This window comes from Camelus ferus, chromosome 11, assembly GCF_009834535.1.
Source record: "Camelus ferus isolate YT-003-E chromosome 11, BCGSAC_Cfer_1.0, whole genome shotgun sequence".
In the NCBI taxonomy this organism is placed as follows: Eukaryota; Metazoa; Chordata; class Mammalia; order Artiodactyla; family Camelidae; genus Camelus; species Camelus ferus.
Window position 1 is genome coordinate 47,077,842 of NC_045706.1, and position 72,089 is coordinate 47,149,930.

A 72,089-nucleotide genomic window follows, 5' to 3' on the forward strand; every position below is an offset into this window, starting at 1 on the left:
TTTTTCACTTCTTGTAGGAAGTGGGACCTAGGTAAGGAAGATTTCCCAAAACATAGAAAAGAGTACTGGGAAATTGGAAGCCTTCATGTGTACAAATATCCAGTACACATCTTTACTACCTCAGGAGATAGAACACATTGCACGTCTTGGCACTTTTCAGTGCTCATATTTGGCACTCTCCATGCTAATCTAGTATAAAAAGTGAAGATTGTGAGAAGACTCATTCTTTTATGTTTGAACTTAATTTGCATAATATACATCAATGTGTTTTGGGAATAAAATAAAAATATGCTGTTGAAGAGTATGGGATCTTCATTTATACTAATCTGACTGTTTGTACAGGATGAGAATTGACAATTACAGAGCCGACATAATAAAAAATCAACAGAAGTTAAGATTTTTACTTAGTGTACCCAAACTGAGTCATTTATAGACTAGGCGGGGACTCCAGAGATTATGTCATTTGTTTGATGAGAGATTAAAACCCTGCACACTGCGACCCTGTGTGAACTATTATTCGTAGTGTGATAATAGCAAAATAAATGCCAATGGTTAAAATTTAGAACATAAAGACCCTTCTTATGGAACTACTGAAGGTAAATCAAGTCACCAAGAATACTATCATGTGGTGTCAATAGAATGGAGACTATTAAGGAGCATGAAGATTCTATCAGAGTACCTTCACTGGAGTTCCAGTGGCATGATAATTCTTGAAATGGTGAACAACAGTCACAGATATTACGTATCACAAATTCTTATTTTTTAATTTTATTTTTTATTGACGTGTAGTTGATTTACAATGTATGTTTCAGTGTATAGCAAAGTCACTCCATTATACATATACATATACATACATATATTTTCAGATTCTTTTACATTATAGCTTATTACAAGAAATTCAATATAGTTCCCTATCCTAAACAGTAGGCCCATGTTGTTTATCTATTTTATATATAGTGTTATGTATCTGTTAATCCTAAACTCCTTATTTATCCCTTCCCCTCATCTCCCCTTTGGTAGCCATAGTTTATTTTCTATGTCCATGAGTCTATTTCTGGTTTGTAAATAAAATTTTATCTTTTTTTAGATTCCACATATAAGTGACATATGATATTTGCCTTTCTCTGTCACCACTTCTATTAAAAAGCCATTAGTCTAGATTGGCAAGAACTATTTAAACTTAGAATAGAAGAAATTACAAACAGAGGTATAGGCATATTAAAATATACACTTGAAACTGATATATTTCAAAGTAAACATCATGCCAAAATTAAAGACAAATAATGTGGTACTTAAATATTTTAATAAATATGACAAAGGATTAATATTCTTAATGCATTAAAAATAATTACAAATTGATAACCTTTGAGATCTCAGTATAAAGATGGCTATAGGACATAATTAAAGTCAAGAAAGAAGATGCTTAAATAGCTTACACATTCCCCAATATTTTTGTAATAAAATAAATGCAATTAAAATCATATTTCACTTAGAAAAGTGTCAATTTTTAAATGATAATATACATTGTTCAAAAAGTACCATAATTAAAAGGGTACTTTTGCTCACTCTTATAGGATCCTAAGGTATAATAAGTTTTTTGAAGGGCAATATGGCTTTAGGTATCAAAGTAACTATGCATAAACTTGAGCTCAATAAATTATAAGGGTTAGACTTAAATCACAATGTAAAAATTACTGTTTATAGCTGCATTATCTCTCTTAATGAAAAAACAAAAACTAAATGGTTAACAAGAAATAAGTGAAATAAACTATATTCAGATAAAATATTTCCTCAGTTTCTGTTATGGGACAGTATCAGTTTAAAAAAAACCAACTCTTTGAACTACTCATGCCAAGTGTTACTAAGGCAATCTTCTAAATGAATAATTAAAGTACATTTTTAAATTGATAAACATTTGATAGTTTGGAAATGTTCCCACAGTTTCTGGGGAGTTAATTATTATGCCTATTTGAACAAATATTTCTTTTGATAAATGAAACAGTTTATTTTCAGTATTAAAACTAAAACCCTATTCCTTTAATCTTCCTAGACAAAACAGAATTAAACAAGTGAAGTACTCTAACTGTTGCTGAAGACAGTCAAAAATCCACAGTCAAAAATTTCTGCACTATGATTCAAAATATGAAAATGCTGGATCCCTTATTGCAAGGGAAGAAGTACTTTGGTCATTAAACTTTCCCTGGGAATGGGTTTTCAAAAACTGTAGAATCAATGACTAACAGAGGTCATTTTGCCTAAATGCAGTGTTTAGATTAGAAGTTTTATTATTAATAGAAACAAAGTGAAGTTTGAACAATGATATATTTTATGGTCATCATAGATTTATTTGATTAAATCACATCAAGCTTTGTCTTAATCTTTGGGAGGCAGAATTGGGCATGTTTTCTATCTGAAGTGGACAAGAAAAGATTAGAAAGAGTGCTCCCAAGTCCAATATGATGACTTGAGGTGAGTTGGTTAGCCAGTAATTCACATACCTCTCTACAAACTTACAATAAATCAAAGATCTGGGAAAAAAGGATTCTGATACTACATAAGAGCCAGTTAGGAATGTCTTCATTTCTAAGTAAAGGATCCATGTCTCTCTGGGCTGCATGTGACTTTTCCATGATAGATTTGATGGGACCATGATTTTGATGTGTCCTTTACGACTATGAGCCAGAGAATTCAAATATGCTCAGAAACAACATCAGTGCATCTATTAAATGAATCAAGAAATAAGTGATAATAATGTGAACTGTATTCTCTTTGAGTTTTAAAGAAAGTGAAAATGGCATTTGATATTTTGTGAGAAAACTGCTTAAAAGAAGTTTGAATGCTAAAAATGCTTGAACATATCATTTAGAAGCAAGAGAAAAAACGTTTTCACAAAAACTGTATGAAAAATGATTCAGGGTAAAAAAAATTACACTGATTTTAAGAGGCTGAGGGTCAGCTATGGATCTTATTTATCGTAGGACAGATGAAAGCAGGGTTCAGTTCTTCCTTGGGATTGGCTTCCTAAATGTGCATTCTGTGCCCAACCTGACGTGGTCCTCAAAGCCTTTGTCTCTTCCATTATTCATTTATCTTCTTGCAATATTTATCGTTTATTTTTTTCTCTTCTGTTAATGACTTTTAAGCTTGGAAATCATAGAAGTTCACAATGAGAGTTAAATGTTTAATGTTTAATCAAATGCTTTGTCTCTAAGACTTCACTTTTTTCATTGGTAACCTTTCTGACGTGAAAGTAAATATTAAAATATGCATATTTTTTATTTCAATAGAAAGTCAGTGGAACTTTTATAGTGAAGGCCTTTTAGAATCCAGAAGTGTGATGTTGTCTTTCTCAGAAATCTTCAATTTCATAACCTAGTAGTTTAATGTAAATAATTATTGGAACTTTCTGAAACCATGGGTGACTTTTTTGTTCCATTAGTGGTGTTGATTTTTCTTTTTTTAATTTTTAAAGTCAGATTTACTGAGATGTAATTTTATACAGTAAAATACAATCATTTTAATAATACCAATTTTGACAAATTTATATTCCTGCATAATGACCATCTCAGTCAAGACACAATATCTCCATCTATTCAAAATATTTGCTTGTACCCCTCCCAGGCAATCATCTCTTCCCAACAATGGCTCCAGGCAACACTGACCATCCTTTTGTTACTATACATTCAATTTGTATTTTCTAGAGTTTCAGGTGAATGGAATTATACAGTAGATACTTTTTGGAGTCTGACTTCTTCCTCTCATAGTGTTTGTAATATTTACAATCCTCTTGTGTTCCTCAGCAATTTGTTTCCAGTTATTTCAAGAAGTAATCTATTCTTTGACTATAACACAATTGTTTATCCATTTAACTCTGGGTGGATTTGAGCTATTTATAGTTTGGGACTATAACTTATAAACTGCTAGGATCAATCACGTGAAGTCTTTGTGTTGATGCATGACTTCATTTCTCCTGGAAACACATCTAGGAGTGAAATTACTGGGTCATTTGATACGTATGGGTTTAAATTCATAAGAAACTCCAAACTGGTTTCCAAAGTCATTGTATAATTTTGTATTTCTACGAGCAATATATAAGAATTCCAGTTACTTGTGTTACCAACAAGGGGTTCTTGGTCTCTTTCATCAACGAACCCTGATAAGAGGCCAGACAAGAAATTCAGGCAAGGCTTTATTGGGCTGCAGCAGAAGAAAAAGGTTTCCTTGCTTATGTCTTAAGTCGAGGCAAGCTAGTCCCTTAAATGGGGTGAAGGTAGGGATGGGTCCAGGGGTCAGGCCGGAGGGGTGGCTTAGGTGGTCTGCTCACCCTGTTGGTGGTGTCATGTGCAGGGTCATGCGTAGTGTTCTGCTTCTGTTCCAGTCCTGGTACTCTGCTTTTGCTCCTAGCACCTCAGAAACAGCAGTTGGGTTTTTGGTATTTTTGTACCTTGTTCCTGACTGGCTCCAGTTGTGTGTGCATGCAGTTATTTTTAGTCCCTTGTAGTTTCTTTGTATCCTGTCACTCAGTCCCAGCGAAAACATTACAGCCGAGGGTCCCATGTCCCAGGTCCCCAGCCTATCTCACTATATCCTTGTCCAAACCTGGTCTTGCCAGTTCTTATAAACTTAGAAAATCTAATGGGTATGTAGTACTCTCTGTGATTTAGTTTGAACTTCCATAGTGGTTAGGTATCTTTTCACATGCTTATCTATATATCTTCTTTCATGAAGTGTCTAGTTCTTTAAACAATTTGTCCATATTTTTAATTAAACATTAACAATTTGCGTTAGTTTCAAGTGTACAGCAAAGTGATTCCGTTATATACTTTCATTATAGATTATTATAAGATATTGACAATAGTTCCCTGTGCTATACAGTACATCCTTGTTGCTCATCTATTTTATGTATGGTAGCATGTATCTGTTAATCCCATACTCCTAATTTGTCCCTTCCTGCCCTCCTCTCCCCTTTGGTAACCATAAGTTTGTTTTCTATATCTGTGAGTTTGTTTCTGTTTTGTATATAGACTTATTTGTATCATTTTTTAGATTCCACATATAAGTGATATCATATAGTATTTTTATTTCTCTGTTTGACTTACTTCACTAAGTATAATATTCTTTAGGTCTATCCATGTTACTGTAAATGGCAATACCTCCATTTTTGTGGCTGAGTAATATTTCATTGTATATATAAACCACATCTTCTTAAGCCAACTGTCTGTTGATGGGAACTTGGGTTGTGAAGGCACAGCATATTTAATACAAAAATGTGTATTCTGCTATTTATAACAACTGACAGAAAATAAAAGAATAGTGTAATTGAGCACAATTTAGTCTAATCTGTATGCTAATAGTAATAAATCTTAAGGAGCAAAGATTGTTTTTCCCTTAGTAGATGGAAAGAAATACCAAGACATATAATGAAAGCTAGATAATATAAAATATGATGTTTTTTATCATTTATTCATTTCTATTGTTTTTGAAAATTTCTTGCATTCGCTATACAAGGAAGAAGTAAGTGCTTAGAAAGAAAGGGACCTCAAGCTTGAAGAATTAGCATAATACAGAAGTAAGTCTGAGGTAAGAACCATGAAATAAGATTCAGATCAGGGAATAGAACAATTCTAACTAAAATACACTCTGAAGAATAAATGTAATAAAAGCAATTTTAATCTGTGATCCTTTTTGAAGCTTAAGTCCGCATTCAGTCTCTTACTACTGGAAAAAAGGAGGGGGTAAGAAAGTACAAAGGAAGAGATTACTGGAAACTGCAGATTTAGTTGATGAGAATGTGGCATGAGGAGCCATGCACAGGAGCTTTCCAAAATTTCAACCATATTGTGTATGTGTGCGAGTATATGTTTGTATAACTCATACTTTATTAAGTTCAAGATAATTGTGACTTGCAGGATTGCTAAGGGTCTGAGAAGGAGAAAATGTGTCTGAGAACACCTACCCTAAGATCTGACATAGATGATTAATATTAAAAGCCAGTTTCTGGTGTTGGTTTCATTAGTGTTGGCAGCAAAACTTTTCCCTGTAATTGAACAGTTTTCTCTTTTATGTGTTTAAAAAGCTGGAAAAACAGAACCTACAAGATAGCATTAAGGGGGAAAAAAGGATGATAGAGCAGCTTGCCCCCAAGAAATCCTTAAATCTCAAAAAAAAGGATGATTGTTGTTTTTTGTTGCTGCTGCTGTTGTGTGTGTGTTACAGGGAAACAGCATATGTATCAGCAGGGGATAGTTAGGTTGGGCAGGGGCCCTGAGGGGATGAGTGATGTTAGAGCATTTTATTTTTATTGTCTGGAAATTTTGTCTCTGGGATGGAGCTTCAAAAGTGGAACCCCATCCCTTCAGGGTTTTCTCCTTATAGCTATCCTGAAGAAAACCTTTATTTAAGGATGTTTTTGCCATGCTGGGTTAAAAGAACTGCAGAAGGCTCCACATAGGTGACAGGGAGATTAAACAGGAGGATAATATGGTCCAAAAACACTGTTAACAAGAAAACCCAGCCCCAGAAGAATCACATGAAGTGTTTTACAGTCCTTTTTATTTTTAGTTTTTAGGTAAAAAGATGGATAGGTAAGCATCTAATGAGGCTTTAATTAAATGGGTGGAAGGGGGGGAGATGTATAAGAAAGAAAATGTAATCAGTCTGGTGTGTATCTCAATTGTGAATACTACAAATGATTATGTGTTTCATAATAATGAAAATATATAACATAATTTACCCCCAAATTTTGACATAAACACATTGGAAGAACACCTAACATGTGGCTTTAAATGTGGAGGGAGTTTTTTTTTACAAGAGTTCTAAACCCTCGTTTTACTTACTGGAAAGTCAATAGGTACTATGTATAATTGAAAATCAACACATTGTATTATTATAAGTATGTAATTTAAACATATAGTGGCAAATACCTCCCAAAATAGAAATGTGTTTCTCTCTGTGGATAAGAATAGGGGATTGGAGGGTGGTAGATGAGGACTGCTGACTTGAATTATGTCTTATCATACAGTGAATTTAAACAATAAAAACATATTTTTAATCAAGAAAGAAAGAAATGATAAATATAATTTTTAAAAATTGTCTAGATTTTATCATAAACTTAGAATAATGTTTGGACACTGTGACTAAATAATTAAATTACTTCAAAGGTAAAATCTCTACTTGTCTATATCTTAAGTAAGACAGTGGGAAGAAAGACAAAGAATAGGAAAGAATAAAGACCACGTTGCATTTGTGTGTATGAATGTGATGCCTCTAGCACTTACTTCTGACAGCACACATGTAGCTAAATATGCACGCATACATCTAAAGACACGAGGCATTTCTAATGCCGTGTGCATATGTAACATATTCACATAAAACTTAATTGGTGTGCTGTTCGACAAGTGAGTATCAGATTTTACCTTATGTGTTTCCACGTCCAGGCTTCAAGACCTTATTGTGCCATTTATTCCTTTAAGCAATTCCTACTGAGAGAAATATGCAGTTTGATTCGGTAGTGAACAGCATAAAGAGCTTAAATGGCATGTATTCAGAACTTTTTAGCCTATGTACAGAAACCTTCTTGTAGAACAATGTTTCTTAGATATTCTTCAGAAAAATAATATCACAGGGTGCTCCTTCAGAAGAGTAATTCCATGACAAATACTTTTGGAAACAACCTATTATATTCCATTTAGAATTTTGATCAATATAGCCATAATGTTCCTTTCAGTTTGACTAAACTTTAGACAGGTCTCTTCCTGACTGTAGTCCCGCAACTTCCTTTTTCTTAGAACGTCTACTATAGAAAACTTGCAATTGTAAGTTATTTTCTGTCCCTTTGAGATATAAATCTTTTCTCAGTCTCTTACCAGTTTTACAACCAGTAATGGCTAACTCAATCATCTGGGACCTATCCCTGTGGAATGACGTAATCATCAGAAAGAGAGCCCCAGTCTCCCTGTCTCTGTGAAGGGTAAGAACCTGAGTTACATAAGTACCATTAACAAACACAGATGGCCCGATCACAGTCTGCAAGCTCCCCTCTAAAGTCCTCTAGGACTTTTCCATTAGCTCACCTCAGTACTTCAAAACTCCTACTTTTTGTTTCAACAGAACTGAATTTGGTCTCTCCCCTATTTCAGTAGTCTTGAATAGTCTTCCTTGCCTGTTTAACTCCATCTGTTGCAATATTTCAAAAATACATTTTATTTTAAATGATTTCAGAAATACTGCAGGAAAGAAACCAACCTACTTAAGGTCCCTAACCTAATGTTCCCAATTCATATCACAATGAAAACTCTTCTTATTACTTAATATGTATTCCACTCTACCAGTAGTTTTCCAAGTGTGGACCTTTTGAATCAGAAACTCTGGGGATAGGGCCCAGTAACCTGTGGGTTAACAAGCCTACCAGGTAATGCTAATGCATGCACATTAAACCAACACCCTCCAACACATATGCTGGGAAATTCCATCTTAGGTAACAGCAATAAAGAAACAAAGACCAGCTAAGAAAGACCATTTCTCTATTTATTGATTTATCACATCTTAATAGTTGAAATTAAGGCTTAGACAAATTTCTGTCCTAAGACTTGGATTGCAGAGCAAACAAATGTATTTATAATTTACTTATGACTACAGGCTTAGTTTGGGTTTCCTGTTAGCGGTCCTCTCTGCCACACACCCTTCTATCCCGCTCCACGCAATATATAAATAAGTTTTTATTTGTTATTATTCTAGAACTAATATGAAAGATTTATGATCAAGAATCTGGAGGTTTATTTGCACACATTATTGTCAATGCTGGGAAGTTTTCTCTTGTCATATTTTCTGACATTCTATAAAAATACAAAGCACTTCTCCAGCACCTACTGCCTTCTTTCTTCTTTAAACCTTCATATAACTTTCTGTTTGAAAACATTTATTTTACATTTCTAGTTCAGCTTATATCACTGCTTATCTTTGTATATCTATTTATATTCCCCTGTCGGAATCAATGTAATTAATTTTTATGAATTCTGAATTACCTGTATTTTGCAGTCCTCTTCATTTGCCACCAATCAACTGAAGACTCATGGAATTTGACCATTTTTTTTCTTTTTTCTTTTCTTTTTTTTTTTTTTTTTTTGAGGATGATATTGAAGATGCTCATATTGTTAGGTCAGCAATCATATGTCTAACTGCCATTACTAAACCAAACATTGTTTCTTGTGCTTAATGTATTTATTTCCAAATGCAAATATAAATTGCATGTTACAGTCAGAAGTCGCATGGAGTCTGCAGAGAAAGCAAAACTCTGAATTAGAGGTGATAGCCCTTACAGAAGCTTATCTTGTTTTTTGTTTATTTTAGCTGTGGAGAAATGTCACTAACTACCCATATTACACAAGGCTGATTTTCTCCCCTTTTTACAAACACATTTTTAACTTATGTATTTAGTCAATAGTTTTATCATTGAGCCTGGAAACGCCAAGGCTGTAAAAGTGGGAAGCTATAATGCTTACGGACCAAGGCACACAAGTTATAGTCATGAAGAAAGATAAAGTCCACCCTTTATAATGACATTTGTGAATTTGTACATGTGCAAAAGTGTAATAAGCCTGAGCAATTCTTCCAGATACACATATTTAATCTTCAAAGACATATATATATATATGTTTGTATGTATGTATATATGTGTGGGTGTTTGTGTATGTGTGTATATATATATATATATACTGTATATTTCCATGCATTTTCATTAATTAATATTGATCACTTTTTTTGCATTGTCCCATCATGTATCTGCTGAAATCTACAGACTCCAGTTGGTTTTGTTAGAGCATTTTGTTGTTGTTGTTACCAATTTGTCACCACATTACAGGTGAGAACAACACCAAATAGAACTGTCAATGAATGAAATTTGAATTTTGTATCCCACTGGAAAGGACTGTTGGTTGAAAAAGGCTACTCATTCCCATTTTCCCAAAAAAATTAATGAGAGGAAATGGATATCAAGTGCTTATGGTTTTTTCTGGATTCTTCACCTAGAAAATATTTAGTCAACAAGCAAAGCATTTGTCATAGATTGCTTAGGGTAAATTTTGCTCTGAGGCAGAGAACTGTCTACGTGAGACCCATTAGAATTCTTGACATAGCCTCTGTCTTGAGAAACATCTTTGAACTTAAAGGCTGAAGATCTTATTTATAACTATAAGTCTACTTCATATTTGTGTATATATATCTTCTCTGCTTTTCTACTTCTCTTTGTGTTTTGAAGGTGCCCTGTGCACCATTTAAAAAACTATTGGGGGCCCCACCTAGGTTAATGAAGTAGTGGAACCAAATATGCTGATGTCGTGGAGACACTGATTGGCAGTGACTGTGTTAGCAAAACACTTTTCTCTCTCCTCTAAGTTCTCTATAATAACATTGGCTGTTCTATTAGTCACATAACTGCGTGGAGGAAAAACCTTCTCAGTTTCTAATTGCACTTGTTTACTGTAAATTACTCCTATGAAAATATTCCCATGTATTTGCCTGTGCAACTGTGCATGTAATTGCATTTTGGCAAGAGTGCAAAAATACATACGTTTTGAAAATGAAGTCTAAGGGGTGCTTTTACAAAAGATGACATTTTTAGCTTGACTCTTAGTTGAAATTTCTTTTGTACTCATAAAACTGACAAGCTGACAGTCTTGTCATCTCAGCTTCTCCAGCCACAAGATAGGTACCAAACAGATGCTTCTAGGTTTTTTCTGACATTGAACCTTTTCTGGACATGCTGCATTTAAGGATAAAGAGAAATTTCTTGTAAAACCTCACATCTTGCTGTGGGCCTGCTTCTGTACCTCTCACAGCCAATCAACCCAGGAGTCATATGCAAATATATTCTAAAAAGTACCACTGATGCTGTAACAGGGAGGTGAACTGGAGATATTTTCCAGAATAATGGTAGAAAGCTGAGCAGGAGGATGGCTGTCTGCATCTGCTTATCAATAACCTATCAAAAGGTGGCAACCCAGGCAATCAGCTCACTCCTGAGCAGATGACAGCTGTCTGGAGTTTCATGCCATAATTACTGAAAAAGAAAATTTCTAAAGTAAAAAAGTAGGTTTGATAAATACATAGTCACCACAAGACTGCAGAAAAATTACCTTTTTTTTTTTATAACTACAGTATCATAAATATGCCATACACGTTCTTTCTCAGAATAAGAAGTACTTATTATGAGGGTGCTGGGACTTTGTATAATCTTTATTTTCCCAGATAGAGATCATTAGGAATTTCACAGATTAAGACAGTGATCTGGCAATAATAAATGGAAATAGTAGTGGAAGGAGAAAACTGGAATAAGTCATGGTGTTTCTCTTTTTCTGCCTTAAGTTTCATTCTGCTTTTGGCACTATTGACCTCCCCCTCTACAATCTAATCCCAAATTTCCTTGGCAAATGTTTCTGCTACAGTGTCCTGATCTAGGCAAGTATACTGTAAATATAACTTTATTCTAAATATGCCCCTCCTTCTGCTCTAGGTGACTTTCTTTATTTTGCACTCTCATTTTAGAAGCCCTTCCTGTTGCATGACTGTCAAGCATGACTGCGCAGAGAGCGCTCCTGCTCGGGGCTTGCTGCACGCTCTGTTTCTGTTTGTACTTTATGGAATGAGTGTCTTTCACTCTATCTAACTATCTGTAAGTAAATGGCTCAGGCCTTTCAGGAAGTGGGTCCCAGACTTAAGCTTCTTTACCTTCTCTATTATGCTTTGTACAAAGAGAAGTATCCATATGTCTTAGTAAAGTGTTCTATAATAGGTTTACAGGCAGTGAGATTTAATAGCTAACTATTAGGAGAGATTTCTCTATCTGATTAAAACTCATGACCACTCATCACTATCAATGAGGGATTCTAACAAAGGCTACACTTGCTGACATTTAAAAAAGTGAGGCAAGTGTGATAAAAAGATTGGGGACAACTGGTTTAGTATAAAGAATATTGACATCATGGGTCAATTTGAGGGACTGGCAACTAGAGCAGTAGTTATAAAATGGGACAATCAGTGTCAAAATCAAAATAGGGATTATTTAAAAAAATTTTTTTATTGAGGTATTGTCAGTTCACAATGTTGTATCAATTTCTGGTGTACAGCACAATTCATCAGTCATACATGAATATACATATATTCATTTTCATGTTCTTTTTCACCATAAGCTACTACAAGATACTGAATATATTTCCCTGTGTTATACAGTATAAACTTGTTTATCTATTTTATATATACCAGTCAGTATCTACAAATCTCAAACTCCCAGTTTATCCTTTCCCAGCCGCCTCACCCCTGGCAACCACAAGTCCGTATTCTATGTCTGTGAGTCTGTTTCTGTTTTGTAAATAAGTTCATTTGTCTTTTTTTTTTTTTTTTTAGATTCAACATATAAATGAGTGATATGATACGGTGTTTTTCTTTCTCTTTCTGGCTTACTTCACTTAGAATGATGATCTCTAGGTCCACCCATGTTGCTGCAAATGGCATTATTTTGTCATTTTTATGGCTGAGCAGTATTCCATTGTATAAATATACCACAACTTCTTTATCCAGTCATCTGTCAATGGACATTTAGGTTGTTTTCATGTTTTGGCTATTGTAAATAGTGCTGCTGTGAACACTGGGGTACATGTATCATTTTGAATTAGAGTTCCCTCTGGATATATGCCCAGGAGTGGGATTGCTGGGTCATATGGTAAGTCTATTTTAGTCTTCTAAGGAATCTCCATACTGTTTTCCACAATGGCTGCACCAAACTAAAATAGGTATTATTTTAATGCACATTTTTTTCCTCCTTGAAAAAATATGAAAAAATATTTGAACATTTAGGAAGAAGAATATCAGAGGTGAGGGGAGTAGACATGTGTAGTTATCCAACTTTCATCCTAATGATTCACTGTAGAAAGACATTTCAGGACAATGGAGGAAATATGAATATGAACTGAGTATCAGATGATATTAAGGCACTATTGTAACTTCGGGATATCATAATGATACTGTAGTTATGAGAGATGCCCTTTTATTCTAAGACAGTGACTCTCAATCATCTCTGCTCATTAGATCACCTGGGAAACTTTAGAGCGAATAGTGCACAAGTCCCTTCCCAAAAGCAAATAAATCAGAGTGACCGACTGTGGGGCTTGGATATTTTTGTTTTTAATTCTCAGATGATTCTCATGTGCATCAAGGGTAGAGAATGATGTCTCTAGGATGTGAAAATGGAATTTTCTTGATTAAGCTTAGGAAGCAGTAGACTGAGAGATCCTTCAGATATTCCCCTTTTCTTCTTTCTTCTTCACTGGGCAGATACCATTAAAGCCCAGAAGGTTATTCCAGATGCCATGTGACACACAGGCCTCCATTTGGTATGAGATATGTGTGTGTTGTTGGGGGAGGGAGTATGGATGGAGAGCAGAAGGTGGTGTCCTTCTATACTGCCTTGTGTTTCAGGGAAGGGAGGAGAGCTCTCAACTGTAAGTATGACTTCACTTATGGATCACTCTACCTAAGCCTCACACAGCTGGATAGCCGAACTAGAAAACACTGATCAATCTGTTTTATTTCTCTGAGGATGTAAATATGATGTTTATTTTTATATTTACTTATATCTTATATCATTTATTTTCTATAATTAATATGGTAAATATGATGTCTTCCTCTGGGCTAACAAGGGCAGGTTTATTTGCACTTCATTGTAAAAAATTCTATTTTTCTGAACTAAGGTTCCTCAGCTGTGATGAAACTCACTGTGAGTACATTCATCTAGGCCCCTCTGTGTGACTCCTGAACTTGGTGGCAAGAGGGATAGATGGGAACATCAGTTTACGGGTTTTTGCTTTGAGTAATAAATTCTTTTGTCTCTGATCCAAGTGTCTCATGTCTTCTGAAAGTATCCATAAAACTGTGGTAGGCTAAGTTTATAGCTTATAAGTAGTGTAAAATTTTAGACCCTTCATGGTTCTTGACAGTCAGCATAACTAGTTTAATATCCTTATCTACTAATTCTAAAGCTGGTGTCAGTTCTAGGCTGGTTTTCATTGATTCATTGTTTCATTTGGGGTTGCAACTGCTTTATTCTTAGTGTCTCTGGTAACTTTTGGTTGACCGTCAGGCATTGTAATCGTTATCTCATTGGGTGCCAAATAATTGTATATCCCTGTACATACTGAGCTTTGTTCTGGGATGCTGCTAAGTTACTTGAGATATATATTTTTAAATCAGTAATTACAAAAGATATTCATGCGCCAAAAAATTACTTAGATACTTAAGTAAAAAAATAACCATATGAATCATACCATTTAAATAACAATTCAAATATATAAAAGACAAAATACCCAAGAATTATACAGTATGTGTTTTCAGTTTGGGGCAGTTGCAGCCGACTGATTACACCCAGGGCAAGAAGGAAGTGAAACTTAAATGGCTGCAATAAATGAAGCCCATTTGGGCTAAAATGAGAGCCAGATGTCCCATCTCCTTTGAGCCTAAGAACATTAGCAAGTGTCTTAGGAGTTTCGCTTAAGGTTGAAAATGTTGTCTGTATGATAAAGAAAGATATAGGGGAGAGATAAAGACTTTAGAAAGCAATTAGTTAAGATGGAATATTTGATTTTTATATTCTACAAAAGTTTTTTCCACCTGGTTTACAATCTCCTCAAATGTTGATGAATTCTTTGAAATAACAAATAAGACAGTATTTGTCTTTAGTTCTTGAATTAGGCATCAAAGAAACCCACCCCTTTGAAGTCCAAATAGGAAATGAAAAACTGTAAGAAAAACCTAGTTTCCCTGGGCTCCGACTTACTGCCTGTAGTCACATTTCTCCTTTCTCCTGTCTGGTGCCCCCACTGCACTTAAAGCCTTGTCTCTGCCATTACACTCACCATATTGTACTGATACTTATTAGTTTCCTTTCATATTAGACGTACAGCTCTTTAAGGGAACTGGCAAACACTTGTACATAATAGATACTTAACAAATGTTAGCTCTTCTGAATTTTTTTATTCTTTTACTAAGTTTGTATCAATATTATACATCCAAATAATCACTTCATCTAGCCCCATCCATTCATTTCCTAAGAGGCAGCTCTCCTCATACAAGCAGATCTCTTGGCCATTCTGGAATTAGACGTTTTTACTGAGTCTCTCTCATGACCATCTCTCAGTTATACCATTTTGTTTCAACCAGTAGATCTTGTATCAGCTCTTAAATCATTTAAAATGTTGGCCTACTGTTGGGAAAACATATAAAAACTCCTTCCATGTGACAGATAAGTACTGGATATAGTATAAATACTAAATGAACACAAATTTCATATGTGGAATTAAGTCATACCATCCGTTTATTAGTTAGGACTGCATCTAATTTTTCTCTACTAAACATTCATTTTTATAGACAATTTCATGGGAAATTTAAGAAAAATGGGCCATATAATATTCAAAGAAGTTTGTCTCCACCTTTTGCACATATGCATTGTATCATACCTAAAATTATTTGTTGCTTTCTTAAACTGTGTAGAAAAATAACTTTCCAGAGGTCAGAAGAACCTTGGTAAGTATAATAAGCTTTTAAATTAACTTAGTAATATAAACAGAGAAGTACCTCCCAACAATAATTTAATTACACACAAGGGATGTGGGTGTTACAGTTGTAGTTTTAACTACACCCCGGTGATCTGCTTTGCCTGGGTCAGATTACCATCCTTTTAAGATAAGCTAGCCATCTGCTGGTTGTTGAGCATCAGCCCTTTCAACACTTACGGGATTTGTTTCTGCATTTAGTATCTATTTTGAGCCATGCATATATTTTTGAATTGACATTGTATTCAACTTCATATTTTAAATATAAAAGGTTACATGAGAAAGCACTGGCTGGAATGTTTTTAAAAGATACAAATATCTCAGTGCCATTCATTTGCCATCTTCAGAATCATCATCCACAGCAACAACAACAAAAACAACAAGAAAATGGCTTTTTCTTCTCTTTGGTTTTGTGTTCCAAATATATGTTCTTTCTTTGCAGTAGTTATAAAATGGAAGAGATGAAGGAGGTCTATGCTATGAACATTCTACTTTAGCTTTCAAGAAATAATGGTAGAAAAAGTTTTTTGCTGTACTCAATTTTGTTTCATAAAGAAAATGCAAATACTTGAATAAAAACTATCTGAACAAGACTTGTTACAAATGTCAGAAAAAATTTCAAAAATAACAAATAGATTCCATTTGCTTTTTTAGAAAAGATGGCATTTAGGTATTTGAAATCATTTCTATTGTTTCTGCTATCTAGTATTTATCAGAAATAAAGTGGAATCTACTAAATCATTACTTTCAGACATAGTCGATATGTAAATAAACTTAAGAAGGAGATACAGTAAATATTTTAATCACTGTTTTTTAAGACCTCAGCCCCACATCCCCAGTGAGACCTCTTCCCATATATAACCTTTATGCCATTCCTTTGAAATGGATGGTTTACATTGTGGGCATTTTCAAAATCTTTCCTGCTAACGCTTATGCTTTTCTCTTCCAATTTTCTTTTTCAATTAATGGAACTTGCACACAAAAAATAAAATCAAACCCATTATCTGAATTCTTTTGCTATTGCAGTAAATACCATATAAGGCTGTTGATTATCTTTTTTCTGAATCATGAGGAAATAAATCAAGTAAATTTTTTTTTCAATTTTATAAATCTGTATTATATTAGCATGGTGCTTAACTGACATTATTATTCATTGTAGTATCTAACATTAATATTTTCCCCATTTAACCATTTTATTAGATAGAACAATTATATTTTTCGTATAGTGCATGGATTTTTATTGCTTTATATGTTATTATGAAAGTGCAATTTAAATTTTATTAAGCTCTAAGATGTACTTATTGAGGTAGGAGTATAGCAGAAACGCAGCAAATGTTCAATTCAGTAGGGTCTGTGTTCAGGACTTAATATGACAGGATCTTAATTCCTGACTTCTTGGTGTTCATAATCCAACTAGGATGAATAAATACTTCTGTGCATAATTTAATCACAGGATAGAGTGTAATAAATGCTCAATAAAAGTATATTTTCATACAATAGGAGTTTGGAGTGGTGGAGATGCTTCTGAGTGAAGGGACCTAGAAAGGCTTCTCAGGGGAACTACAGATTGAACTTATCTGGAATTATCTATAATTCAAGACCTTTAAAATAAGATATAGAATAGAAATAGGATTGAGGGACCTTCTGGGCAGAGTGAACCAACACATATAAGCAGAGTAATAAAATTGAGATTAATGATGTTTTTCTTTTATCAAACAGAATTCTCTATTTCATCATTTCCCAGCTTTGTGTTTAAGGTATTGTTGCTTCATTTCTATGAGCTCCTCTAGTTTTTCTCCTCCTATTACTTTGATAGTAAAGGGTTATTTCGTATAAGGCAATTAGCACAGTGACTGGCATATAATCAGCATTCAGTAACTATTCACTTGTATTTATCCTGGTTATTATTTTGTTAAATTCAAAAATATATAAAAATGTAAAAATTGTTACCAAAGTAAATTCACAGGGATTTTAATATTTGTCAGGGCAAATCTTCAGCTAAACTTACACTAACATTATTAACTGTACATTATTCACATTTTTTTTTCTTTACTGAGTTGAACAATAGTAAGTGACATATTTCCCCTATTGAATTCTTCCTTTCTCAGTATTGAATTTTCAACATTTCTACATAGTTTTAATTTTCATGCTAATTTGCTAAGAATATATATTGAATCAGTGGGCTAGATAAGGAAATTAATAAAAGCCAAAAATATAGTGGTTGAAAAAGTGTCGTGGCATAGAACATTAAAAAAAAAAAAAATCAATTCTTGGGGGAGGGGAATAGCTCAATGGTAAAGCATATGCTTAGCATGCATGAGGTCCTGGGGTGAATCCCCAGTACGTCCATTAAATTTTTTTTTAATTAAAAAACAATCAGTTCTTAACTGGGAACCATGTATCATAACACTTTTATGTTGCATTTGGGGGGAACTTTAGTGTCTGAAAATGGACAAGGGATTAAAATGCCTAAGAATGGTTTATGGGATATTGAAATTGTCTAGGTTATTTGGTTATTTCTACACTGGCAAAGTGAGGTACAGACTTCAAATCCTCTTCTTCATGTCAGCTATCCCTCACTGGAAAGAAAATAATAAATTTCCTGTGTGTTTGTTGAAACAACCACTAAGTTGCTCCTACTAAGGTCTCCTTCTAGAGAGAGTTAGGGAAAGAGACAGTGTTTATCGCATCATTATCGTCTGTAGTCAAGTGGGATTTGTTATAAGTCAGCGTGCTAGTTCATAAATTGTCTCCTAAACTCTAGTTATATTTGTCCTCTGTCTCTGCAAATGAAAACTCTATTTACATCTAAATCCTCTGGAAACTGACATTGAATAAAAACTGGCAAAATCAATCTAACTCTTACAAATTTATTTACTACTCTCTGAAGTGGTAGCATTTACGACATACCACTCATTTGGTAATTTAGGCAGTGTTACATTTGTTGTGCTTTTGTTCTATATAGTTAATTAGCATTTCCTGTATAGAACTCCTTTCCCCTAAGTCTAGAATAAACACACCTAACAACAGGAGCAAGAACAACATCAACATTAACAACTCACTGGAGGGCACAGGCCACCCGTTGTTCCTCAGAGCTCTCTTACAGCAGGTAGAGCAACGCCGTCTTTGTGTCATCACATGTAGACATCAGATACATTAACTCAGAGCGCTGTTGTTGCTAGTGTTTAAAAAAGCTTAGATTTCCCCCTACCCCACTTTCACCTCTTTCTGTTCCCCGATAGCCTGACACGATTGTGGGGTACGATTTGATTTCTGTGACGGTCCTATAATTCTGATTTGATAGCCGTCACAAGTGTACACTGTACTTTTATTCCCAAATAGAAGTTGTGTTTAGGAATATAACAGAGAACCTCACAAGAACGTCTAACTTGTTTTCCTTAATCTCCTCGAAAGCTCATGATCGGGTTGCTTGCACGTAACTGCCGGGCTCTCTACTTAGAGTGTTGTAAGCTGTTGATTCTTTCTTCTTTAGTACGTGGATAATCGGTATAATAAAACGTAATAGCTCCCAATTATATAAATACATGTTGAGGGACTTTTTACAATGCTTATTTTTGACACAATCCACTCTACTAGATCCTTCAAAGCTGTTAGACTCTATTGTTTTACAGTCTAGTTGAGGGTGCTTCTTAACACATAAATTTCCAACTCTGACATTCATATTAGCGACAAAATGTAACATAAAACTTTTTTTGTTGTTGCAGTTACAGCTCACAATGAAAATAATTTATGTCCTCCTTTCATTTCACTAATTTGTGGTTTCTCTTTTATAGTCCTTAAATCTGTGTATATATATATATATATACACAGAGATTAAAATGCCAGCAAACAAAACTAGGTGCCTATTCATAACTCTTTTAAGTATTAAGCAAATTTTTATACAGTACAATCGTTTAGCAATCATGTTTAAGTGTACTTTAATCAAAAGCATATGGCTTTTAATTTAAGCTAAGTTAAAGTACAATTATTTAAAAATATTTGTATAGTTATCTGGCAGTAATGCTTTTAAAAATAATTACATAATTTACATTAATTCTGTAAAATGCAATATATGATATAAAAAGCACGCATGAAACAAAAGTTGTGCTTGACCAATTGTTTAAGAAGGACACAGCAATCAAATTCCATGTCAGCTTAAGAAGTCATTGGAGTGACCTCATCTAGTGATTATTTTGTCACTTTAGTTCAGATCAACAGAGCTCTGAGATAACGAATAATATTACCTTTGAATCGTATTTTTAAACATGTCTAATTGTTTGGTTAATTTTGAGAGATTCACGTTGTCTAAGAAATAGGCTGTCCATCAATTTTCTCGACATTTCTTGTGTTAGCATGCCAGTATGACGCTCTCCTTCCTGGAACAGGGTTTACACCTTCATTCTAAAGGTGTTTAAATAGTTTTCTTAATTCCTCAGTTATATTCCTTGCCCTCACTTTCCACCACCCCCACCACACCTTACCATCTGGAAACCAAAATATACCTATTAATAATATATGTGTCCTATAGCATTTGCAGTTTATTTAATAGAAGTTCTCAATTCTATTGGTCTCAATGATATTTCAAATTAATTTTTATTTATTCAGCTACAAATTGGGGGGTTTCCTATGACTGTAATTCCAAAGAAAGGTTTTGTAAGTTTACAGACTTGGATTTTAATCCCAATTCTGCCACTGAGAAGTAAAATCTCTTACACATAATGATCCTTAAACTTAGAGTTTCAATCTGTAAAATGGAGGTTAAAATATCTATTAAATCAAGATGTTGCAAGAATTCACTGAAATCCCATATTTAAAACACCTAGCTCCATGTTCCCCTGTCTGGGAAAACATCCTTAGTTCCTTTTATATTTCACTTAAACTTTGCTGTTTAGATACATCATTTAAAACAATGCTACTAAATTTCTCTTTATAACTCTTGTGTTTATGTGTTTGTTTCCTTATTCAGGGATGCCAAATTATATTACTTACATTACTCATTTTCCATGAGAAGGCAGGCTTCACAGCTGTAGAAGATTTTTCTGTTCCTCCGCAGAGAAGCTCAGACAGTTTTCCACCCATTTAACAACAAATAGATGATAATTAGATCTTGTCCCAAGATAAGGCCTTCTTGTTAAAATCTCTCATTTAGAGGTTAATTTGTGTTTATGGAATTTTGGCTCCATAGTCTCAAAAATCACAACACATTACTCTGTCACCCTACCACTGTTCTTTTGTTTTATGGCTTAAAATCAGAGTAAGAAGTGTGCTTATGTATACAGCCCTGGACCTATATTTTGCAAGTGAGAAAGTTCAGAAATCTGGAAGGGACATAACCTAAGTCAAGGAGAAAGGGACATAAACACATTTGGAGTAGGTGACGCCCTATTTAATGCCTTTTATTCGCCATACAATTTGGCTTCACTGGAGACATTTTCTGTTTTATGAATAAATACCCCCATCCCATGCATACAGATGCACTCTCTCTGTCCCGCTGCTGAGAAAGGAGCTTCTGAAACCTCATGATCAAATGAAGTATAAAAGACAAAAACAAACAAAGAAACAAACAACTGCCATGCCTGTCTGCTGCAGACTTTGCTGGCATCTCTTTGGATCAGATCTGGCCCAAAGCGAGGAATGAGTCCTATAGCCACAGGCACTACAGGGCCTCACTGGTGTTTTATGGGTGGATTTGAATTCCAGCACGGGTGGAAACTAGTGCCGTCGTCCAGTCTCACAGCCAACCAACAACAGGGACGAGCCGTGGTGGACTTCATTCTGCTTTCAGATTGACAGCTTGGGAATCTTTCTCTTAAATGGAAACTTTAGTAAAGGTATTCATTTCCTTTGTGTTTTTGTAAAAAAACAAACACAACAACTTAGGGCTGTTACAGTGACTTACTTATAATAAGCTCTTTTTTTTCTGAAGATATGACTTCATTTCTATTTAAAGAATATTTACATGAATTAAAGACAGTGGAAAATAAAGAAATGAAGGCTCTGCATCTCCCCAACAATCACTAAGTTAGGGGGAAAACTAAGGCTCCAACATGGGTCATGTAACTCTCAGGACAGTGCTCTGTCCACACACCATTTTACTTACATGAGTTTTCTATTAAATACACTGATTACACCCAAGTGTACTTTTTGTGCTTAGTTGGAATGGTGGTGGTGGATGGTAGTGACATCAGAACTGAGTAATATCCTTCAAACACCTCATCTTTATTGGCGGCTTAGACCAGGGTTGATAAACTTTTTTTGTGAAAGGCCAGGTAATAAATATTTTAGAGTTATGGACCATATGGTCTCTGTCACAGCCACCCAACTCAGCTGTCTTAGCACGCGTGCGTGTGCGTGCTCGCGCGCACACACACACACACACACTCACACACACAACAGCAATAGACAATGCCTGATGAATGGCCACTGTTGTGTTCCAAAGTCTGTTTTTGTGGACACTGAAATTTAAATGTCATATAATTTTCACATACCATGAAATATTCTTTTTTGGAATTTTTTTATCATTTAGAAATGTAAAAATGTTGTCTATATGGTTACAGGGTGGGGGGAAGTGAGTGGGGAGGGATAAATTGGGAGTTCAAGATTTGCAGATACTAGCTACTATACATAACATAGCTAAACAACAAGTTTATACTGTGTAGCACAGTGAACTATATTCAGTCATCTTGCAGTCACCTACAAAGAAAAAGAATATGAAAACAAATATATATATATATGACTGCAACATTATGCTGTACACCAGAAAGTGACACAACATTATAAACTGACTATACTTCAATAAAAATAAATATCCATTAAAGTAATGTAAAAATGACTCACAGGCTGTACGAAAAGAGACGATGAGCCTAATTTGGTCTGCAGGCTATAGCTGGCCCATTTCTACCTCAGACCTGCTTCAGGAGCATTTATTGCCTAAGGGAGCATTTCTTAAAAGATATGCTTCACAACAGCAGTGCCCTCTCAGCTGTTATCTCATGTCGCTCAAAAGAGATTTTTGTCTGATTAAATCATTTGAAGAATTTGCCAACAATTTTATTCTTTAATAAAGGTTTAGCATACTAGACACTCCAAAATATATTCCAGGAAAATACTATTTCTTGAATTTCTTAAGTCATAAATCATCTTTCTACATTTATTTATTACAAATTTATTCAGTACTTAATAAGTGCCAGGTCAATTCTGGGATAAACAAGTGACAAGAGAGAAATAACTGCTCTTATGGGTATCAAAGACTAGTATTTGATATAGACCTTGAATAAATGCTTAATTGATTATAATTTCAATAAGAATCATAAAGGTAGAAGTAAGAAAGTACTATGAATGTATATAAAACAGTGATCTATGACAGTCTGGAGGATCAGGAAAGCCTCCTGACATTGAAAGGAGTGACAGTTAAGCTAAAACCTGAAAGATGAGTATTTTACCAGAGTAAGAGTAGAAGAGTGAGCAAGTGGAAATAGCTCATCAGGTGGAAGCATCTGTATCACAGAGTTTAGGATATTTGAAAACTAATCAAGCAGTGTGCATAGAGGACAAGGGGAAGTTTGGGCACAATTATTGAGTGATAAGTAAAAAAATGACAGCAGTATCACAAGGGTCAGGGGAAGGATTGGGGAATACTCCGTTACAGGGTGACTGCACCATACATAGTGTCACAGCACTTTTTGAAGATGGAATTAGGTTATTTTAAAATTTAAAATGTATATGGTAAACTCTAGGGCAACCGCTTTTTTTTAAAGGAATATAATTGATATTATATTATTAAGAGAGGAGATAAAATTGAATCATTGAGTAAAATACTCAATGAAACCAGAGAAAGCAGAAAAAGAAGCCTCTGGCAACAATACAAAATAGTTACAGGCATGGATGATATTAATTCAAACATAGTAATAATAAACTTAAATGTGAACAGCCTAAGTGCATCAATTAAAAGAGAAATTTGTCAGAATACATTAAAAAGCCCAAGTATAAAATAATATATTTCTTGTCAGCAAGAAATCTAATTTAAAGTCTTGGATAAATAAAAATAAAGGGATGGAAAAAGACATATAATTCTAACTCTAATCAAAATTTAATGTAATAGCCATATGAATTTCAGACAAAGCATAATTGAGAATAAGTAAAATTATGAAAGATAAAGAAAGGTGCTACTTAAAGGACTCAGTTCTCAAAGAGACATACAAATCCATAACATATATGCAATTAATGACAGAGTATAAAAATGCATGAGGCAAAAACTGATAGATCTCTGAGGAAAAACAGACAAATCCACTATTATTAATGGTCAACTCAAGTAGGTAGAAACTCAGTAAGCATAAACGTGACCTGACCAGCAATAACAATCAAATTGATATAATCATGATGTATAGGATACTCCATCCAATTAAAGCAGGATATACATTCTTCTGTAGCTTGCATGAAATATTCACCAAGGTAAAACATACTCTGGGGCATAAAATACACATTCACATATTTAAAAGAAAGTATGTTTTCATACTGCAGTTGAATTAAACTAAAAATCAATAACAAATATAGCTGGGAAATCCCAAAATAATTTGGAAAATAAATAACACTCATCTAACCTAAACCTATGGATTAAAAAAAAGTCTCAAGAGAAATTTTTAAAAATGTTTTCGACTAAATAAAATTGCAGTATGATTCATCAAAATTTGTGGGCTAGAGTAAAAGGAGTGCTGAAAAAGAAATGTATAGCTTTAAATACACATATCAGAAATGAAATACAAATAAAATCAATAACCAAAGTTTCTACATCAGAAAATTGGAGGAAAAAAGAACAAATTAAATTTAAATCAAGGGGGAAAAAAAACTCTAGAGCAGAAATTATTGAAATCGGAAAAAAAGGAAAATAATATAGAAAATCATGATACCAAAATCCAGTTCTTTGAAAAAAAAAATCAGTAAAATTGATGAACTTTTAGCCTGGCTAAACAAAGAGAGAGAGAGAGAGAATAGAGAAAAATTACTAATACCATAAATGAAAGAAGGGACATTTTAATGTCCTGTTCCAATGGACATTAAAAGACTAATAAATAACAAATCAGCACATTTGTAATATGCTACACAATGTTACATGTCAGTTATATCTCAATAAAGAAAGAATGAGAATTTTCAGGACTTAATAATGTGAGAAATGAGAGAGAAAGACATATAAAGAAATGGCATTCAGGTTCCTGCCCTCTTGAAGAACTAGCATTTGTTCCAAGGAACATATTTCAAGACTGCTGGAGCTAAGATGAATCATGGTCTTCTTACGCCTAGTTAATGTTCTGTTCCTAGTATTTTAATATTGAATATATTGATACTGATTTAAAAAACCCATTATATAGTAAGCCCTTGAATTTGATAGGAATGTCTTTCAACAATTCTCAAATGATCAAATATAATTTCTCCCATTAAGTGCAATAAGAAAAATTTAAATTTAGGGAACAGAAAATTCAAGATACGTCTTTAGTTCCTGATGGGCAATTATGAAGAATATAAAGTCCCATCGATATGGGGATGCTAGGCAGTGATTAAGCTCTTGCTGTTTTCCCTGCACACATGATTCATATCTGCACCTAAATAAAGTAAGTTACTTTGGGTTATACATTTTCAAGTTTTCATGTGACTGGTCAGAAATAAAAATATTAAATTATCCAGTCCAAATAACCTTTGCAGCAGTTAACATTTTGGAGAGGTAAACATTTAAATTAGGTTATATTGGAATTGATTATGACCTCAAAGTCTCAGTTGTTTCAGAGACTGTGAGAAAGACTTAAACTCTCAAATTATGTGAATTATTCTGGCTCACTCTAAAATTTGGGGGGGATGACCTGCACGCCAATTTAAGTGCTGACTTACCTTCCTTCGATGGAGAATAAAATGGAATCTTAAAATATATTAACCAGATTTTTAGTCTCTCAGTGGGTAACCTGCTTCATTTATGACACTGACTCTTCTCTCAATATTGCGCCAGTGTATTAATTCCTATCAGCTGAGAAGTTAGGCTCAATATTTATCCCTATATGGCAATTTCTATTAGTGATTATTAAAGGCCTAGAATGAGCAAAAACATTATGTTGGATTTTGAAAGAGGTTCCAATTCCACCATGTGCATTCTTTGTACAAAATGTCTTGAGTAATTCATGCCACTTGCCTGGAGGCAAACGTATCTCAGTCCTAGTGAATAAAGCTCTGAATGAATTAGCCCAATTCCATTATGTTAAGCCTGAGAAATGTTGCCTTTAACCATTGAAAGATTTATAATTTGTTAAGCCCTCATGATCATACAATTTAGTCCCTTGAAATGGATCTCAGCTTGATTAATTAAATAGGGAAAATATGCCTTTCTTGCAGTTAAATAGAGAAAACACATGGTTTAGAATGCCTAAATTGCTGGTATTTGTGTGTTTGTGCACAGACAGGGATAAACTATTGACTATTGCAGTGACAGTTTTTCTGAAGAATACTTTCATGTGCTCAACTGCTCATTGAGAAAATGTTATTTGTGAAAATACCTGAAAATATACTATGCACACGTACAAGGGAACTGTAACCATAAACTTACCGTCTCTGGGAATCATCCACTGGGATCCCTGGTGAAGGTTCTCTCCCTGTGGCTCAGATATCTGTGGTTTTATATTAGCCCAATTCTCTACACTGAAGAAGAAGATGGAAGCCGAAGGAAGATGAATGCCGAGGAAAGGAGGGAACCTTTACAAGAAGGTTTGGGTACTTTTACCCTCGTTAAGTGGAACTTTACTGGGCTTGGGACTGTCTGTCACTCCCAGAACCACCACCCGTAGACAAAGTTCAAATCTCTGAAGCTTCAAAAGATTAAATCTTAACTCACAATTGCCTGATTGCTCTTGAAGTGCATAAAAACGTACCAAATGGCCTATAAAAGTAGCTATTTGGCCAAGGCAATTAAGCTCAGAGAAAATCTGAGGCTCTAGAAATGTTTCTGAGGGCCGAGTCCTTTACTCTTTGTCTTTAGTGTGGTAGTTTTTTCCTCTGTTAATGCTTCTATTGTTGTAATTGGAACTAGTATTTTATGTTGATGAGAAGGGACAGAGGAAAACAAGAAGCTAACCTATAAGAACAACACGAGTTTTCTTTAAAAATGTCAAATTCAGGGTCTCATCTAATCCCCATGTTATTATTATCTCTGCTATCTCAACCTAATATTTCTTCCTCATAATAATCACTTCCTCCTCAAGAACCCACACACAGAATACACAAGGGCAGAAACCCACAAGGGTGTGGTCTCCATTGTGGTTTTGTGGACTGTACAATACAAGACCCTTTTAGAAATAAACATTCAGCAGAAGAGAAGTAATCATGAAATTAATAAAGACAAGAAGGAATAGCATGAACTCCTATCATGTTCTTCTTAGGACCTGAAGCAAGTCACTTCATTTCTGATTTTATTTTATTCTTCTTTAAAGTAGATATAAACTATGCATCTGTAAAAATTTGACTCAAAAAGACCTACATTTTTCCATACCTTTTTCCCTTGTAATGTGTTTTTTTCTGAAGATGACTGATTTGCACCATTGCAAAGGAATCTAGTCATGATTTTTAAAAATTCTAGCCATTGAATTTGAGCTTGCATTTTGCCTCAGCATGAAATTATGTCCATCTCACTTTTCTCATTTTGCAACAAGCTCAAATATACTTCTCTGTCAACACAGAAAAAAATCATTAAGAATAAAGCTAAATTGGAGGTTACTCTTCATTGTTTCAGAGCAAATGCACACAGATCCTGTCCCTGGAAGACCCATATACTTGCCAAAAGTAAACTGTCGTAAGTTGTGTGCTCATTTACTCTAAACTCATGTGATGACTTTAAAATAATGAAATAAATGAAGCATTTAATTTAAATGATACTTCATCTGTTAATAGTATTTGTGCCAATTTTAAGTAGCTTTTGGTAGTGTTAATGTAATTTGATTTCTGAGCAATTAAGCAATGCATTTAGTATTGGCAAAATGATTAACTGGAAATTTTAGACAATGTGCCAAAAAAATTAACTTTTCCTTCTTATGTGATTTATTTTTGAAGTATTAAAGAAGAATAGATTCAGGCATGGAATAGATCTTAGAGGTCATATAGTCCAACTGCCAATCTGATGCATAAACCAGGTCTACATTTTCTCAAGAAATTAGTTGCTTAAAAATTATTGCAACATACATTATTACCTTCTCAGGAAAATCAGTCTATTGTTGAAAGACCTAAACATTAAAAAAGAAAAAAAAATCCCTTATTTTCTTTCACCTAAAATTTTGAAGAAATTCTATTTGGTGCTGAAAATGCAAGGTTCATTTAGGCGAAGATCCTGTTCCCAGAGAACTTTCAGTCCAGTAGAAAATTAACAGGTGAAGCAGATAATCATGACTCAGGACGCTAAATGTTTGATAGGGGTGTCTGTAGGACACAGTGGGAATACAGAGGAGAGCAGTTAACAAAGCTTCAGGGTTGAATAAAGGCTTGTCTGAGAGCGAGGCCTGATCTGACTCTTGATGAAGGAAGAATGCCTGTGATAATCTAGTTGGATATTTGCAGCAGACAATTGAGTATATAGGCTGAAGCTGGAAGGTTTGGAGATGTAGATCTGGGAGGCGTTAGCAGACAAATGGAACTGAAAGTCATAAAGGGGACCAAAATGGCCCAGTGAATGTGCAGAGAATGAAGAGGAGCACACCAAGAATGGGCAGAGAGAGGAGAGAACTGTGAAGGAGAAGGAATGGTCAGTGGTCTCTTACGCAAAGCTATGTAACATACAGAGCAAGAAATAGATATTGAGAGTAGCATCCGTCAGGGACCCTGAATGTTATTGGGAAATTGTCCAAAAGCAAACCATCAATTTCATGGAATAAATTGAGAGGCTAGTCTAGGTACAAATGAATTGCTTATCAAAAAGACTAGATTAATTCATGTTTGAAATGTAAACTTCAAAAGCAAAATAAAGGAAGAAGTCCAAATTACACAGTAAATAATTTTGTCAGTGGAAAAGAAAGTGATAAAGCAGGTGGGTAGGGAGGATGAGCCTAAGTCCCTGAGTCCAAAAGCATATTGTTAATTCTAATGTACAGCATGATGACTCTAGTTAATAAAACAGTATTTTACAGTTAAAATTTGCTAAGAGAGTAGATCTTAAGTGTTTTCACCAAAATGAAAACAAAAACAGTGACCATGTGAGATGATAAATGAGTTAATCAACTTGATTGTGTGTAATCATTTGACAGTGTACGTATGTATGTATCAAATCATCACAATGTACATTTTAAAATATTCTGTTTCTATGTCATTTATTGGCCTCAGTGTGGTGTAAGCCCTAACAACTGACTTCTTTTTCTCTGTCATGCAAATACCTGGCTTAAGCTTTGATTGCTGGGGCATTCACTTCAAAGACAGCTCTCTGAATAAACACAGTGCCAACCACGTGGCTAGAAAAAGAGCCAGGCTGTGCCCCCTGTACTCTCCCCCTACCCCACAATCAGACTTCTTTGTTTTAGAGATCTGGTTGATTTTAACAACTCACTATTTGGGCCTCTTCTTTTTCTCTTTCCAAGCTTTAAATTTCCACTCTTAATTTAAATTCACCAGTAAAAATTGAGCCCACTAAACTCTTACCAAAAACAAAGAAAAAAAAATAGCATTGCTTACTAACCAGTTCTACAAGGATTAAGTCATTAGTCATTGTAGTCACTAACCAACAGTGCACCCTGAGAAGCGTGCAGGATGAAAACTAGGATGAAGCACTCTGTGCTTCAGAAAAAACAGGCCATATGGATAGTTAGATGCCTATCTGAGGAAAAAATTTTAATGAACCTGGATTCTTGCACCTCCCCATACATAGAAGAGCACTAAAATCGTCAACTTGGGATATACGTTCTTCGTGGCTAACAGAAACCTTTTACCAAGATGTATGCTAGACTGCACATATAACCTAGCCAAAAATTATATATACGTTGGTTTCTCCTCTACCTCTTGAGAGTAATTTCCTCAGAGCTACCAAGTGGCTGTCTCCTGGGCAATAGTCCTAGGGAAGACTCTGAATAAAACCTAAACTCACAACTCTTATGTTGTGTGTTTTTCTGTAAGTTGACATCCCAGACCCCACCATTCACCCCAAATAAAAACAGAACCCCAGACCTGCATTCTTTCTCTCTATCTCTTTCTCTTTCTCTGTGACTTCATTGTGTGGCTCCAGGTATGCCACATAATTTCCAGAACCTGGAAATAAGAAACCTTGTCTCTTTAAAAGCTTTCTGATGGTTATTGCTCAGGGTGTCTTGTAATGATAGTAAGAACAACAGGGGTTGGTAGAGCCACTGCACTGGTTATTGATGGGCTGGGACTGTAGGCAGGTAGGGTTAGGGATCCTTGGAAAAAGAGGGAAAAGACATAGCTTTTTTGACATAGAAGAAGCAATTTTAGGCCCCAAGCCATTCTGTGATCTATGCTTGACCACAATATTTGCTCAGGTACATTTCTTACAGAACTTCCTGAGATATGTTGAAACTACAGAAGAATAAACCTCAGTAGTTAATGATTTTAAAGGAACAAAGAATGCAAGAACAAACAGCTATTACCAGGCCAGAAAAATAGCTTGACTGTACCAGAGACAAGAGATCAGTGATAAAGTTTCCTATCTCTGTTTCAAAGGTAAATATTAGCCTGATGCCCATTCCTGAGCTGTTTTGCGGGTTTGGATCCCCTTGAGCACTCAACCACCAGACTAACTGGGGAGAACCTGAGAACTGATGATGCCAGCCCTTGCTGGTCCTTGTGACTTCAATCAGAGCCTGGACTCTGTCAACCTAAAACGACCTTTGCCCCAACTCTGTGATTAAAACTCCTCTCCACCGCGCAAGCACACCTAGGACTCTGTTTCTGTACCCTGAAAGACAATACCTGCCCTTCATGTACATGCATGCAATCTTAGCTCAAAGGTTTCCTGATCTTGCTATTCGGAGAAACACTGCTTTGGGAAATATCCCTGTGTTCTCCTTACTTGTTGCAAGTAATAAAATTCTTCCTTCTCTTGCTTCTTAACTTGGTGGTGCCCTATGGCTAGATACCCACAAAGAGGTGAATGCAGTTTTCAAGTAACAAGACCAGCACAAAACACCTGGGCCTCTTAGAGACGTGACTGAAAAAGGAACTATATGCTAGTTATGGCTGATGGCAGAGGTCTAGAGCTGGTGGGGGCCCCCCTTGGGGACAAGATATCAAGATATCTTTTGCTAAAGAAAGCACTTTTAGGCTTTTTGTGTTGCAACATTCTAATCTGCATCTAAAACTGTCACTCTGAGCAGGTTAAAACTTTTGTAATATCGGTCAAATAATTCACCTTTTTGCATTAATTTGTGTTTTGAACCTTACAATGTAAACAATATTAGAAACTGGATTCTAGAATTCCTTTTTGGGAGGGAATTCCTTTGCTTTCAGAAATTCATCAGTGAGTGATTAAGATAGAAAATGATACCCTGAATGCCTGAGAGATGGCTGCCAGTAAAGCAACAGAGAAAATGGCTGATAAATAAATGAAGAGATGCACTTTAGCTTGCTGACTTGTTTTTGTTTTCTCCTAGGAGGAGAGGTAGTGTTGAGATTAGAAAAGATGATAGAAAAAGAGAGATGTTGGGGCAGGGTTGGGGTGGGGGTGGGGGCTAGAAAAGAATAGGCAATTGGATGCTGTGGAAAGCTGAAGAGAGTCATCACTGAATACATGTGAGTAAAGAGTATTTCATAGAATAGAAATTTCTAATAAACTGGTTTTTTTTTTCTTTTATGTGCAATGTATGTTGTAAATCCCATGCAACCATTATGTAATTGATTTATTCCCAGAGGCTAATGAAGGTGAAAAGGCTGAGCATTTTTTGTCTTTTAGACATGGCACAGAAATCCATGGAAGGAACTGCTCAGAGGGAGAGACATAGCTTTGATGGAAAATACATAATTTAGGGATGAAGTGTCAGGTTCCCTCCCACAAGGTTTTGACTTGGGGCTGAGCTATAGGTGAAAGGTTAAAGTTCATTTGATTTTACCAATAGCTGATTAAGGCTATTTTATCCTAGTTCATAGGTAGATTACATAATAAAGAGTACATTACATTTCTAGGTCAGTTTAAATATAGAGTTTGATTATTTGCAAAAGACCAAAGAATTGCTAGGTTTTGGCTGGTTAAATGCACTTGAAGGGTGATTGGTTCATGACAACCAGCACATATTTATCTAACTGTGGGCTGCAATAACCTACCTTGCAGCAAAGTGTGGTAGTGCCAGTTTTATATTTTACAAGACACAATTTACATCTTTTAGATTTTCTTTTTTTGTTTGAAAGAACCATTTTATAGTATCAATTTCAATGGATTCCATAATTAAATTCCTCTGAGAAAAATTCCTCCAAGATAAATGGCTGAAAATATGTTTACTTATATCATATAGATTATAAAAATTATACTGTGAAAATGGAGCAGAAACATGTGCATTGTCAAATTCTCATTGTCTTATTAGACCAAGAACAAATTGGTTAGAATCTAGCATCAGGCTGCTGGTCTACTAAAATTCCTAGTATTATTCAAGCTGTAGTTTGTGACCTCTGTTTCATCAACCCAGTTGCTTTTTTTTTTTTTTTAAGCAATTATTTTAGAAACATAATTTAGCAATTATATTCTTTGTCTCTTTAGGTTGATGTCATTCAAAGTACCAACACTTCTCAAATGTCTAAAGCAGAAATACTGAAGGTATACCTTAGTATTATTGTTTTCATTAATGTTTCTATTTCCAAGAAGATTCCTATATGGTGTTAAGCTCTGTGCACACAGCTTAATTATAAGGACTGAGAGTAGAGGCTGACAATCTTTTCCAGCAATTTCTTGATTAAGAAGGCACTTAAACCAATAAATGACTGCAAAACAATTTATCTAAACAAAGAGTTCAAATGCAGTTTTCACTTTGCTATATCTATCAGCCCTAAACTATTATATTACAAATGCCCAAGTGTGATGTTTTTTCCCCTTTAAAATCAGTAAGTTAACAAGAGCTAAATTTGATTGATCAATAGTTTTCCTGGTTATCTGGTTTTTTTTTTTTGAGAAGATGACAGTCATCATACTTTAATAGGTTATTTATGTCTCCATGTCTGTTACATTATTTGTAAATAGAAATCTTTGTATGGTTTTTGTGATGATTACATGAAATAATTTAAGTAATACACTAATGACAATTCCAAGAACATAGCGACTGCTCAGTAAAGATTGCTTCTTATTAATCAAAAGTGTTAAGAGCAATCCACTGTTGTTACAAATACATAGACATGAAATAAGTTTGATTTTTTAAGACAAAAAACTTTGTTTTCCCTATAGAAAATTATGTTAAATACAAATGATGTTAAACTATTTCTTAACTTCTTTTACTTTAATCTGATTATTAAACCAGGTGAGGTAGCTTGATATTTTATGGAATCCTAGGTGGTTTCCTCAGTTAGGTGGTAAATTTATTTTATTTTATTTTTTTAATTTAAGTATAGTCAGCTTACAATGTGTCAGTTTCTGGGGTACAGCATAATATTTCAGTCATACATATATGTACATAGATTTGTTTTCATATTCTTTTTCATTATAGGTAACTACAAGATATTGAATATAATTATCTGTGCTTTATAGAGGGAATTTGTTGTTTATTTTATATATAGTAGTTAATATTTGCATATCTTAAGCTCCCAATTTATCCCAACCCATCCCCTCTTCCCCCGGTAACCATGTCTGCGGATAAATTTAACAAGGAATGAAACACTAACAGGTATACTCTCTACCATCCTTTATGTGCTATGCCACAGGGAAAGGAGTGTAGATATTTCCTGGAGAGAAATAAACCTACGGGAATATGAAAACACGAATCCAGTTGGAGGTCAATCACCTTTAGAGCATTAAAGAACAGAATGAGAAAGAGTAAGTGATAATCAGTAAAGGAAAATATGTTTTTCCCCTGGTAAAATTCACCTATAAAATTAACTCAGCATTACCTTTTTATTGCACTTTTAAAATGTGGCCAACATGTTTTTATTTCTGAATTAAAAGTGCTTTTATTCACAGGTTTATGGAACAAACCCAAGACAACAATAGCTTTTCCCGAACATGTGAGAGTGTCTAAATTTGGTTGTCTTAAACCTGAATGGCCATTTTTTTTTCGGCTTCAGTATATTTTCACATTTATCCAAGTCAAAACCGTCTTTAGATTGTGAGGAAATACATTGCAGGAAACTTGTTAAGCTGAAGCCATCTCACCTGTTAACTTCGAATTCAAAATAAAAAGATGCTTCACAAAATTCTCATAACGACCAATAGTGCAAACATCCTTATCCTATAGTTGCATTAGCGAATTTACTACATAACGTATCATAAAAATTTCTGTAAAGGCCTTTGGTTTTCTTTTATTTAAAATTTTTACTGTGAGTCATATTAGAAACTTTGCTGAGTCCTATAAAACAAGTTACCTCAGTTTTTAACTTAGCTAAATTTCTATCTTTAATGTGAATGGGAGATGTTTGCATTTTCAGGAGCTCTTATTTCAACCATTCTATGAATCTCATTTCTTTTATTTCTAAAGGACTGAGTGGTGTTTTCTTTCATATCACAGACATATCAATAGGGAACTTTCCAATTCTTAAACTATTTAAAAATAAACAGACAAATGAAATATCTTTGGGTGAGGATGGGTAAGACTTATCTCTTAGTCATCAGCTGTCTTCTTCCTTTTCTTCTTCTTTCCCACACCATTTCCCTTTTTCTCTTTTATTTCCTCTTAGGGCCACATTTTGACAAAGAAACCTAGACTTTTCTCATTTCATAAGAGTTTCATAAGGTTAAAAATAAATTTTATGGAAAATAAAGCCACAATGAATATTCTGTTTATGCATAATCAGATAATTTCCCTCATTAAGCCAGTGTTTGTCAAACTCTGGGTTATGATATCAATGTAAACAGCATTAAATATGTAATAACTAAATTAAATATATCATGCTAAGTGAATGGATCATACATAGAAACATTAACAAACTTTTACTTGATTATCTGTTGTGAGCTCTCATTTGCCTTCATGAGAATCCTGGAACTAAACTTTATAGAATCCCCTTCCACACATTGTCTTTGTTTAGAGCCTTCAACTAAGAAGCACTCAGGTGAGAATCAGAAGACAGAATAGAAGTCATTGCTTTCTGGTAACAATTCAGACAGACTCACTCACGGGCAGAAACTAAGCACTTGAGCATTAGCTCCTCTAAGGATGTGGACAAATAAAATCTGTAGCAGTGGTGGCCCCTCTTGCATCTTCTCTAAGAATGTGGCAATTAAAATCTGTAGCAGTGGTGGCCCCTCTTGCACGCCTGGAGTTTCACATTGTTGAAACTGTGGGTAATCAGTCAAATCCACTTCACCTGCCTTCATTAATCAAGGTCGTTTCAATTGTTGCTACAAAAGTCCTGCATGTCCTTCAAGAGGCACACAGCTGGAGGTGGGGGGGGGGGGAGATGTTTACCTGAGTTGTTCTCGAGAAATTTGGAGTCAGCTGGGCCTAGTTTGAGCCACGCTGGTTAAGATCAAAGACCCACAGGCCTGTTGCTTAGTTACGGCTGCGTGCAACCATGGTTACCACTCCTTTCTCCAATCATCTTGCCCCGCGCTCCCCACACTCAGGGCGCTCCCGACACTCCCCGCGCTCCCGACTTTCCGCAGGCTCCCTTCTGCTCTCCTCGCTGCTTCCCTTCTTCGCTCCTTGCTCTTTCGCTCCTCTTGTTCCGTTTGCTGACTATGCTCCCCGGGCTCTCCACGCTAGGCTCCCGAGACTTCGAACGCTCCTTTCACTCCCTACACTGCAGAACTTCTTGCTTCTTTATTCTTTACCCCATAAAGTCCTCCAGCTTCTTACTTTCGGGAGCCGCAGAACTTCTTGCTTCTTTTTTCTTTACCCCATAAATGCCTCCAGCCCCTTACTTTTGGGAAGTCAAGGGTTGCAGTGTTTTGTCTGCTGCACCGTGGCCAAAACGAACCCAGTTCAATAACATTGTTTCTGGACTGGTGGAGCTAAGATTTACCGTAATCTTCATTTTATCGTGAAGTTGAGACTGCAGCATCTTCGTCTAACGTCCGGAGACTCATTATGGCTTCCAGGTGAGTTCCAATGCGTCTTAACTTCTAGATAATGCTTTAAAATTTACAAACAAAAACCACTTTATACCACCAGTACTTCCAAAGGTTTGTGTACAAAAAATACTATTTCTTTGCGTAAAACTTTCTAATAGCTTTCTAGTTTGTTTATAATATAGAACTAAATCTTTACATGGTCTGTGGTATTTTGCATGATGAGTCCTAACCTTTTCCTGTCACTTTATACTCTATATTAATGGCTTTCTTTTGGTTTCTCTAATATTTCATGTTCTTTTTCCACCTCAAAGTTCTCAAATTGTTATTTTATTTTGTCTGGAAAGCTGTTCTTCTCCTCAATTTACCTCATCAATTGCTATCATCATTCAGAACACAAATAATACATTTTTTCTTCAAATAAGAATTTTATGATTACCACAGATCAAACCAAGTTCCCAAAGTTAGGGGCTCTCATGGAACCCTCTAATTCACTTTCACAGCACTTTTGACAGTTACAATTAAATAACCAACTTCATAATTATGTAGAAGCCTCGCTCTGTTTATTACTCTATCCCTAGTGTCTATTACAGTGCTAACCCAAATCAGACTCTTAATACATACTTCAGTGAATTAAAAAGTGTAAAATCCCATTATAGCAGCTTTATAGTGTGTAATGATTCAAATTTATTCCTTAGCAAAATCAGAATTAAAATATATCAAGAAACTTTCAAGCTGATAATGAATGGTTGACACTATTTTCAAGTTTCTAGGGATGACTCAGTCGTGGTAGAAAAAGTATTTTAACAAGTCTTATGGTAAAGTGGCTTTGGGGTATCCATTTAACAAATCCATAGAGATATCTGTTTTATTTTTGTATTTTAACATTAATTTTAAATAACTTTAGATTTCAAAAATGCTGCAGAAATTATACACAGAATCTCGATATTCCCATCACTTGGCTTCCCTAAAAGTTAGCATTTTATATAATGAGAGTGTAATTATCTAAACAAGGACAAAAAGTTGATACAACTTTATTAACCAAACTACAGAGCTTTTTCAAATTTTACCAACTGTTTCACCAATGTTCTTAGCTGGGCTTGAATCTAATCCAGGATCCTACATTGTATTTAATTGTCATGTCCCTTTAGTCTTCCCTAGTCTGTGGCATTTCTCAGTCTCTTTTTCATCCAGGATGTGAACACTTTTGAAGAATACTGTCCAGTTATTTTGTAGAATGTCCCATAATTTGGGTTTAACTGATTTTTTTTTCATAACTTAATTCAGGTGATGTGTTTTCAGCAGGAATGTCCCTGAGTGATGATCTGAGTTGTGACCTCAGTAAATCACATCAGGAGGCATATGACATCAATATGCATCATTATTGGTGGTTCTGACTTTAATGATTTGGTTAAGGTGATGTGTGTCAAGTTTCTCCACTGTAAAGTTACTATTTTGCCTTTTATCATTAAGTATTGTGGGAAGATATTTTGTGATTATGCAGCTATTCTGTTACTCGTTTTTTTGCTTACTGACTTTAGAATATAATGCTGATTCTTGTTTGAAACAATTACCGTACTATTTGCCTAAGATACTTTTCTATTTCTATATTTAGTATATTGGATTTTTACTATTAAGAGTTTTCTCCTCTCAATTCAATTATTTATAATAGTATTATGGGTGTTTATTTTATTGTATTTATATTAGAATGAAAGCCTGAGTATTTTGTTTATGTTGTTTTGGATTTGGCCATTGGGAGCCCCTTCAAGTTGTTGCCTGTTGATATAACACCATTTTTTGAGCATTTCTTATTTTCTGTTACTATAGGAAGTTCCAGATCATCTTGTGTTTTCTCTGTCCCAGCAGTCTTTATATTAGTAATATTTAGAAAATAAGATATGAATACTAGATAGTCTCATTATCGTGAGTGTATGTTGTGCTTCCAAGCCCTCTAAGCAGATACACACACATATACATATACATAAATCTATCTGAATATTGACCTACTTATATGTACATTATAAGACATTAATTCATACTGATACCTCTGATTCCACAGGGTTTATTCTGACCTCTTCTTTATTTATTTAAAACTCCTTTATAGAAAATGAGAAATCTGACTCTCATTGTCCTCAAGGTATTTTCTTATTTACTTAATCCTGGAATACTTTATATTTTGTGTTCAGTACTTTCAAAATTGTTAACCTATATAACCCTGTAAAAAAATATATTGGCTAAGGGAGTAAAGTATTTTGTTTACTTTTTGTTTTCACCTTCCAGTATACAGTCAAAATTCCATTTTCAAAGTGACTTAGATGAATATTTTCTTTTTAACATTCTTCAGTGTGATTATGTTTTTATGCATTTTATGCATTTGTAATGCAGTTACACTCATTTGTTGATAATGAAGTCTAGAAAGAGGAGAGAGAAATCAGAACACAGGAAATATTTCAGAAGATACTAGTTGATAATTGTACAAGATTAATGACAAATATCACACCACAGACTAAAGACACTCAGATTATCAAAGCAAGATGATCACAAAAGCACCAAAAGAACAAAAACTAAACCAAAAAAACCCAGCTAGATATATCTTATTCAAACTGGTGAAAAACAAATTAAAACAAAAAATCTTAGGAGCAACCAAAAGAAACACATATAAATAAAAAATAGAATAGTTAAAATAGATTGTTAGTCAAAAACTATTCAAACCAGAAGAAAATGGAGTAAATATTTAAAGTACCAAAATAAACAAAGCTTCTAAGAAGAGTTCTGTACTAAGTGAAAATAACGTTATAAAAAATAAAGGAGAAATGAATTTTTTCCTATAAACAAAAACAGATAATTGCCAGCAGACCTCCACTAAAGAAATGTTGAAGGATTCTTCAGGTGAAAGTAACACATTTAAGTCAAACCTAGACCTATCCAAAGAAGTGAAGGTGATACAAAATAGCATAGATGAAGGTAAATAAAACTTTTACATTGTTTTTTATATTTAAAGTTCTAAAAGATAACTATCCAAAGCAAAAGTAGTAGCTATATACTGTGTTCTTACAGCATATGAAAAATTTAAATGTATGACCAAATATCACATATGATTGATGGAAAATTTAAATTATAGGTTGTAAGAACCTGACAGGATAACTTAAGGTAGAAATTAAAGATATATAGTATATAAATTGAACTACATATATATATATATATATATATATATATATTTTAAAGATATATATTGTATTAGAGTAGCCAGTTTTTTAAAAGATGTATAGAGAGTGAACCAATGCTGAAAATAAAATGTAGGCATAAAAAAAAGAGAAAAAGACTAAAAAAATAAACAACAGATAGAATAAATAGAAAACAGCTTTAAAAAAAAGATTTTAATACACCAATATTAAGAATTAGGTTAAATATAAGTGGTCTAAACATATAAATTAAAAAACAGAGATAGGCAAATTGGATAAAACAAGACCCAACTACATGTTGTCAACAATAAAAACACTTTAAACATAAACCCAAACATAGATTTTTTAAAATGGGAAAAATATGCAAAATTTCAAAAACCTAATTAAAAAAAAGCTACTGTACCTATATTAATATCAGACAAAGAAGCTTTAGAACAAGGAATATTGCCAACTACAAAGAATGACATTACATAATTATAAAGGAGTCAATTTACAAAGCCGTTCGTGGAGCAAGAAGAATTCAACATTCTTGTAAAGCACGTGAAACATTCACCAAGACAGGAAATTTTCTAGAACGTAAAGTACAAATTCAGAAGAATTAAAGCTATGCAACATACAGTAACAAAAATAATTTATAAATCAATTAGAAAAACACATAGGAATTTCCAATTATTTGAAAATTAAAGAGGAAATCAAGACAAGAACTGAAAAATATTTTGAATCAAATGTGAATGAATGCACTGCACATTAAAATATATGCATTGTAACTGAGGCAATGCTTGTAGAAATACATATAGCATTAAAAGCCTATATTAGAAAATTATAATCTAAACTTCCACTTAAAAACACAAAAACCAGAAAAGTCTGATATTAGATTTACCTTACAAATTTCAATTTGTATTTCCTCTTTCACTGCGGATTTGAAGTGTAGGATTTTATTTTTTTGCTGCTTTTAAATTTTACTATGGAAGAAAATTTTAATTTATGATTTTACATGTAATTTTTAGCTTTATTGGATTGTATTCAAAGACTGTGTAATATTCTATATTACAGAACTTAGTGATATTTTCTTTGTGTCCTAACACATAATCAGTTTTTTAAGTGTTCTGTGGACACAAGAAAAGTTGTATTCTGTAGATTACAACATACAACTTCTGTATATTCACATACTCTGATTTCCACCTTTGAGTCTTGGGTCTATACATATATTTAAGTGTTTACATCAGTCTTTTTGCTGAAGTTTGTATGAAGCATATCCTCTAGTAGTTTCTTTAAGAAAGACTCAGGAGTACACAATTTCCCCAGTTGTTTTACATTTAAAATCCATTTTTCTAAAGCCTTGAGTAAATGATTTAATTCTTGTAAAATGCTTAAAATGGTATCAGACACATAGGCAAGTGCTTTACTGACAGGCCCTTTCATGTTCTGTTACAGTGTAATTTTCTGGGACAGGTTGGGAAGTATTTGAGAAATAAATTGGGATCAAGAATCCAACATACCCTAAAATCCACAACTCTTCAGTAAAGTTGAATTAATGAGCCTCATTCTGACCTGAAGCCAAGTCTAAACATCCTACATCCCATTGAGATAAGAAACAGTTGGGTCTATTGCCTTAAATACCTGCCTTGTTTTATTACCACTTGAAAATATGGAAAGGAAAAGGATGGTAAATACGCTGAATTAGCTGTCTGCTTGCCATAGGGAGAGGAAGTCCATGTGTTCATTATGATTAGGTGCAGACAGACTAAGGGACTGTAAAGCTAAGCATGAACTGTGTGTGGCCTCTTGGGGCCCTGGAATTTGCATTTCTAAGAAGTTCCTGGGTGATGTGGTATTGTTGCCTAGGGGACCATGCGCTGAGAATGACTGCCCTGTAGAAACCTGAAGGTAAAGTGAGAATATACCCCTTCTCCACCCTCCAACTTTCCCTTTGTTTTGTTCTCTTTAACAGCCAAGCATGGTATTATTTAGAAACTTTGGTCTCACTAAGGCCATTCTTGTGGTTTCTAACAATGTTCCTTGGGATTTCTCTGTGATTATTGGTAGAGAATTTGGTTTATGCCCTATGAAAGATCCAAATTGTGTCAAGTCACATTGCACCACAGGTCAGTTATTCAGTGCCTTTTCTGTTATGTGTCTCGAAGTACACTGTGTTCAGTGTAACTCATTAGAGATTATACAATTGTTGTTGGTTAGTGGTTCTTGTGGCAGAAAGAATTCAGAAAAAAGACACAGAGATCAAGAAAGCAAAGCAAGGATTTATTAAGAGATGGATAGTACGCTCTCAAGAAAAGACCCAAGTGGGTAGCTGCCCTGAAATTCCTTGGGAAACTCGTTACATGGGTGTAAAAGTGAATGGGCAGAACATTCATTGGTAGGGAGGGATTTGGGGCTGTCTTTCCTGATCTTCATCCCAGCTGCACCTTCCCAAGTGGGGAGGAGGAATTTTTTTGTCCCTATTTAGTCTTGATCAGGAAGTTGGATGAGGTCATAATGAACAAAAGGTTACATTCGGATGGGGGTATCATAAGCAAAAAGTTACATTTGGATGTGGGTCATAATGATTGAAAGGTTACATTTGAATAGTGGGGATTCCTGTCCTGTCCCACCCTTCTGCCCCCAGGACACTTGTCAACCCAGAAGGAATGCTTTTTTATCAGTCCAGAGGATCCTGTTTTTTCTAGTCTGTCCAAGGATCCCCACTGTTCACAAGATATATGGTTTTCTGCCATTTGGCCCATGTCCCCCATTCTCTGCTCATATCTAGCTACCTGCCTGCTATAACACAATGACCTCAAGTATATAATGAAAAAAAACTCAAATTTTAACACTGTCTAACTCATGCTATTCAATTTCCACAGGAAAACTAAAGTTATAAAATTAAATCCCCTTAAGCTAAAGTTTAAAGACATGAAAGCCAAACATTCTCCCTACTCATTTGTTTGTTCAGTCTCTGCCAACATACCCTAACAGATGAAGGATCAGTTCTTTGTTTCATTTTTCTTGATTTTTTTTCCCCAATAAAATAAATTTGGCTTCTCTGAACACTCCAGATTTAAATTAATCCAATTTCAACCCAATCTTGGCTTGTCTTCCTTTTCTATAAAGTCTGTTAAAGGATTTAATACTTAAAGGGATAAAACCAAGATTCTCACAAAAATGAACACATGAAAGTTTGAAGTATGGTCAGTTATAATGTGGCAATTTCTGGTGTACAGCACAATGTCCTAGTCATGCATATACATACATATATTTGTTTTCATATAATCTTTCATTAAAGGTTATTACAAGATATTGAACATAGTTCCCTATGCTATACAGAAGAAACTTTTTAAAGTCTATTTTTGTATATAGTGGCTAACATTTGTTAATCTCACTCCCAAATTTATCCCCTCCCACCCCCTTTCCCCAGTAACTATAAGATTGTGTACTATGTGAGTCTGTTTCTATTTTGTGAATGAAGTTCATAGTGTTCTTGTTTCTTTTTTTTTCTTTTTGGTTCCACTTGTGAGTGATATCATATGGTATTTTTCTCTCTTTCTGGCTTACTTCACTTAGAATGACAATCTCTGTGTCCATCCATGTTGCTGCAAATGGCATTATTTTATTACGTTTTATGGCTGAGTAGTAGTCCATTGTATAAATATACCACAACTTCTTTATCCAGTCATCTGTCAATGGATATTTAGGTTGTTTCCATGTCTTGGCTGTTGTAAATAGTGCTGCTATGAACATTGGGTGCATGTATCTTTTCAAATTAGAGTTCCCTCTGGATATATACCCAGGAGTGGGATTGCTGGATCATGTGGTAAGTCTGTTTTTAATTTTTTGAGGAATCTCTATACTGTCCATAATGGCTGCACAAAGTTCCCCAGTGAAGCCATCTGGTCCTAGACTTTTGTTTGCAGGGACTTTTTTTTATTGCTAATTCTATTTCATTTCTAGTGATTGGTCTTTTCAAGTAGTCTGTTTCTTCTTGATTCAGTCTTGGTGTACTGTATTTTTCCAGAAGCTTGTCCATTTCTTCTGTGTTGTCCAATTTGTTTCCATATGGTTGTTCATACACATGAAAGTTTTTATTTCATTCACACTAATGAGAGAAATAGGCAGTTATTACAACTAGTTCAAAGGGGAATCCAAAGAACAAACATGTTTATAGATCAGAAATATTGAAATAAACTTGTAAATGAATGTAAAATTAGCTTTTCCAAGGTAGAAAAAGGGGTTTTCCACTACCAAATAAGATTCTCTTGTATACCTACAAACAAAATTAATTTTGCATTGCTGTGAATTATCTGTGATTTACTAAATTGTGAAATAGCTTAAAGGTATTTAATGGCTAGAATGGATAACCCAACAATGCACATTCTTCCATTGGAGACACCCAATAATCATTTTGCTTATTTCAAATTTCTTTAAAACTTCAAGGATCATTAGTAGGGCTATATGATTATCATAATGCTACACAAAACTATAAAATGTCAAAAACATAATTTTTATGTTATAAAATAATCATTCCTAGAAATAAATTTTCTTCAAACCAGTATGAGTAAAACACAATTCGCCAATGTCTACAAATCAGGAATTATGGTAGAGGCTTGAAAAGAAGCTAGAGAGAAAAAAAAATTACTGAAAAGATTTCATTCTCTTTTTCAGTCTTTTCATAGCAAAAAGTTAATTGGGATACTAAATTTGCCATGTGATGTTGTAGGAGTCAGTTCTATAGAAGCATATTCCCTGTATTCTCAGAGGGCAGCATTTGAAATCCTTTGCATCTTCTTGCAAATTTTGGACAGGTATAATGGTGGTACCCACCTCCTCCAGCTTCCCATCTTCTTGAGACTCCCTTATTCCTTTAATTTCCATCCTACATATTTAAAACCACTTAATTAACATTTTGCCTTTAAGTCTTAAATATCTGGTATTTTCTTTACATAGGCCTTGTCACCTTTCCTGATTCCAAATAGCATATCCAATACAGGAAGCGCTGTAAGCAAAGTTCATTGTCATGCATTTTGCACAGGCACAATATCCTATTCTTCTCCATGCTCAAAGTGATCTTAATGCATTTTCAGTTGCTCGTCTCCATTCTTGCAGATTCTGCTTCCTTTTCTGTAATTCTTTAAATACATGGGTTATTTTTGTCTCAGTTGGAAGATCTCCACAATAAATGGTTGAATTGAAACAACTGGTGATGCTGCCTGAATATATGCCATTAGAATATACATCATCTGTGACATGTCATCAATCCTCAGATTTACTGTCCCTCAGCTATTGAAATTTTACCCAAGACATAGTTTCTTTATACATCTTTTTTTCAAATAATTATCTATAATTCTGATGTTTTACTTCCTTTTCCTCCTAGTTACTATAAATAAATCCAGCTATATGTTTATCATTTCAAACCACTTCTTACTTTATTCCTTTCCTTCCCCACCCGCACTTTTCTCTGGACCTGGAGACCCTCCTTCCTATGGCTTTCAGGTCCAACCTTTGCCTTCTATCTTGTTTTCTAGATTCTGTCTTGCAGTCTCTTGTAGTGAGACATATAAAAATAATGAATTCTGAATTTTTCAAAAGCATACACCATTTAAGTAAATTTGTATCACCTTCTCTCTTGTGAATACTTAATTTTTATTTCTTTTTTCATCTCCCTGTTATTTAGAATTTATTTAAATTTCCCAGGCCACCCTTCATATTAAATCTGTTATTTTAAAATGCATTTAATACAAAAGAATTACACATTTATTTTCCAGATCTTCATTTAAATTCATCCAAATGTTAAATCATCTTATAGCTAATCATTTAGGAGCTGTTTCTCAATTGCTTTTATGATTGAGTTCTGATTAATAGCTTAAAGAGGAGCCCTCATTATAGATTTTGGGGTTGAGCTCCTCTTTAGGCATTAATTGGGTATCTGAGATCTCGTCTTTGTTTTGTAATTTTTTGGGGGTTTGCCTTTTGTGTTTTTAGCTTTATGACCCTCCTAACCAGTAACAGATCAATTTTCTCCTATTTTTCTCAGTTCTATTTATAAAGTAGACCTTCTTTCCCATTCGAAAGATTGATCAATTAATTGATAGATAGCTTGGTTTCTAAGATCTCAATCTTTCTTAAAATAAAATCATTTCTTTTTATCAGGCAAACCATGTGTCTTACTTCACTTTATTTTTTCCATGTTCCTGTTTGGACTGCAGTGTCATTTTGAATTACAACTTACAACGTTCATTCTTCCACTGAACTACAAGATCTGAGTTTAAGTCTTTTTAATTTCCTCCCAAGATTTTATTTTTGTAAAATTACATTAAATTTTTCCTCTACTTCAATCTAAGAAAATGACATATTTCCATATATTAAGGGTCTTCATTCATTTTTATGTTTAGTGAGATTTACTATTTTAACATAATAAACCTACAGTCTGTATCTCTGAATTAAACAATAATCAGAGCTTATAAAATAGAACAAAATTTAGACTGTACATGTAATTGAAAATAATTATCTGCAACCTGATTAGGGCATAATAAAAGAAGAGAATATGAAACAAAACATACCTCCCTAGCCAACCGAACTATGTTTAAATAGTATGTATACAGTGATATGCTTCTTTCTTTCAGGTAAACCTTACCTGGAAATTAACACAAAAAAAATTCATAATAATCTAGCATACAGAACATCCTGGCCTTTAGTAATGTCCGTGGTCATAGTATAAGACGCTACTGAAGGTACAGTTTATCTCTTGCTTGGCCTAGGTCTACTAACGCCAGCCGTAGCAGCGGCACCTGAAGCCTGATGCACTGTATAGTACCTTGGTAAAATGCAAACCAGCGTTTGTGTTTATTCATTAGGATTTCTTGTTAATCCCTCAATGTTTGCAGTGGTGTGGGGAGTAAGCCTAATACTCACTTCTCCTTGCTTTGGATTATAACCAATGAAGAAAAGACCCAATGAGCTGGGCCTGAAATAGATTTAAATTAGGGATCGATGTGTTAGTTTTACCAACTGGTCAGGCAAGTACCCAGTAGCTCACTACTCTGAAAGAACAAAGCCATCTGATAAAGTTAAATTGAAGGTTGCAGCTTGGATCAGTGATCAAAATGGAGGTCTCTTTACTATCTCCCCACGTTTAGAATTCAGTGATAATTGGTGGAAAACAACTGGGTCTGCAGAGATATTATAGCTGATGACATTGAAGATTTTAGACTTATTTCACCACATAATTGCTAGCAAGACACAGAGCACAAAGGAAGGAGAAAGGGGCACACGCTGTCTTGATGCAGTAATCCCCAACTCCTAGTGTAAATGTCAGATGCTCAATAATAAATCTTTTATCTCTTTCTAAGAAGAATGAGTTAATTAGATGGAAAGGGGGCTAAGATCATTTATTTTGATCTCTACCCTGTGATTTCAGTAATATTTTTTAAAAGATGTCAAGGAAAAGGTTATAATCAAAATAATAAAGAGAATGGGAAGAAAGAAGATGGAGCAAGACTACAGGATTGTTTGCCAAGTAAAAGAATTAGAAACAAAATTGGAAACCATTTGGCAAGAGAGTGACTAAATGGAGAAAGAGAAAGCACATTCCTCATTGAAAAGTTTGATGGAACATAGTGAAACATAGTGAAGATATTTACATTATTGGAAGGAATTGTACATGCTTAAAAGGACAGAAAGATAAAGTAAAGAATAAAATAGTAAAACTCCCTAAGACCTGCAGAAAGGAAGAAAGGGGTTCTCAGTGAGAAGAGGCCTCTTGATTTGGTCTTGTACATTTACGTTATCAAAATTCTACCTGGTTCCCCAACATTAGTACTGAAAATTAAAGCAGTAAATTGTGGAAGTAAAAAGGCCAGGGAGGGATGGTGTCTGGATGCAGCAGACTGAGTAAACTTTAGAGGGGATGAGGGAAGACCTTAAACTGAAGAGAAGGATGAGAAGATAGATTTAGAACTTAGTTCTAAAGAACGATCGGCAGAGATTTTTAAAAATTCTACCCAACTCCATCAGAACTTGTGGGAATGGGAACAGGAATTGGTGATTTTCAACTTACCAATAAGCAGCCAAGTGATTCCAATAAGCAGCGAAGATTGAGAATCACTGACATAAAGCACATTTCCCATACATGTTCTATGGAACATTAATACGCTACTTGCAATTGTTTAGACGTTGAAATGTCTTGTGGGAATCTTCTCTCTACTCTCTAATTCAAAATGTAGTATAAAATATTAAAAAGTCTGAGAAATACCACAGTTAAGGAAAAAAATCCAATTCCACATTGATAATCCAGGATTTTTCCCAAGTTACACCCCACAGAACTTGTATTCAGTAGATCTCATTTTAGAACTCAGAGGTGTAGGGTAAATGGATTAATTAGAAATGAGATTATGCATGAATATTTATAGGTATCATTTTAAGTTCAAATTTTCAAGCTTAAAACAAGAATTTTAGCTAGATACCCATTTTAGATTTTAAAATTGTAATAAAATAAAATTGTGAGATGTGATTATTATTCAACTATTGTGTAATAAATATGGGAGTGATGTTTGCTGAATTTTTAAAGTTTGGTCATTAGTTTTAGGGCATAGGGTTAATGATTTGAAAAAGGATACAGAATTCAGCTGTACTTATTTTATGTACTATGAAATGACACAGGAACATTCAAAACAAGTTTTCCTAGCTTCATTGATAGTGCTTTTATGCTGTTCTATATTTATATCCTATTTAAGCACTGAGGTCCAGGGAAGCAATTCAATGATTATATTTCTTGAAGTCTCAATACTAAAACCAAGATTGAACTGAGCATATGTACTTGTGATTTATTCACTACGCTTTTGCCAATAAGATATTAAAGCTATTTCTTTGGTCGTGAAATTTTATACCCCAAAATAAATTTACCAAGCTGAGAAATATGCTGAATAATATCAATAGTATAATTTTAATGGGTTCTTCATCCGAGGATTGTTCATAAACAACAATTCTTAAATCTTTTCTCAAAAGATATTTTCAGTAACATAATAAGCACTCTCTTAACTCTTATTTGGAGAGGTGGAGGCAGGGACAGGGTGGGTAAGAATTTTCTGCTTATTCAAATATTGCATTTCCATCGTGTATTGGGGGTCCATTTTTAAAGACTTAAGAGAAAATGTAATACACTGACATCACCTTGAACACTATTTGCTCTCTTGTAAGTTGATGACTAACCCACTTGTGTCAGGTGCTTTGGGGTTCCTTAAGGGCGTAAAATTTTATTGCTCAGTAGAAGCTAGGGAAGAATTATTGTGCTTGATAGGATGCTAGAAAAAAACTTTTTTTCCTCAACAGAAGATAAGGGTAAGGGCCCCGTTTAACTGCTTTTAACTGTGAAGTGTAAATTACAGTATGAATTACTTCACTGGGTGATTTCGTGAAAATGAATCAAGTTATGTATATAAAAATGATTTGCAGTCTATTGTGTGCTATTCAAATGTAAGGCATTTTAAAAGCATTATATGGATGGCTTTTTGATGTTTCTTACTTGCTGTGAATCTTGATTATTAGAAATAAAAAGATGAGGCAAATTTGAACAAAGTCATATCATAGAGTTAATGTATCACCATCCCTAAGTGTCGTGGGGCAGTACTGTAAGTAAATCAGTAATGTAAGTAAAAGATTTTTCTGTGAAACATAGAAAAAAAATGACAGATGGTAGCAGGCTTCTCAGACCAACAGCCAGGGCCATGACCTCAGTCCAAGAGTGTTTGCACCTCTTTAAGTGAACAAAAAGATAGCAAAGTATTTGTCTATGAATGCTTCTTTAAAAGCCCATTTAGGAAGGACTCATAGAAAATCACAATTTACTGGATTTCCAAAGTAAGAGTAAACACAGTGTTCCTTCTTTGGTTTTTCACTTCATGTTTCTAACTAATAGCAACTGATTTTTTTTTCATGGTTAAGCAGGGGTTATGGGGCTTGTGGGGGAAGAGCACAAGGGCAGAATATAATTTGCATTATATTATATCAAAAGTGCACACTGTCAGTGTGAACTATTACTCATGATGTTACCGTAGTTCACCTGGCTGAGGGAGTGTTTGTCAGATTTCTCTACTGTAAAGTTACACATTTTCATTCTTCCCATACTGCACTTTTCAAGGAGAAGTCACCAGGCACAGTCCACACTCAGGAATGGGGAGTAATTTGCCATCTCCTTGAGATGGCATTTTTCTGTATGAGAGATTTGTCTGTGTATTCAATCATTTACATATATCAATATGGGCTCATAGATACTTATTTTGTACTTTGGGCTATGATACAATACAGTATTATTTATTTCATTGCTCAGATTCTTCAAGTTTTGACCGCTGAGTTATTTCAGTTGGCTCGTGTGCTCCTTTGACAGATCTCCATCATTTAGTGTTTTTAAACATCTCCTTATTTTCTGGCACTGCAAGATACTCCGGGCTCATTTCATATGTTCTCTACCCCAACCCTAGAATCAGCCATTTCTGCAAGGAGCTTTAATTCCTTTTACTGAAGAATCATATTAGAAATCAATATATGGGTGCAGGACATGTTTGTTGCCACCACTATATCATTGTTTCAGCCCTCTCAGTGGACAAAAGTAGGAAAATGTGAATGTATACACATATATCTATAAATATTTTCATATTTACCCATCTGTATATATTGTGAAGGAAATATCAAAATGGAGTCAGTATTGCTAAAAGAACTCTCTAAAATGAAACTGGGCAGTGTAAGGAAGTGTGACTCAGGCGTGTCTCAGCCTGAATGGAAGCTGAACTTTTGACTATGTCTTGTCTTGACGTAGGCATGGCGAACATTTGCCAAATATTCCGAAAACTCAAGATACTTATCAGATCCTTGCCCTAAAGTAACTCATGACAGCCTGTCCCTTAAGGACAAGTATTTCTTTCATGCACCAGAGTCGATCATAATTTTTGCCAGACAACTTTAACAATCCTATGGGTTTTGCCTTTATAAGCCCCTGACTCTTCCCCATAACACTCTGGTTTTATCCAAATCTGTCTCCAGAATTGCAGTTCTCAAGATTCCAAATAAATCTTTGTTCCTCACAGCCTTGGTACTGATTATTGTGTGTCTGTGTCTATGTGTATATAAAGTTATCCAAGTATTTTATACTGATGTTTCCAACTCAAATCCATTAGCATATGGTAATATGTAGGCTTCACCCTTCGCTTATCTGTAACCTCCCCCTCCAACAGTGAGAAACCTACTTCTCGCTAACTACTATCCAAACCCAGAATCCATACTGAGTGATTTCAGAGCTGTTTACCTGTGTCCCATGGTTGGGGCATGGTGGGGAGAGTTTATCAACTAGAGTACAGTTCTTTTTTACTTTTAATCTTACAGTTTCCAGTATTTTCAGAGTTACTGAGATCAGCATCTTTTTCCCAACTCCTTTCAGTGAGGTGATGTCAAACATTTGTAATACAGTTACGTTCCTTTATCACAATCTACATTCCAACCTGGGATTCCTCAGTGTCCTACCTTATTATTCCTAACTAGCATACATTAAAGCTCACTATGCTGTATGATTCTATGTGTTTTGACACACTCATAGTGTCATGTATCCACCACTACAATAACACAGAATAATTTTACAACTGTAAAGATCCCCTGAGCTTCTCCAGTTCAACCCTCCCTCAACCCCCCAGTCCCTGGCAACTGCAGACCTGTTTCCTGTCTCTAAAAGTCTTCTATTTCCAGTGTGTTATGTAAATAAAATCATACAATATATAGTCTTTACAGTATGGCTTCTTTCACTTAGAAATACACATTTAAGATTCTCAAGTTATTTCATGGATTGAAAGCTAATTCCTTTTTATAATTAAATAATACTCTATTGTGTGGAGGTTCCACAGTGCTTATCCATTCAACTATTAATGGACATTGTTATTGTTTCCATGTTTTGGCAAGCATGAACAAAGCTGCTATAAATATTGGCATGCAGGTTTTCCTGTGCACATCAGTTTTTTTTTATTCAGCTGAATAAATACAAAGGAGAGGAGTTGCTTAATCATATGGTAAGACTGCTTATCATTGTAAGAAATTGACACAATGTCTTCCAAAATCTCTATGCCATTCTTCATTCCCTCTACTTACGAATGAGAATTCTGGCTTCTCTGCATCCTAGTCAGCAATTTAAAATTGTCAAAGTTTTGGATCTTACATTCTAATAGGCTTGTAGTTCTATTCATGTTTTTAAATATGAAATTTTCTGCTTGACATTTTTTAATTGAAGTATCATTGATTTGCAATATTTGTTTTGGGTGTATAGCAAAGTGAGTCAATATTTTTGAATTTAAAGTTACTATAAAACGTTGGCTGTATTCCTGTGCTGTACAATATGTTCACGTATCATTTCATTTATACTTAGTAGTTTGTACCTTTTAATTCCACACCTCTATTTTGCTTCCCCCCACTTTCTTCTCCTCACTGGTAATGACTAGTTTGTTCTCTATATCTGTAAGTCTATTTTTGTTCTGTTACAATCATTTGTTTATTTTACTTTTTGGATTTCACATATAAGTGATAAAATAATTATTTGTCTTTCTCTGTTCTCTGCCTGACTTACTTTACTAAGCATAATACTCTTGGTCCATCTATGTTGTTGAAAATGACAAAATTTCATTCTTTTTTATGGCTGAATAATACACCATTATATATATATCTCACTATTTTTTTTTTTTTTTTGCCCTTTATCTATTGATGGACATGTAGCTTGCTTTCAGATCTTTGCTGTTTTAAATAATGCCACTATAGATTTTCGGGAGCATGAATCTTTTGAAATTTGTGTTTTTGTTTTCTTTGGGTACATACCCAGGTTTAGAATTAATGGATCATATGATAATTCTGTTTGAGTTTTTTGAGGACATGCCATACTGCTTTCCAGAGGGTTACACCAATTTACATTCCCACCAAAAGTGTGTGAGGGTTCCCTTTTCTCCACATCCTCACGAACATTTGTTATTTGTAGTCTTTGATGATAGCAGTTCTGACAGGTATGTGGTGATAGCTCATGTTTTTGATTTGCATTTTTCTGATAATTGGCAGTGTTGTGCTTCTTTTCATGTGCCTGTTGGCCATCTGCATATCTTCTTTGGAAAAATGTCTATTCATATCTTCTGCTCATTTTTAATTGTTTTTTTTTTTTTGATGCTGATTTGTATGTGCCCTTTATATATTTTGGATGTTAACCCCTTATCAGTCAGTAGGTTGTCTTTTAGTCTTTTCAGTAGTTTCCCTTGCTGTACAAGTTTTGAATTTAATTATCTCCAATTTGTTTATTTTCCTTTTTTCCTTTGTCTTAGGAGACAGATCCCCCCCAATATTGCTACAATTTATGTCAAACAGTGTTCTATGTTTTCTTTCAGTACTTTTATGGTTTCCAGTCTTAAATTTAGATCTTTAATCTATTTTGAATTTATTTTTTATATATGCTGTGAAAAAATGCTCTAATCTTACCCTTTTACATGTAACTGTTCAGTTTTCCCAGCACCGCTTATCGAGAGACTGCCTTTCCCTGTTGTATATTTTACCTCCTTTGTCAGAGATTAATTGACCATAAGTGTGTAGGTTTATTTATGAGCTCTACATTCTGTTTCATTGATCTCTGTCTTTTCCCCACCCAGTACCATAATGTTTTGATTATTATAGCTTTGGAGTCAGGGCATGTGATATCTCCTGCATTGTTCTTTTTTCTCAGAATTACTTTGCCAATTGAGGTACTTTGTGGTTCCATATAAATTGCAGGATGATTCTAGTTCTGTGGAAAATATCATAGGTTTTTCCCTTTTTTGTCATAGGCATTTTGATAGGGACTGCATTAAATCTGAAAATTGCTTTGGGTAGTATGGACATTTTAACAATATTCTTTCAACTCATGAATATGGAATGTTTTTCCATTTCTTTGTACCATCTTCAGTATCCTTATTCAGTGTTTTATAGTTTTCAGGATATGTTTTACATCTCCTTGGTTAAGTTTATTCTTAGGTATTTTGTCCTTTTGATGTGATTTTTTAAATAATTGTTTTCTAGTTTTATTTTTTATTAAATTATCATTGATGTATAATATTGATAAGTTACAGGTGTACAATATAATAACTTGAAATTTTAAAGGTTATAGTCCCTTTATAGTTATTATGAAGTATTTGCTATATTCCCAGATAGGGGAATTAAGAGGCACAAACTATTAGATATAAAATAAGCTACAAGAATATGTTTTTTATTTCTGAGAGTTCATTATTAATGTATAGAAAAACCACAGATTTTTGTTTATTAATCTTAAATCTTGCAACTTTACTGAATTCATTTATTAGTTGTAATACTTTTTGTGGGGAGTCTTAAAGGTTTTCTTTATATAGTGTCATCTTATCTGCAAATAGTTTTACGTCTTCTCTTCCAATGTGGATGTCTTTTCTTTTTATTTATTGATTTCTGTGGCTGGGACTCTTGTACTATGTGAAATAGAACTGGAAAGAGTGAGCATCCTTGAGTTGTGTCCTATTTTATTTCATCTTTTCACCACTATGATGTTGGCTGTGTGTTTGCCATAATTGAGCTTTATTGTCTTGCTGATATATTCCCTCTGTACCAATTTTGATGAGAGTTTTTATCTTGAATTGATGCTGAGTCTTGTCAAATGCTTTCTATGCATCTGTTGAGAATATGTCATGATTTTTATCCTGTTTCGATTAATGCGCATATCACGTTGGTTGAACTGTGGATTTTGAACCATCCTTGAATCCCAGTATTAAATTCCAGTTGATCATGGTGTATGATCCTTTTTATACTTTGTTGAATTCAGTTTGGTAATACTTTTTTGAGGATTTTTGCATCTGTACCCATCAGAGTTATTGGCCTGTAATTTTCTTTTTTTGCAGTGTCTTTGGTTTTGGTATCAGGGTAATGGTGACTGTCATAGAATGAGCTTAAAAGTGTTCCTTTCTCCTCAGTTTTTTTGACCAGTTCACAGAGGATAGGAATTAGCTCTTCTTTATGTGTTCAGTATGTTTTTATTGCCCTTTTATTACTTGTTTTTCTAGTTTTTGTAGTTCTTCTTTCTTGTTTCTTCCAGTTTTTTTATATTTAGTAGTATGCTTGTGTTTCTTTTTAGTTTTTGTGTATCTATTTTTTTTTCCTGGTTACTTTGGTGTTCATGTATGTTGACCTATAACTTTACCTACTTGTTTTAAACTGAAAGTCAAATTCAAACACATTCTAAAAGATTTACATTTTTCTCCCCTCCCCCACATTTTGTGGTTTATGATGTCATATTTTGCTTGTTCATGTTTATCCCTTCACTGTTTAATATACAGTTGCTTTTACATTTTTTTGTTGTCTTTTAATCTTCTTACTGTGAATTTAAGTGGTTGATCACAGTCTTTACTACATACTTGCATTTACTAGTGACATTTTTCCTTTCCTGTAGATATTAGTGTTGATGAACTCTTTTATTTTTTGCTTATCTGAGAAGTTCTTTATCTCTCCTTCAGTTCTGAATATGATCTTCCTAGTTAGAGAAACCTGTGTTGTAGGTGTCTTTCAGCACTTTAAACATAACATGTCCCTCTCTTCTGGACTGCAAAATTCCTGCAGAAAAATCAGCTGATAGCCTTATGGCAGTACTCTTGTACATGACTCTTTGATTTTCTCTTGCTTCCTTTAGAATTCTTTATTTTTAACTTTTGTCATTTAAATTACGACATGTCTTGTTTGAAGTCTTCTTGGGCTCAACTTGTTTTGGACTTTATATTCTTCCTATACCTGAGTATCTCTTCCTTCTTCACCTTTGGGAAACTTTCAGCCATAAATTCATCAAATACATTTTGACCCCTTTATCTCTCTCTTCTGAGACCTCTGTATTGTGAATGTTAGTACACTTGATGTTAGAGGTCCCTTAAATTACGGTAAATTTTTGTTGTTTTTCTTTCTGATGTTTGAATTGGGTGATTTCTATTATTCTGTCTTCCAAATCACTTATGTGTTGCTCTGTATCACCTAGTCTGCTGTTAATTCCTTCGTGTTTTTCATGGAAGTTACTGTATTCTTCAGCTCTCAGTGGTTCTTTTAACATTTTCTAGTTCATTGTTAAAATTACCACTTCATCTATTCTTTTTCCCTAGTTCAGTTAGCATTTTTATTACTAATACTTTGAACTCTTTATCTGTTAAATTATTTATCTCAGTTTCATTAGTTTTTTCAGTGTTATTTTTATTCTTTTATTTGCAACAAATTCCTCTGTCTTCTCATTTTACTTACCTTTCTCTAATTCATGTGAAGTTAGGTGAACACTTAACCTTTCTTGGTCTTGAAGAAATGTCCTTGTGTGAGATTGTCTTTATGCAGTCTACACATATTCAGTGGTTTTGGTGGGAAACCTGGATTGGAAGTGAGTGTGGGTCTCATCCTCCCCAGGGTTTGCTGACAGCTGACATATTGGTGTGAGGTGTTGCTGTAGTTTCAGGGGCCAGAGCCAGAGCCAGGGCCAGGTGTTAGCCAGGGCTTTTCCTATGTTCAGTGGCCAACTGCCCTGTTGGGGAATGATCAGGTCTCAAGGTGCTAGAGCAGAAGCCCTGAAGGTCAATCCAAGATGGTTTTGTTTTCTCTAGTTCTGTGCTTTCTTACCTCCCAGTAATGATTACTTTGCCTGAGAGAGGATCATCCCTAGAGCAAGTTGGGCTAGAGAAGGTGCCCACGCATGCTAGGACTGTCCCACCATACCAGGAAGAGTTAGAGGCAGCTCTCAACAAGCCACCTCCATGAGCACCAGTAATAGCTGCCCTTGAGCTATTCAGATGTCATAGTGGGTTCTAGCCAGCTCTAATCCCCAAAAGTGCAAATGTTCCTCACTAATGGCAGTCTTCACCCTGGTAAGGAGCTGCATCAGAGCTAGAGGGGCTTAATTGGGTGCTCAACATGGGCAGGGTGCCCTGGGGCAGTTACATGAAACTGGCCATAGTCCCAAGTAGTTAAAATCTGCTTCCTCTGCCTTACTCCATGGAGTAAACATGTGTGTACACATCCTTCGTGAGCAGAATCTAGCTTTCTTACAGCCCTCCTGGTTCATCCCATTGGTTTTCAAACCAGGTGAGGGGACTGCTCTTCCAGTGTCACATCCCAAGGCTGGGGTGCCCAAAATGTAATTTGAACCATTCACTCCCCTAGGGATGATCTCTGAACCCATGTAACCCTTCTCTTAGCTTCTGTGTGTCTTCCTAGTGGCACAGGTCCTGACCTGATCACTTCTCTTCCTACCTGATTCCATGTGGATCTATAGTCTTGTCTGTAGAAGAGTCTTTCTGCCAGGCTCCAGTTTGTTTTCAGTGAGAATTACTCCATATCTAGATGTATTTTTGGTGTGTTCATGGTGGGGGTGGGGTGGGGTGGGGTGAGCTCAGCATCCTCCTACTCCATCATCTTGATCTCTTCCCCATTCTTTGTTTAATTTGCGTATTAATTGTAACAAATATTACACATCTTTTCATACAATCATTTGTCCATCTGTATATCTTCTTTTCTGAGGTGTCTCTTCAGAGCTTTTGCTCATTTATTAGGCTGTTTGTTTTATTATAGTTCAATATAAAGGGTTTTTATATATAGTCTGGATACACACCATTTATCAAATACATTATTTTGTGAATACTTTGTCCCACTTAGTGACTTGTATTTTCACTCTCTTAATGGTTTTTTGTATTTATTTTTTTGAGGTAAAATTGATGTACCTTATATAATTTTCAGGTTTACAATAGTGATTCACAGTTTTTGAGATTATATTTCATTTATATTTATTATAAAACATTGTCTGTATCCCTTGTGCTGTACAATATATCATTGTAGCTTATTTTATACATAGCAGTTTGTACATTGTAATCACCTACTTGTATCTTGCTCCTCCCTCTTTCCTCTCCTAACTAGTAACCAATAGTTCTCTATATCTGTGAGCCTGTTTTGTAATATTCACATGTGTGTTGTATTTTTAGATTCCACATATAAGTGAAAAAAGAGTATTTTTCTTTCCCTGTATGATTTAATTCACTAAGCATAATACCCTCCAGGTTAATCAATGTTGTTGCAAATGGCAAAATTTTATTCTTTTTAAAGTCTGAATAGTATTACATTGTGTGTATATATGTGTGTGTATGTGTGTGTGTGCGCGCTATATCTTCTTTATCCGTCTGTTGATAGACACTTAAGTTGCTTCAATATCTTAGCAGTTATAAATAATGATGCTTTGAATGTTGGGGTACATATCTTTTCAAATTAGTGTGTTCATTTTTTTCAGATATATATCCAGGAGTGGAATTGCAGGGTCATATGTTAGTTTTACTTTTAGTTTTTTGAGAAATCTTCATACTGTTTTCCACAATGGTTGCACCAATTTACGTTCCCACCAAAAATGTGTGAGGGTTCCCTTTCCTCCACCTCCTCTCCAACATTTGCTACTTTGTTCTTGTTGCTGATAGCCATTCTAATAGGTGTTAAGTGATATCTCCTTGTGGTTTTGACAGTGATGAGCATCTTTTCATGTGCTTGTTGGCCATCTGTATGTCTTCTATGGAAAAATGTCTATTCAGGTCTTCTGCCCATTTTTAATCAGGTTGGTTGGTTTTTGTTTTTGTTTTTTTAAGTTGAATTATATGAACTATTTATATATTTTGGATATTAGGCCTCTATCAGTCGGATAATTTGCAGATATTTTCTTCCATTCAGTAGGTTGTCTGTTTTGTTGATGGTTTCCTTTGTTGTGCAAAAGCTTTTAACTTTAACTAGGCCCCATTTTTAATTTTTGCTTTTATTTCATTTGCTTTAGAGACAGATCCAAAAAATTATGCTATTTTTTTTTTTTTTTTTTGGTCAAGGAGTGTTCTGCCTATATCCTTCTATGAGGTTTATGGTTTCCTGTCTTACATTTAGGTAATCAATCCATTTTTAGTTTATTTTTGTATATGGTATTAGAAAATGTTCTATTTGACTCCTTTACACATGGTTGTTCAGTTTTCCCAGCACCACTTATTGAAGGCATTGTCTTTTCTCCATTGTATATTCCTGCCTCCTTTGTTGTAAATTAATTAACTAAGTGTATGGGTTTATTTCTGGGCTTTCTGTTCTATTCCATTGAGCCATATGTATGTTTTTGTGCCAGTGCCATACTGTTTTAATTACTGCAGTTTGGAGCATAGTCTGAAGACACGGAGTATAAGTCCACCAGTGCTTTACTTCTTTCTCAAGATTGTTTTGAGTATTTGGGGTCTTCTCTGTTTCCATACTAATTTTAAAGTTATTTGAGCTCTGTGAAAAACACCTTTGGTGTTTTGGCACAGATTACATTGAATCTGTAGATTTCCTTGGGTAGTATTTATTTTATATTCTACAACTATACCAAATTCATTGATGAGCTCTAGTAGTGTTTTTTTATGGCATCTTCAGGAATTTCTGTGTATAGTATCATGTCACTTACAAAGAGTGACAATTTTACTTCTTCCTTTCCAATTTGGATTCCATTTATTTCTTTTTATTATGATTGCTGTGGTTAGAACTCACAATACTATGTTGAGTAAAAGTGCAGAGAGAAAGCATCCTTGTCTTGTTCTTGATTTTAGAGGAAGTGCTTTCAACTTTTCAGCATTGAGTATGATTTTCAATGTGGACTTGTCACTTATGGCCCTTATTACATTGAGGTATGTTCCCTCTATGCCCTCTTTCTGGAGACTTTTTTTTTTTTTTTGTCATGAATGGATATTGGATTTTGTCAGAAACTTTCTGCAGTCTACTGAGATGATCCTGTGGTTTTTACTCTTCAGTTTATTAATGTGGTGTATCACATTAACTGATTTGCAGAATTTGACAAATTCTCACATCCCTGAAATAAACCCCATTCAATAATGGTGTATGAGCCTTTTAATGTATTGTTGAAATGGGTTTGCTAATACTTTGTTGAGGATTTTACATTATATGTTCATCAATGATATTGGACTGTAATTTTCCTTTTTTGTGTTATCTTTGGCTGGTTTTGATATCAGGGTAATGCTGGCCTTGTAGAGTATGTTCGGAAGTGTTCACCCTTTGTAATGTTTTTGGAATAGTTTGAGAAAAATAGTTGCCAAGTCTTCTCTAAATGTTTGGTAGAATCCACCTGTGAAACCATCTTGTCCCGGATTTTTGTTTGGAGTTTTTCTGCTGCTGATTCAATTTTATTACTGGTAGCTAGTCTGTTCATATTTTCTATTTGTTACTGGTTAAGTCTTAGGAGATTGTACATTTCTAAGAATTTGTCCATTTCTTCCAGATTGTCTATTTTATTGGCATATAGTCGTCAGAGTAATCTCTTAAGATCTTTTGTATTTCTGTGGTGTCAAGTTGTAGCTTCTCCTTTTTTTATTTCTGACTATTCAGTTGGGCCCTCTTTTTCTTGATGCATCTGGCTAAATGTTCATTAATTTTGATTACCTTTTCAAAAAAACCTGCTTTTTTGATATTTTCTATTGTTTTTTGAGTTTCTATTTTATTTATTTATGCTCTTGCTTTTATTATTTCTTATGCTCTGAGTTTTATTGTTGTTTTCTTCTTATAGTTCCTTTAGGTGTAATGTTGGGTTGTATCATTAGTTTTTCCTCTTAGAACTGCTTTTGCTGAATCTTACAGATTTTGGATCATTGTGTTTTAATTTTCATTTGTCTTCATGTATTTTTAAAAATTGCCTCTTTGATTTATTCAGTGACCCATTAATTGTTTAGTGGCACCCACGTGTTTGTGTTTTTTGCAGTGTTTTTCTTATGGTTGATTTTTTAGTCTCATAGCATTGGGCAGAGAAAGTGCTTAATATAATTTCAGTTTTCTTAATTTTTAATGATTCTTATTTTATGGCTTAGTATATGATCTATCCTGGAAAATGTTCCATGTGCAGTTGAAAAGAATGTGTATACTGTTATGTTCTGTATATACCTATTAAGTTCATCTGCTCCAAAGTGCTCATTTAAGGCAGTGTTTCCTTACTGATTTTCTGTCTGGGTGATATGTACATTGATGTAAGTGGGCTGTTTAAATTTCCTACTATTATTGTGTTATTGTCAATTTATCCCTTTATGTCTGTTAATATTTGCATTCTGTATCTACATGCTCTTATCTTGTGTGCAAATATATTTACAATTGTTATATCTTCTTCTGTGATTGATCCCTTGATTATTATGTAATGTCTGTCTTTCTCTCTTGTAACAGTCTGTTTTAAAGTCTATTTTGTCTGATATATGTATTGCTACCCCAGCTTTCTTTTTATTTCAATTTGCATGGAGTGCTTTTCGCCATCTCCTCATTTTCATTCTGTATCTTTAGACCTGAAGTGAGTCTATTTTAGGCAACATATATATGGGTCTTCTTTTTCTGTCTATTCATACACTCTGGGTCTTTTGAGCATTTAGTCCATTTACATTTTAATATTGATATGTATGTTTTTACTGCCTTTTTCACTGTTTTGGAGTTATTTTTGTTCATTTCGCTTTTGTTCTCTTTGCTTGTGATTTGATATTTGTCTTTAGTGTTATTTGCATTCCTTCCTCTTTTGTATGTGTATACCTATTAATGAATTTTTTACTTCGTGGTTACCAGGAGGTTTATATATAACAATCTATATAGGTATTTAAATGATTGATTTAGGTTGTTCATCACTTAATTTCAAATGCATTTGAACAGCCCTGCATTTTTTACTCTCCTTCCTTCATGATTACTGATTTTGACATCAAATTTAAACTCTAATTGTTTTGTGTAGGCCTTAACTGGTAATTGTGGATATAGATAACTTTACTAGGTTTGTTTTTTAATCTCTTTACTGTCTTTGTGCATGGATGATTTCCTAACTTTACTGTATGTTTGTCCTTACCAGTGGGCTTTTACCTTTCTAATTTTCAAGTTTCTAGTTGTGGCCTTTTCTTTTTTTGCTTAGATAAGTTCTTCAATGTTTGTTGTAAAGTTGGTTTGGTCATGTTGAACTCTTTTAGCTTATGCTTGTCTATAATGCTTTTGATCTCTCCATCAGTCTGAACAAGAGACTTGCTGGGTAGATGATTCTTGGTTGTAGGTTTTTGGGATGTTTTTAATTGTTTTTTTGTTTGTTTTCTTTTCCTTTCATCACTTTAAATATATTTACCACTCCCTTCTGTCCTGAAGAGGTTCTGCTGAAAAGTCAGCTGATAGCCTTTTGGAGTTCCCTTATGCGCAACATGTTGCTTTTCCATTACTGTTTTTAACATTTTCTTTTTATCTTTAATTTTTCTCATTGTGATTCCATTTTTTATATCTTCAGTTATAGAAGATATTTTTCTGGTAGACTTCAGTCTCTTTCATTAATGGTTGTTCTGCAAATAGTTGTGATTTTTGTGTGCCCGTGAGAGGAGGTGATCTCAGGGATCTTTGTATTCCACCATCTTGCCACCCTTGATGTTTTTGTGATTTTTTGAAAGCAAACATTTTTTCTCTAAATAAAAATAATTTTTGTTTTAAAATTTAAAGTTAAACTTAACTTTTTTTTTCATGGTTCATAATTTTGGTGTTGCACCAGTTATTCATCTTTAAACTGAAGCTCATGCATATTTTCTCCTATATTCTTTTCTAGAAGTTTCGTAGTTTGCATTTTACTTTTGGGTCTCTGAACCATTTTTTGATTAAAGTTTTGTGTAATGTGAGGTTCTGTGTAGGCTATTTTTTATATGGAATTCTAGTTTTTAAAGGAGAACATTATTTTCCTATTGAATTGCCTCTGTGCCATTATCAGTAATTAGTTGACTATATTTGTGAGTCTGTTTTGGGCTCATTATTCTTTTTCCTTGATCTATGTGCCTATTCTTTTGTCAATGTAATGCTATTTTTTTAACACTTTTTATTGAGTTATAGTCATTTTACAATGTTGTGTCAAATTCCAGTGTAGAGCACAATTTTTCAGTTATATATGAACATACATATATTCATTGTCACGTTTTTTTTCACTGTCAGCTACCACAAGATCTTGTATGTATTTCCCTGTGTTATACAGTATAATCTTGTTTATCTATTCTGCATATGCCTGTCAGTATCTACAAATTTTGAACTCCCAGTCTGTCCCTTCCCACCCCGCTCCCCCTTGGCAACCACAAGTTTGTATTCTATGTCTGTGAGTCTATTTCTCTTTTGTATTTATGTTCGTTTTTTTTTTAGATTCCCCATATGAGTGATCTCATATGGTATTTTTCTTTCCCTTTCTGGCTTACTTCACTTAGAATGACATTCTCCAGGAGCATCCATGTTGCTGCAAATGGCATTATGTTGTCATTTTTATGGCTGAATAGTATTCCATTGCATAAATATACCACATCTTCTTTATCCAGTCATCTGTTGATAGACATTTAGGTTGCTTCCATGTCTTGGCTATTGTAAATAGTGCTGCTATGAACATTGGGGTACAGGTGTCATTTTGAAGTAGGGTTCCTTCTGGATATATGCCCAGGAGCGGGATTCCTGAGTCAAATGGTTAAGTCTATTCCTAGTCTTTTGAGGAATTTCCATACTGTTTTCCACAGTGGCTGCACCAGCCTGCATTCTCACCAGCAGTGTAGGAGGGTTTCCTTTTCTCCAAAGCCTCTCCAGCATGTGTCATTTGTGGACTTTTGAGTGATGGCCATTCTGACTGGTGTGAGGTGATACCTCATTGTAGTTTTGATTTGCATTTCTCTGATAATTAGTGATACTGAGCATTTTTTCATGTGCCTATTGATCACTTGTATTTCTTCCTTGGAGAATTGCTTGTTTAGGTTTTCTGCCAATTTTTGGATTGGGTTGTTTGTTTCTTTCTTATTAAGTCGTATGAGTGGCTAATATATTCTGGAGATAAAGCCTTTGCCAGTTTCATTGTTTGCAAAAATTTTCTCCCATTCTGTAGGTTGTCGTTTTGTTTAATTTATGGTTTCCTTTGCTGTACAGAAGCTTGTAAGTTTAATTAGGTCCCATTTGTTTATTCTTGCTTTTTTTTCTATTGCTTGGGTAGACTGCCCTAAGAGAACATTTTTGAAATGTATTTGAGATAATTTGCCTGTATTTTCTTCTTGGAGGTTTATTATATCTTGTCTTATGTTTAAGTCTTTGATTCATTTTGAGTTTATTTTTGTGTATGGTGTAAGGGAGTGTTCTAGCTTCATTGATTTACATGCTGCTGTCCAGTTTTCCCAATACCATGTGCTGAAGAGACTGTCTTTATTAGTGTCTTTAAAATAAATTTAAATCAGCTTTCAAGGATGAGAGCAGTGACTTCCAAGTTCTTTACATGTTGGAGCTAAATCCAAAAGCTACATTATATTAACTTTTGCATATACTCAAATTGACATAGTTTAACACATGTCCATACCAAAGGGAGATAAAACTGTACTATACATTATGCCACTATTTTCTGTTTTTCAGGATTTCTAATTTATAATGACATTTCACATAACCTTTAATCATCCTAGTATCTGTGACAGTAAGGTAGAAATAATTAACATATCTTTGTTTTCCTATTAAATAATTTGTTAAAGTAGCTGACTTATCTGGATTCAAACAGGCAGAATGTGGCAGAAAGAAGCCATTCTTCTAGAAGACTGAAATCTTGTCCTTTCAGAAATGGGAGAAACATAATTCATTATCAAAATTACCTTAATTCATTCTGTCATGACGAATTTTTATTTTTATTTTTAAAAGAAACACAAACTGAAGTCAAAAATCTCAAGTCTTGCAATGAACAAGTACATTCCTTTCTAGTCACAGCCCACACCTAACCATTTGGTTTTCACTAAGTGTATTCTGTGGTTACTGCACCAAGTGAATAAATTGGATAGGTTAAACATTTAGAAGGCCAAGGGAGATAATTGCCATTGGTTTATATTGGCAAAAATCCATTCATTATTTAAGCTATTTTCCCTTCCCTGATTCTAAATTGCTCTAGATTGTTCTCTGGTGTTTAGATATAGATTGCTGGCTGAAATATTGAGTTTTAAATTCAGTTCTGGCAATGTTTGCAAAGAAAATTGAATCAACATCACATTAGTAAGCTCAAGCCCCTAAGTGCCTGGATATTACAGCTTTTGTATGAAATTGGGGAATAAGAAACTTTATTTATAGTCCAAATTCTTTATGACGTTGCTTTGGCCCAGTTGTAGAAATTCTTTCCAATTAGCCCTCTTCCCAGAATGGTAAAAGCCCTTCTAAAGTTTGAAATAAATGATGGCATTTGACAATTTATTTCAGCATTTTTGTTCAAGCTTAGTATATAAATCAATGCATCAAAGTAATACAACTTCCAAACTTAGAAAGGGGCCACCATGGCATTTCAGAAATACCTTATATTAGACTATAAATTTCAAAGTCTAAGCTCTAGGTCTAGTTACCATTGTATCCTAGTGCCTCGTTCTGGCACATAATTTGTACCTAAAATTTTTTAAAAATTATTTGGCACAGTAGACATCATCTAAACTGCTGTTGTCTCTCAATTCTAGGAAGAAGTTCAGGAATAGTTTTTAAAGATCAGTGAGTAGAGCCTGTGTTGCATGGAAGACTAGGTAAGCTTTTGTTCTAGTCTTCCAAATGTTTACACTCAGGTGATAATATAAAACTTAGGATGAAGAAAAAGAAAACTACAGAATAAATGAGTCACTGCGCCAGTGATGTACACATTTTGGAGAATACAGTATCCTAATATATCAATATATGTTTTAAACTGATTATAGGTGCAAGGTTAAGTTTAGAAAGAGGTATATTTTACCAAGGTGTTTATTAATAGTGTATAAAATATTATTTTAAAATATATTGATGAGCCATTTTTAAACCTTTCTTGTCTGCCACTCTTTTCTACTTCATTCCCTTCTTAGTATCAGAGGCTCAGAAATAAATTTTTTTTTTGCCATAGGAGGAAGACAGGGATAAAAATTAATATTTATCATTAGATTTAAAAATTAAGATCAAAGAGACCATTGCAGAAACTAAAACTGTAAAAGAAAAAGTTTACTTACTGGGAATTTTTTGTTTGCTTGTTTTTGCTGAGCTATATAGTTGATTGTATGATATTAATTCGAGTTGTACAACTAGTGAATCAATGTTTTTAGAGATTTTACTCCATTTAAAGGCTGGAAGTGGTGGAAAGGAGTGACAACAAAGGGACCCGGGCTAATTTTTGTTCTATATCTGGACTGTGGTAGTGGTTACATAACTCTATGCATTTGTCAAAACTCATAAAATTATTAATATAAATAAACCTCATAGAATCATAAAAAATGTTTAAAAAATAATAGCTATATTTCTGTGTGTTGTACATTATATCCTTGTAGCTTATTTATTTTATACACAGTTGTTATCTCTTGGTATCTCTCAGTTCCATACCTTTATCTTGCTCCCTTTCCCTCTCCCTACTGACAACCAGTAGTTCGTTGTATTTTTTTTTTTAATACTTTGTATTTTACATATAAGTAATAAGTGTATTTGTCTTTCTCTGCCTGACTTATTTCACTAAGCATAATGCTCTCTATGTCCAACCATGTTGTTGTAAATGGTAAATTTTCATCCTTTCTCTATAGTTGACTAATATGCCATTGTATACATATACCACATCTTTTTTATCCATTTGTCCATTGATGAACACTGAGTTTGCTTCCATTTCTTGGCTAATGTAAATAATGCTGCTATGAATATTTGGGTGCACATATCTTTTTGAATTAATGTTTTGTTTTCTTTGGATATATAACCAGAATTGGAATTAATGAATCATATAATGGTTCTATTTTTAGTTTTCTTAGGAACCTCCATATTATTGTTTTCCATAGTGGCTACACCAGTTTCCATTCTTACAAACAGTGCATGATAATTCCTTAAACGATGCATCCTCTCTGACATTAGTAATGTGTGATTTTTGAAGATAGATGTTATGACAAGTGGGAGGTGATATCTTATGGTTTGATTTGCATTACTCTGATGATTAGTGATGTTGAACATCTTTTCATGTGCCTGTTGGCCATATATTTATGTCTTCTTTGGAAAACTGTGTATTCAGGACTTCTACCCATTTTGAAATCTGTTTGTGTTTATGGATACTGATTTGTATTAACTGTTTATGTATTTTGGATATTAACTTCTTAACAGTCATGTAATTTGCAAATATTTTCTCTCAGTAGGTTTTTTTGTTTTGTCAGTGGTTTCCTTTGCTGTGCAAAAGCATTTAAGTTATCCTAGATCCCATTTGTTTATTTTTGCTTTTATTTCTTTTGCCTTAGGAGACAGATCCCAGAAAATATTGCTATGATTAATGTCAGAGGGTGTTCCTTCTATGTTCTCTTCTAGAAGCTTATGTTTTCAGGTCTTACATTTAGGTCTTTAATCCATTTTGAGTTTTTTTTTTTTTTTTTTTTTGTATGTAGTATGAAGTAATGTTCTAATCTCATTATTTTACACATAACAGTCCAGTTTTCCAAGTACCACTTATTTAAGAGTCTGTATTTCTCCATTGCATATTCTTGCCTCCTTTGTCAAATATTAATTGACCATAAGTGTGTGTTTATTTCTGGGCCCTCTATTCTATTCCATTGATTTATGTGTCTGCTTTTGTGACAGTATTATTATGTTTTGATTTCTGTAGCCTTGCCATATAATCTGAACTCAGGGAGTTTTATACCTTTAGTTTTGTTTTTTTTGTTTTGTTTTGTTTTTTCCCCCTCAAGATTGTTTTGGCTTTTCAAGGTCTTCAGTTTCCATACAAATTTTAAAATCATTAGTTCTAATTCTTTGAAAAATATCATGGGTATTTCAATACGGACTTCATTAGGTATAAACATTTTAACAATATAAATTCTTCCAATCCAAGAACATGAAATATTTTACCATTTCTTTGTTTCATTTTCAAATTCCTTTATAAGTGTTTTATAGTTTTCATAATAGATTAAGTCTTTCACCTCTTTGGTTAAGTTTATGCTAAGGTGTTTTATTCTTTTTGATGTGATTTTATGTGAGATTGTTTTCTTGTTTACTCTTTCTGATAGTTTATTATTAATGTTTGGAAAAGCAACGTAATTCTCTATATTAATGTTATATCCTGCAACTTCACTGCATTTATTAGTCTTTTGATGGTTACATTAGGGTATTCTATATATTGTATCATGTCATCTGCAAATAGTGACAGATTCAAATAGTTTTACTTCTTCCCTTCCCATTTGGATACCTTTTATTTATTTTCTTTCTCTGATTGTGACTAGGACATCCAATACTCTATTAAATAGAAGTGGCAAGAGTGGGCATCTGTGTATTGTTCCTGAATTTAAAGGAAAGGTTTTCAATTTTTCACCACTGAGTATGATATTAGCTGTGGTTTTGTCATAAATGCCCTTTATTATTTTGAAGTTTGTTCCCTCAGAGCTAAATTTGATGCGAGTTTTTTATCATGAGTGGACTGTTGAATTTTGTCAATGATTTTTTTCCATCTATTCAGAGTATTATGTGATTTTTATACTGTTTTTTGTCAATGTGATATATCACATTGAGTTGCAAATATTGAACAATCCTTGTGTTCCTGGAATAAAAATTCAATTTTACTACTAGTAATTAGTCTGTTCAGATTGTCTATTTTTTCCTGATTCAGTCTTGAAAATTTGTAAGTTTCTAGAAATTTGTCCAGGATAGTCTAGGTTTTCCAATTTGTTAACATAATTGTTCATAGTATTCTCTTATGATTTTTGTATTTCTGTGATATCAGTTGTAATTTGTTCTCTTCATTTATATTTTTGTTTATTTGGGTCATCTCTTTTTTAATGAAATGACTGAAGGCTGTTAGTTTTATCTTTTAAAACATGGTTTCGTTGACTGTTTCTATTTTTTTTAATCTTTTATTCTCTGTGGTCTTTATCATTTCCTTACTTCTGTTGACTTTGGGTTTATTTGTTCTTATTTTTGACTAACTTCCTTTAGAAGTTAGATTAGATTGTTTATTTGAGACTTTTCTTATTTCTTGAGCTAGGCCTGTACCACTGTAAACTTCCCTCTTAGAACTGCTTTTGCTGCATCTTATAGATTTTGGAAAGTTATATTTCCAGTTTCATTTGGCTTGAGGTATTTTCTGATTAATGCTTTGATTTGTTCATTGACCCATTGGTTTTTTAGTTACATGTTGTTTAGTCTCCATGTATTTACACTTTTCCATTTTATTCCTGTAATTGATTTCTAGTTTCATATTGTTGTGGTCAAAAAATAATGCCTGACAGAATTTCTGTCCTCCTAAATATGTTCCATTTTGTGGGGGTATTATTTTCTTTAGTAGTACGCTTGTGTTCCTTTGTAAGTTTCTATGTATTTATTGTACACTTTTTATTATTGCCATAGGATTCATATATGTTGAACTGTAACTGTATCTATTTGTTTGAAAGATCTACATTTTTTATTTCCATCCCCACATTTATGTTTTTGATGTTACATTTTACATCTTCATGTTTTTCTCTTTACTAATTATTATAGTTGTAGTTAAAATTTTACAATTTCTTCTTTGATCTTTGTTCTAGCTAATTTAAGTGGTTCATCTTCAGCTTTTACTATATATTTTCCTTAATTAGTGGAAAATTTTATTTCCTATAGATTCATACTCCTGTGGCCTCTTTTCCACTTAGAGAAGACCCTTTAACATTTCTTTATAGGAAGGTTTAATATGATGAACTCTCTTAATTTTTGCTTGTCTGACATGTTCTCTTTGTTTCCTTCGATTGTGAATGATAATCTTGCTGGGTAGAGTATCCTAGGTTGCAGGTTTTTACCTTTCAGGACTTTGAAGATATCAGGCCTCCCTATTCTGGCCTGCAAAGTTCTGCAGAAAAATTAGCTGATAGCCTTATGGGAGTTCTCTTGTATATGATTCTTTTTTTTTTTTTTTCCTCTTGCTGTTTTAGAATTCTCTATCTTTAACTTTTGCCCTTTTAATTATGATTTCTTGGTGTAGGTCTTGTTTGAGACTCTCTCTGCTTCCTATACATAAATATATGTTTCTTTCCTCAGGTTTTGGAAGTTTTCAGCCACAATTTTGTCAAATACATTTTCTACCCTCTTCTCTCCTTCTGGGACCACTATGATATGTATGTTGTTATAAATAATGTTGTCCCAAAAGTCCCATAAATTGTTCTTATTTAGTTTTTTCTTTTTGTTCTCTGGTTGCATGATTTCTATTATTCTATCTTCCAAATCACTTATGTGTTCTTCTGTATCACCTAGTCTGCAATTAATTTCTTCTTGTGTGTTTTTCATTTCAGTTATTGTATTCTTCAATCTGATGGGCTCTTTTTTATATTTTCTTGTGCCTTGTAAAAATTTTCACTGTGTTTATCTATTTTTTCCCTAATTCAGCTACATTCTTATTACTAATGCTTTGTATTCTCTACCTGGTAAACTTTTACTTCTGTTTCTTTATATTTTTTTCCAGGGGTTTTCTCTTGATCTTTCAATTGGGACCAATTCCTCTGTCTTCTCATTTTCCTTAACTTTCTTTTTCTCTATGAAATTAATTGAAACAATTTCCTAATGAGGTCTTGAAGTGGTGTCCTTATGTGGAAGACTCCCTGTATAGACTGCATGTGTCAAGTGACTTTGGTAAGAGAGCTGGATTTGTTGTGAATACAAGTCATGTCTTTATCAGGGTGTGCTGATTGCTATCATCTTGGTAGGAGGTGGGCTTGGATAGAGAGGTTAAGGCCAGAGCCAGGTATGAGCCAGGACTTTTCTGCTCAGTGGCTATCAGTGCTGTATTTGGGGTAGGAGACGGTCTCAAGTTGCTGGAACAGTAGTCGTGTGGGTCAGATCCAAGCTGGCTCTGTTCCCTTTAAGCTTGTGGTCCCCTTCCCCATCCTAGCCTCAGCACCCTCATCCCAGAGGGGAGCAGTGCTGGAGCAATATGGGCTGATATGTGCACTTAGATATGTTGGAACATGTGCCAGGGCAGGTGCTTTGGTGCTATAGCCATGTTGGGAGATCCACACTGCTTCTGACAGGTTACCTGTGTAAGCACAAGTAATGGTTGCCCCCACCCTGCTCAGATGCCACTTGAGGGCTAAGCTGTATTAGTGTCTCACAGCCAAGTTCTTAAGCAGGGACAGTGTTCACTTTGCTCAGACTAGGGCATGTGTCATGGTGGTGTTGGAAAATCAACCATCCACTGGTACAGTTTTCAGTCCACCCCCTCCAAGCTGCTTGGGAGCAAACAAGCATGCACATGATTCTCATGAGTAGAGTCCAGGCTTTTATGGCCTCCCTCCTAGTTCCACTGGCCCTCCAACAAGTCAAGGGTGCTAATGTTCCCTGTGTCAGACCCCAAGGTTGTGTTGCCCAATATGTGGCTCAAACTGCTCATTCCCTAGAGTGGATCTCCACCCAGATAGTCTCCTTTTTCCCTGGTCCCTTCACAGGGTGCATGTTCCAAATTGATCACTTGTCTTCCTATCAGATTCTGTGTGGATCTTTCTTCAGCCTCGGTTGTGCAAGAGTCTTTTTGCTAGTCTCCAGTTTAGTTTTCAGTGAGAATTGTTCCATATATTGATGCATTTTTGATGTGTTCATGGGGGAGGTGAGTTCTACACCCTTCCTGCTTCACTATCTTGAGCAACCTGTTTTCATTGTTTTTATGTTTTTGGTTTATTATTGTTTTATGTACCAAAAGGCAAAATTCCAAAGGAAAACGCGATTAATGTTAAGCAATGAGTTGAGTTAGTAGATTCAAAGAGATGAGAAACATCTCTTAGGAAAGCATTAAGATTGCCTGGAGCAGGGAAATGGAGAGGGTCTGATGGACATAATGGAATGGAAGTATGTAGAAGTCAAGAACATCAAAGAACCACCCAGTCTTTGCTTAAGTAAATGCCATTCATGCTACCACCAGGGACATGCATGAGAGCCAAGCTTTTGCTTTAGCATAATCTGTTGTCATTGAGTTATCCAGAAGTTTTCTCTGTGGAAAAGCTCTACTATTGACCATTCTCATCGCTATCTAAAGGCATCCCAGACACTTCTGTTACACTGATGGATCATCATTTCAAGTATCCTCTCCCTGTACTTAATTTTATAAGCTCATCTGAATTGTCCTGCATGACAATTTTCCTTAAATGGAGAACTGAGTGCCAGATATCCAGAGGGAATAATTGTGGTTAAAAAGGCAAAAACATGGTCTGTCTGCTGGCTCTGCTTTACCACTTATCAGTTATGTTCATTATTCTGTAAGCTTTATTTTTTTTATTTGAGTTGAATTAGTTAGAACTTCCCCCATCCCAAAAAAGGACAAAGAAGAAAATATACCCAGTGTACAACTATACAAGTTACATCTGTTGTAAGAATGTGATGTGTTGGGAAAAGATGAGTACTTCTGTCTGTTCCTTCCTATTTATTCAAAATTTGGAAGTAGATAAGGGCCCAAGAGCATCAATACTTGCATTAATATGAGACCAATAACATGATCATATGTGTTTTGAAGAATAAATAAATTAATATTTAACAGCCTAATGATGTTCGGCACATAGAAAGTATCAACTAAAGCTACGTACGCTTCCTCTCCACTCCCCAACAAGGAGATGGAGGTTAAGTAAGCTAAAGCAGTAAGGGGAAATCTACAAATAGCCTCATCAAAAGTCCACTGGGAAAGAGAAGAGAGGAGAAATCAGAGATGGCTTCCCTCCTTAACACAACTGGCTGACCAGCAATGCAACAAATCCCCTTATTTGGGTTTTCTTTGTTACTGGCACTAACCCTGAGCCAAACAGACTGGGCTGCAATACATTAACTGTGAAGACAGATGAAACAAATGAATTGTGTGAGCCACGGTCTGTTTTACGCAATGAAGCATCAGCTGTTCTCTCAGACAACAACCCACCACCAAATAAAGAATGTCATGCTTTAGGTAGAATTCATCTAAGAAGCACCATCTCCCTGCTGGCACATCATAAACAGGTGGCCCTCATTTTCTGTTACCTTTCGGAAGTCACCAAACACATCATAACATTTCACCTGAGCTGTTGTTGAGAATAAATGTCCATTTTATTATCTCTTTAAGCATTAGTAGATGAGCAAGGAGAGGAGAATTTAACTGTTTGATCTTTCTTTTTATAGCCTTTGACAGAAGTAAAACCTTAA

General features: G+C 34.4%; 1 long non-coding RNA gene across 1 annotated transcript; it reads right to left on the bottom strand.

Moving 5' to 3' along the window:
• Positions 1 to 3,158: 3,158 nt before the first annotated feature.
• Positions 3,159 to 21,550, bottom strand: LOC116667175. Its single transcript, XR_004323969.1, has 4 exons — positions 20,589 to 21,550; positions 9,024 to 9,273; positions 7,416 to 7,481; positions 3,159 to 3,372 (listed from the first exon to the last, which is right to left on the bottom strand). It is a non-coding gene; the product is annotated as an uncharacterized LOC116667175 (long non-coding RNA).
• Between the last annotated feature and the right edge of the window lie 50,539 nt (positions 21,551 to 72,089).